This window comes from Armigeres subalbatus, chromosome 2 (genome assembly GCF_024139115.2).
Source record: "Armigeres subalbatus isolate Guangzhou_Male chromosome 2, GZ_Asu_2, whole genome shotgun sequence".
Lineage (NCBI taxonomy): Eukaryota > Metazoa > Arthropoda > Insecta > Diptera > Culicidae > Armigeres > Armigeres subalbatus.
Genome location: NC_085140.1, coordinates 402,989,457 through 403,061,545, shown reverse-complemented (window position 1 = coordinate 403,061,545; position 72,089 = coordinate 402,989,457). Strand labels below are relative to the sequence as shown.

The window sequence follows — 72,089 nt, the reverse complement described above, 5'->3', positions numbered from 1 at the left end:
CGCATCTCTCCATCCCTGGATACGCCCCACGCTCGCCAAGTCGTTTTGCACCTGGTCTGCCCATCTCGCTCGCTGCGCTCCACGCCGTCTCGTACCTGCCGGATCGGAAGCGAACACCATCTTTGCAGGGTTGCTGTCCGGCATTCTTGCAACATGTCCGGCCCATCGTACCCTTCCGGCTTTAGCTACCTTCTGGATACTGGGTTCGCCGTAGAGTTGGGCGAGCTCGTGGTTCATTCTTCGCCGCCACACACCGTCTTCTTGTACACCGCCAAAGGTCTTATTAGCGTCTTGTACATGACACATTTGGTGCGGTTCTTTTTTGACCGCAGTTTCTTCTGGAGCCCGTAGTAGGCCCGACTTCCACAGATGATGCGCCTTCGTATTTCACGACTAACATTGTTATCAGCCGTTGGCAAGGATCCAAGGTAGACGAATTCCTCGACCACCTCGAAGGTATCCCCGTCTATCGTAACACTGCTTCCCAGGCGGGCCCTGTCGCGCTCGGTTCCGCCCACAAGCATGTACTTTGTCTTTGACGCATTCACCACCAGTCCAACTTTTGTTGCTTCACGTTTCAGGCGGGTGTACAGTTCTGCCACCTTTGCAAATGTTCGGCCGACAATGTCCATGTCATCCGCGAAACAAATGAATTGACTGGATCTGTTAAAAATCGTACCCCAGCTGTTACACCCGGCTCTCCGCATGACACCTTCTAGCGCAGTGTTGAACAACAGGCACGAAAGTCCATCACCTTGTCTTAGTTTCCGGCGCGATTCGAACAAACTGGAGTGTTCACCCGAAATCTTCACACAGTTTTGCACACCATCCATCGTTGCTTTGATCAGTCTGGTAAGATTCCCAGGAAAGCTGTTCTCGTTCATAATTTTCCATAAGTAGTTGCCATGGAGAATCCGAAAATAGTTTTCAAATGAATATTTTGGAGATGCTCAGAGATTTTCATCAGATTTTTCTTACCAGATTCAAAAGTTTCTTTCGTTGACATTTTGAAAACATCTTGAAAAAATGCAGAAAAAATCTTTAAGAAACATACGTAAAAGAATCTCCACGGCGAAGGCTTTCGGCGTGACGCCGAAAACGCCGCCGCCGCGGACCAAAATTCTGACAAACCCCGCCGCTGACGATTTTCGGACCGGCGCACACCTTTAACCTTATTTGGTTATTGACAATTACTTAAATTTTAATGGATACTTTATATTTCTGCCGAATTATATCCTTCATCACCTTAAAGTACAACTCCATTGGGATGTACCTTTGAGTTTTCAAAACTCAGCCCATCATAGGGATAATAGATAAATAATCTATTCTAAAATGTACATTCTCGCTTATTAAGTTTGATATATGTACACTGTACAGCTTCCCTAAATGCTTCGAAGAAAGTATCGTTATTTGTCAGAAACAGATCAAATCTGACGTACACTGGATTTTGTTTTTACACGATTTATATTTTCTCAATTTTGCACTCATCCTAAATGTTCAACGCATATCAATTATCATGTGATTTTTCTTGGATTTATCCTGGATTTTTTGAAACATGTTGCGAAGAGTTTGGTGGTAAATTGAAGTCACACGATCAAAAACACGAGCGAAAAAAAATCGTGTAAAAACAAAATCCTGTGTATATTGTCGCGCAAGAAAAACGTTTCCAGTTTTCCTAAGAAAAAGATTTATATGTTCCCGAGGTCATTTATTGTCAACAAGCCTCCACAGTACATGCTTCGCACCAAGCAGCAGAGATCAAGAACCTCTCGATCAACCTCCGGAGTAGAATGATGCTGACACACAATGAACAGCACCATTACCAATCGTACCAAACTGGTTGAATAAATCGCTCAACCGATTAACTAGTGGAAAACAATCGAATACAAGATTGTTAAAGCACTTTAAGTCACTACCGATTTGGATCGCTGAGGGTCTTCTCAACTTGAAGGGATAAATACAAACATTGCCACCAGCCAGCATCAACTTGGCTTCCATGTGCTTCAACAAATCCATAGGTGTACTGCGGGTAGAGAAACATTTCCATGTGGATATCGAATATATTTCTAGGGTCTTTTTACATTCCTCTTAACAGCACTGGTTTTCCAGCTCCGAAGTGTTTGTTTTCTCAATATATTCCATTCAATTCAAATTTATCCCAACAGTATTATCGACACTCCTATTCTAAGTCCTACAAATATATCTTGGCTGCTCTATACCACGACAACATCAAGCATCAATCTGGCCTATAGATCCATAGAATAAAATGTACATATTCATCGACTTCCTTGTGTTAACCAGCTTTGGCGTGGGGCCCCCTTGAGGATGATGACATTCAAGGTGTCAAACAGATTAACACCGCCTCGTAAGCAGTCCAGTTCAGTTCAATGAAGGAATTCCGTTGTCTGGCTGGCCGTACATCGTCTGATTGACTACCCCGGCCGGAATATGCGCCCGATCAGCGCCAGTTCTGAAGATAGCATTGTGCGGAATTCAATGCGCTCTCCCGACGTTTCACGTTCGCCAACAAATACCGTAGCTATTTTTAATTAATTTAAATAACAATGTTGACGATTGCCTTATAGGTTTGCAAGTGCAGGTGATCGCACGCGTTCTCCGTGGAGTATTAATAATGTAGGGAATTTCGCCATTTAAATCGAACCACCAACAGCATGATTACTTTGTAGAGATTCAACCTCCGGCAGCTGCCGGGTGGTAGATTGGCATACTCGACCGATCCGATCGTCAATCAATTTAACGGGCGCGCGAGTCAAGTCCACAATGGGTGACTAACGGGAGAACGCATCAACATTCTACCCCCTTTCTTCAGGGGCGTTCGGAGAGCTGAATAGGAGACAGCAGCCGATGTACTCGCACACAAAAGGGCGCTCCACTCCAAGTGTCAGATCTGTCGGATTGCTGACAATAATTGAAACCATTAAAAAGACCCACTTCGAAGATGATAATGATGGGAGACTGGATACAACAAAAAAATCATAAAGAGGAGGGAGGGTTCGATACACCACCTCGAGGAAAACGATGAAGACGACGCGACGATGATGATGATGATGATTGTAGGGTTGCCTCTGGAAGCACGATCAGGCGTTTCTGTGGTAATGTAATCGAGCCGAAATTGGACCGGGGAAGCGCTTGTTGCCACCCAGAAAGGTGTTTTGATGTGATCAATATATGAATTAATGATTGGTTTGGGTGTCGTAATGATATTGGACCTTGGTAGGGTCTTTTCCGTAATGATGCCATTATGCTGCGCTTCATGGCAGTGAAATTGGGTTATTGTATGCGATTGCAAGCAAGAAAAAGGTTATTTGGACAATTCAACATATTTAGTTTGGAGCAAAATGAGAATGACGAAATAAACGACTTATTCAATAATATGGGGTAAGTTCATATAAAACTGTAGTTTTATCTTATTTTGTCTCATAAAAGAATTTATTGAAACTTCATTTGTCAAATAGTTACAACAACGCTCCTCAAATGAAAAAAATCAAATATCATCTATTTTCTTGTGAACGATTTTTATACATTTCCGTCAAACTCGCTACGTTTGTAACTGATCTCCCATTATTGCATTGCATTGAAAGAATTATTCGTTCAAGAAAAGCCTTTAAGCGGAAAAAAGCAATAAACGGGCAGCTTCTTATTAAATTAATGCCATAATGATATATCAATTATTTCCTCCTCCGTGCGAGCGATCCGTGAGCGTTTGTTTGTGGTAAGCTCAATGACTGGAAGCGTGCATCCAAACCTCGAATCATGTAGCCTAATGAATATTTTGAGCAATGACAATGCAAAAACGTGCCCAGCTCCAAAACCGAAACCTTTTTCAGCAAGTAGAGCGGTACGCACCGAAGAGTTGACCTCGCCTGTCATAGAAAGAAGTATGAACCGGATATTCGTCGGTCTATCGAGGGAAATTATTCACACGGATGGATCACTAGGAACGTGTATGCATACCTGGGTTTGTTATAGAAAAGCATAAGAGTCCATGAATTAATGGATTTAAATTCTGTTCACTGAAGAAGTGGGGTCATCTTTCGGGTGCACGAAAACCTTAATCGAAATTTCTCGAGGCTTTTGTCTCCAGAAAGCGATTACTGATCTTGCTAATTTTCATTTGCAATAAATCACACGAACTCCTATGAATACAATTTGTTGTGAGCAAATCGAGCAATGCTAAGATGTAAAATATATGTTTTAAAAACACAATAACTCAAGACAGTACCTTCTAAATTAGTTTTCCAAACGTCGATTGCCATCGCTACAGATTGGTGGGAACCACTACAAACCTAACTTATGCTGACTACGCAAGAACGAGAAAGCCGATAACGTGCGAGGATGATACGAATTTATGTAAAATATTTTTCCGAGCGTACATACCTTCGACGTGAAATCCCACACGAGTAGATCGCGGCGGGTGCGGCTGCAGAAAATCTTACAATTTAATAGATACCTCATACCATAATTAATTGCGTGGAAATTGTTGCGATCCCCGGGTGCGATTAGAGATCATCGGTTTCCCTTCTGGTAGTTGCTGGTAGTTTGCGGCATGCCTTATATTTTCCTCCGTTCCAGGGACCATATCGGGAGAAGGTCGGAATGCGAACGCGCACTGGAATTCCTTGCGTTGCGGCACGTTTGGGTCGATCCACGTGAACTCACGAACGAAAACCCATCGGCGAGAAATCGGCAGCATGCCATTGGAGACTTGAGAAATTAGTTTGATAACCGTTTGGAAACTTGATTTTCGGATCGGGTGAACTTGGTTGGGCTGAAATCGTGAGTCAGTCTTCATCCAGGGCGTTCTCCTTTGTCACTTTGGAACCAAACTGCCAAGAAAAAATGTCACATTAATGCTGCTCTTTGGCAACGTTAAAATTAGCATAAATTAACCCTGTCGGTGTTGGATGGCAGTGTGGTTAAATATGGGGATCACACTAACTGGTTTCCGTCGCTGATCGCTTTGGCAGGCAGCAGACGATGACGATGATGGTCTCCAAGGGATAGACGACGCAAACATGTAGCATCATGGTGGTGAAAATTAAGATTTTTATTGATTCATTCACTAATCAATGTGACAAATTGAGAACAACAGAAGACAGGACTCACAAGCTATACATTATTGGTTTCAAAGGTACGACATATTTGATGTGATATCTTTAGACTGTAGTGGTTTCAGGATATCCTTGGGGTATTTGAAAACAAGTTCATCAGCTCAGCAGGCCAAAGAAACGAGTGTGAGATAGTCTGCTGGAGATGCGCACTTGTCTGGAATACGATATTTTCTGCTACGTTGGTATACCAAGAATTAAAAAAAGAAAGCCTCGAGTGCGAGGCACTGAAGACGACCTGCTGTTGGATTGAAAAAAACGTAGCATAATAAATCGATATGCTTCAGTACAGATGTGGAACAAACTGGAATACCGTTTTAACTCAAGTGCCGAACATGACTCATATTCCGAACACTGGCGTTTTGGCGTACTAAAACTCAAAGTTTCATAGGTTTTTTTTTTGTACTGAGGACCAAGATCACAAACGATCTGAAGATCCTATGGAGAGCATTATTCGAATAAAGCCAAAATGGCCATGGTGTTCTGTATTGGTGTTTGAGTCATGTTCGGAATTTGAGTCACAACGGTATACTATTTTTTCAAAATTCTTTTTTTCCAATATAACACAAATATTTTCCCCTTGAAATTTCGAAATTTCGGGTAAGTAATGAACTCGTTGTAAAAAATACTAAGTAGCCGTTCAATGAATATAATTTTCCAGAATTCACTCTAAAGCTCCTAAAGGAATTTCTTCAGAAGCTTGAGGAATTCCTCCGGAAGTTTCTTCGGAAGATCCTCCAGTAATTCCACTGGAAGTATTTCCGGGAATCCCTTGGGAACTTCATCCAGCAATTCCATTGGAATTTCTTCGCGTATTCCACCGGATTTTTTCAGCAATTCTTTAAAAATCCTTTAGCAATTCTTTCGGAAACTGCGTCTGGAATTTCACGGAAGGTTCCAGCGAATGTACTTCCAGGAATTCTTCCGGAAGTTATTCCAAGAATCCCCCCGAAAGCTCGTCCAGAAATTCCTCCGAAAGTACGTCCGAGTTTCTCCAGGAACTCCATTGGTTCCTCTTAGGAAAATTCACTAGGAGCTACTACATAAATTTCCAAAATTCAGCGAAAACTTCTTTGATTTTTTTTTTCACGTCAACTCCCCTCAAAATTTCAGCAGTAATTCCTCAAGAAATTCCCCAGGAAATCTCCCCTAAAGCTCTCGCTGTACTTCCTCCAGAAGTTACCCAAAACAACTCTTCATAAATTAATTCTATACACAAATTACTTCAAGAAATCATCAGAAAATTTTTCAAAATTCTTCCAAAATTCACAACGAGTTCCTCTAAATACACCTCCATCTCACTCTCAGGTAATTTTTCTGGAAATTTCTTCAGAAGTTTAATTGCGAATTCTTCCAGGTTGCTCGGAATTAGTCGAAGAAATTACTACTTTTTGGTAGCAGTTGTTTTTACGCTCAAAGAACCATTCGCTGCGCCGTATCCGCCAGGTGCGCCAAATTCCGTCATTTCGGCGCTTTTAGTGTGAATCCTTTCTTCTAGAGTTTCCATTTCCCGGCCATTTTCGTTGTCCCGGGATTCGGCTTGTTCGAAACTTGTTCGTATATCCCGGGAAATTCGATGTTTCCTTAGAAAACTATTTTTTTATTTAAAAACGATTTTATTCAATGTTCAGGGTAAAGTTCATATTTTAGAAAGGCCAGATAATACAGATTTCAAATTGGAACTCAATTCAATTCTAATTTGAATCGATTCTTTCGAAAAAAACGACTTCAAGAAGCAAATAATATTCACGTTTTTCTCGGAAGGTAGAGTACCCTTTTGGAATATATGATCGCCGAGTCCGAGAAGAAGGATTCGCTGGCGGTTGAAGTCGGCTTGACTGTTTGCATTGCTTTGAATATGCATTGGGTCTAGACAGTTGCTGGGATTGCATTCAATACCCTAGTGACGAAAGATGGAAGATGCGCAGTAGAATCGTACTGGGCCCATAACCTATTGGAGATATGGGAACCCCCTCACAAAGAAAACACAATACTAGAGTATCCTCCAACCCATGGCAGGCTACTAATTGATACTTTTGCCAAGAGCTCCAACTCTTCCTAATCTTGAACAGATCGCTTCCTAATCTTGATGTTAATCGTTAATTTATCGTTATCGCCGATAAAGTTAATTGTGTTCAACGTAATCACTTGCAGCGATAAAGATGAATCAACTCAATTATTATCGGAGTTCGATAATTTAACGTAAGTTAAATCGATAATTTAACGTAAGTTAAATCGATAATTTAACGATAATGGGGTTAATAGATTACGCGATTAAAGTTAGTATACAATTTTAACAGAAGCCGAGAGTTGGACAAATTGATTGCAGCCTGTTGACCAGAGTTGATTTTGATCGAAGCGGTACACCAAAATAATTAGGCATCGGGGTCGGACCACTTGTACTTGCGCATGTGCTGGAAAGTTTGTTGTACGAACGTCGATTGGAAGGACATGAATTGGATCAAGAATTGTTTTGAAGGCAAGAAGCACAGGCCCTAGTAGCACAGTTCAGATTGATTTGGTTGCAGCAACTCCAATGTGACTGAATTTTGTCGCATATGAGTCATAGTGACTGATATGTGACAAGTGTGCTACTCGGGGGAAGACTGACTCAATGTTGGGCGGCGCGAGGAATATCAGCTATTGTACACAACCTCGCTGTAGACGGGAGATGGGTAAGAAGCAGGCGCCAAATAGATGTAGCTGATCTTGTACTGTAGATACTTGTCGTTTAGTTAATAGAGAGCTGTAGCTGCTGGAAAAAGTATCAGTCAGTAGCCCTCCATTGAGTGGTATAGGGGAATCCAATATTTTTTGTGAAGGTGTTCTATTAACTATCTCCGATATTTTCATGTTTGTTCCTCTCTTACTAATTTAATAATAAGATGATATCGATTGTGAATCACAAAGAACCTTGGCTCCGTATACATGCCTGAGTTTACCAAATAAACGAACTTGAAAAAATATCATGTCTGATGGGAGGTATAAACATATGATTTAAGTTTATCATCTAAGTTGGGTTTCGCGTTCAAAACAAATAACTTTTGTAAGAAGAAAAATTACACTGTTTGCGAACCGGAAATGAAACAGCATTTTTCGTCCCGGGTATCCCGGGATTTTCGGGATTTCAAAAATAATATCCCGGGAATCGGGAAATCCCGAATTTCCCTAAATCCCGGGATGTCCAGGGATGGAAACTCTACTTTCTTCGGATGGCAAACGTTTAGCTCCTAGTGTTTAAAATTGTCTTTCGGTGCAATAAATTCCTGGGCTCCTCCTCCTCCGGTGCAATAAATTCCTCAAGCAGTACTCCGACGTGGGATAATTTTGGAAATTTGATATAGCGAAAGACTTCTCGATAGAAACTAGTTTGATCACATCAGTCGGGCAGAACATCCGCAAAATTTTTGCTATTAGTTCTTCATCGAATTCCGATACGTAAGCCATTGTGTTGATGACGGGAAGGGTCGTTCGACCGAAATCTGTATGGCTGACAGGGTCATAGGCCGAATAGGTAATTTGGCCGAATTGGTCATATGGCTGGACAAGTCATTTGCCCGAGCAATTATTCGGTCGGTTTTTTGGTCGAATAGGTCATATGACGTCTCACTTCTCACTTTTCAATCATCATTACTCACTTCTCACTGCAAAAGTGAGGGGTTTCTCTTCTTACTAAGATTTGCCCACTTTTCACAGTGAGTAATGAGAAGAAAGACGCCCCACTTCTCACTTATTACTGTGAAAAGTGAGTAGACGTCTCACTTCTTACTTCGCACTTCTCAATTTTCACAGTGATAAGTGAGATTTGAGAAATGATCAGTGAGAAGTGATAAGCGAGACACCTCACTTCTAACTTCTCACTAATAATCTTTCCACTTCTGCCTACTCACTTTGTACTTCTCACTTTTCACAGCAAGAAGTGAGAAGTTAAAAATGATTAGTGTGATGTAAGCAAAGTGACGTCTCACTTCTCATTCATCATTTCTCATTTTTCACTTCTCATTGTGAAAAGTTAGTAGTGCGAACCTATTCGGCCAAATGACCTATTCGGCAAAATGACCAATTCGGTCAAATGACCTATTCGGACATATGACCTGTTCGGTCAAATGACTTTCGGCCTAATGGTCTGTTCGGCCAAATGGTAAATTCAGCCAAGCAACTTTCGGCCTAGTGGCCTTTGGCCAAGTGGAATTCTGCCGAATAGGTCGACCATCTTTTCGCTGGTGGGATTGGGTTACAGGTGGCAACTTCGAGATGTTGTCTGTCAACGATCGTTATGCTTATCGTTTCCGGAATGTGTTCGATCGGTTGACCAATATCTCAGTCTATAATAATGACCACTTTCTTAAATTTTAGAACATTTTTATTGACAAGATATTGATACAAGGTTCATTTACCGGATCCTTTTCCTCCAATCACTACCAGTTTATTTCTAACAGCTATCTTATTCCATACTGGATCAGGTCGGTACAGTGAAGTACATTTATCCACATTTTCTGAATAGAACTCAAAATTTAAGAGGTATTCTATTCTAAAAATATGCCAAAGGCTATAATTTCACTTTTATAGAAATCTCGGAGACCCACCAATCGACTCAGCTTGAAGAGCTGAACAAATGTGTGTGTTGAGTTAAGAAAAACATTAGACAACTTTTCATATAGTAATCCTTAATTGATTTTCTCGCAACAAGTTGCATTCGACAAGGGGTGAAGCCTAGTTGATCACTATTGAATTTAATGACGATCGACCGTTGCGTTTAAAGGTTATTAATAAAAAGGTAATCGACATATTCGTGCCATATAGAGTTGGTAATTGGTTGAATGCGAGAAAGGCAGTATCGCTATTCAGAGAATTAAATCGTTTTTTTTTTAAAGAATTTTACTTTCGGAAATAAATCTTCCGGAAGATACTTATCGACAGTTTCAACGCGTTTATTGCTGAAATCGCCTTGTAGCAGCACTAATACAGAATTGGAACCGTCGAAGTTGTTTTGCTTTTTTTCAGATCATCTTCGTAAACATGTTTTTCTACACGGTTTATCACGTTGTCCATCATGTCCTTCGATATAGATGAAGCCTGCGCACGTGGTGTTAGGCTCAGACAATGGAATCCTCGGAAAGCAAGCACACTGCAACATTCACCGGAGCGCTTCTAAATCTGGACTAACATCAAGTTGGGAAAACACTTTATTGTGGTTAACTTCGGGATCTACAACCAGTTCAGAGTTTTTTTTTTTAATATAAGTTCTTCCAATTTTTCAGGACTATCTTCGAGATTGCCATACATATTATAAATGGGGACCAACACCGGGCATTCCGCATTATTTATGCCATCTTCTGACTATCGGTTACACTGGATCCCACTGAGTGACTTCTCCTGTCAACTTGCGTCGTTTACAAGTCATTATTGAAAAACATATTATTATCGATGTTGTGGACTCTATCGGTTCCGTGGTTAATGTACAGAGCCTCCATATCTTTTTTTACCAATCTGTTCATTTATGAGGCTCAGATGTTTAATAATAAACTCTAAGAAGCCGAAAACATTAGAAATAATAGAATTAATTATTCCGAAGAAGTTTCAGAAACATTTCTGCGTGAGGTCTTCTTTGGTGTGGATCGGTTTATTGATCCTTCAGTAACCAAACGATCCCGTCGTGACGCGTAGACTGCACTAGTTGCTTTTTATCCTCTTCCACTCTCATTTTTCTGTAGGAATTCGTGTAGCCCATGATTCCCTTCTTCACGAACCAAATCTGATCTGTATTATTCTTGAAGCTCATAGTTTCTCGCGTTCCACCATTAAATCGGGAATTTCAAATGGCTCCATCCGTTCAGTTGAATCGGTATCCAATCCAACCATATCTTCCTCAGCCACTTCAACTTTCGATAACGACACCGGAGTACGATTTCCGTTGCCCAGCTGGCGTTGCCATATTCGCCTCTTTCTTTCCGATTGATTTTTCCTTTTGGTTGTTCATTTTTTTCCTTTGTGGACACGCATCCTTCCGGTGACCTTCCGCTCGGCACTTGAATACCTTTCCTGTCCAGTTTGACACTTCCATTTTTATATCGATGTACACGCCTCTCGCGCTGGTGTACATATGGTCCAGACCTACGTTTAGCGGGATTTTTTTTTGAGATCGTTATCCGGAAATTCTGGTGGCAAGTCAAACACACGGATGTACTGGACATTTCTACCGGCAATCGTCATTTTTACTTCCACTGGAATAGTGAAATTTTCGCGGTTCCTGATTCTTCATTAACGACTCCTGCATTGCATCCATCGAAATAAATTTCACAAACAGCGAGCGATCCACCGCTGTTTTGTATACTGCTTCCATAAGAGATACATCAGTATCCAACTGTCGCACAAACCCGGCGACCAAAGTTGGTCGGGGAGCGGTAGGTGGAAAGCGAAATTGTATTGACTATCATTGTTCTAATCGCCCATCGGTAAGTGATCGCCCAGCAGAAAGCGAGATCATAATCGCTGCGGTGATCGATATGCGTCTGAAGATGGTCGAGGCAAAGGTCTAGTGATTAAAACAGATAGTGTTTAAGTGAAACAATGTGTTTGTAGTCTACAATGCTTGACGAAATAAATAAATAAATAAATAAATTCACTAAAAAAAAAAAAAAAAAAAAGCAGTAGACCGAAATGTCACGCCGGAATAATTGTGTTTAGTTTTTATTCACCAAGGAAAATCAACAAAACGACTCCATATCACCCAACCAGAGAATGCATGATTTTATGACAATCGTGCATGAATTCCATGCACAGATTGCATGAGGCTGAGGCCCATGCACAGATTGCATTAAGTCAATATAGCAAGCTATTGCATTAGGTATCTGGTCACGAGAAAAAGGAACTAGGTTTGCGTTTGTGTCTACATAGAATCTATTTTTAAACTTCCGTCGAGGAACGAATTCTTTACACATACTTCGCAAACCTTATTTGCTTACAAAAAAAATTGACCGGAAACAAGAATTGAACCTATGCCGTCCACCAAGCCTAGCGCTCTCCGGCTGACGCGCTTGCCATCTGGGCTATACACTAGCTGAGAGAAGCAGTGATAGAAGACTATTATAATCCTTGTTCTATACTATGTGAATGAAGTAGAAGGGTAATAAAGATAGCAAAGGGCGATGAAAATGGAATTGACTCTGCGTCCTTGTCCACCGTCAAGTTGAACGGAGTAGGGAAGATTGTGTGAGTCGAAGCTATGCTGCTGTACACGATGAATATATTTGTTGCTGGAGGAGCTAAAGAGAGTCGTTTAGATGTGTTGGTCGAAACCAAATAAACCGATTTAATGCAATGAGTTGACGTACCAAGTATAACATTCTGTGAGTGGTTTGCATGCGAGATTTGATACAAAATGATTAATGCAAAGAATGTCACAACTTTTTGTTTTGCGTGTACGAAAGTTGTTTGGCCGATTATACCATTTGGCTGAACAGACCATTGGGCCGAAGGTCATTTGGCCGAAAGGGTCATTTGACTGAAACGGTCGTTTGGCTGGAAGGGTCATTAGGCCAAAAGCGTCGTTTGGCCGAAAGCGTCGTTTGGCCGAAAGCGTCGTTTGACCCTGAAAAGCTGCTCTACGCATATCAACGAACCCGGCTGGAAATGAAATGTAGGTGGAGCCCAGACTGGAAAAAATTGGAACATAAACGGCGTCAGCAGAACATCACCATGCAAAACAAACGTCTCATCAACAGCACCAATACCCAAGGCAGCAATATCAAAACCAACATCGTTAGCAAGACGAATGTCAAACGAACCACTGAAATGGTTAAACGACCTAAACGACGCAGTAAAAGCAACAACAAACCAAATGACAAGCAGTTACTGCTAATGGCAAAAGGTCAATTCTCTGATAACAATAGAACATCCAATTGCAGCTCTATCAGCTCCTAGTGGAAAATCTTTCATCCACTTTAAGAAGAGTGAATTCATCTATCCAACAGAATCAACAGCAACGGCAGCAGCAGAAACAACAGCATCAGCAACTACAGCAACAAGAACAACCACCAAATCCTGAAGGCCAATTCGAACTAGAGCCAATGACACCTCCCATCGTTCGTCTGACGCAACAATCTACGGAAAGCGACGGGCGGTTCCTAAAAGCCAGACTACGTGACCCTACCATCATGTGGGTTGTTCGGTTGTATCTTGCGTACTTTAAATACCAGCCCCCAAATGTATGCATCGATGCGCACTGGATATTTTCGAAAGCAAAAGGCTCGAAATTCAATTACTCCAGCTGACGCTGCAAAATTTCCCGATAGTACATGTTTCCTGAAGGAAAAAAGTGCGATGAATCTATTGCGCGGGGTTTCGTGCTGGGCAGACTACTTTAAAGTGCCCATTTTGCCCCAATTCCCCTAAAAATTACAATATTTCTACTATGCCTCAGGCTGACGCTGATATTTTTTCAATAAATATATGTTTCCTGAAGGGAAAAAGTGCGATGAATCGTTTGCGTAGGGTTTCGTGATGAGTAGACCCTTTTAAAGTGACCATTTTGCACCAATTCCCCTGAAATCACAAAATTTCTGTTATTCCTCGAGCTGACGCTGATATTTCTTCAATAACTATAAGTTTCCTGAAGAGAAAAAGTGGGACGAATCGATAGCGCGGGGTTTCGTGCTGGGCAGTCCATTTTGAAGTGACCATTTTGCCACGAAATCATAATATTTCGGCTATGCCTCGAGCTGACGCTGATAATTATTCAATAATTGTAAGTTTGCTGAAACGAAAAAGTGCGATTAAACGATTGCGCGGGGTTTCGTGCTGGGCAGACCACTTTAAAGTGACCATTTTGCCCCAATTCTCCTAAAATCACAATATTTCTGTAATGCCTCGAGCTGACGCTTATATTTCTTCAATAAATATATGTTTCCTGAAGGGACAAAGTGCGACGAATCGTTTGCGTGTGGTTTCGTGATGGGCAGACCCCTTTCAAGCGACCATTTTGCCCCAATTCCCCTGAAATCACAATTTTTTTGCTATGCCTCGAGCTGACGCTGATATTTCTTCAATAATTATAAGTTTCCTGAAGGGAAAAAGTGCGACGAATCGATTCCGCGGGGTTTCGTGCTGGACAGATTACTTTAAAGTTACCATTTTGACCCAATTCCCCTTAAATTACAATATTTCTGTAATGCCTCGAGCTGACGCTGATATTTGTTCAATAAACATATGCTTGCTGAAAGGAAAAAGTACGATTAATCGATTGCGCGGGAATTCATGCTGGGCAGACCACTTTAAAGTGACCATCTCGCCCCAATTCCCCTTAAATCACAATATTTCTGTAATTCATCGGGCTGACGCTGATATTTCTTCAATAAATGTTTGCTGGAATGAAAAAAATACGATGAATCGATTGCGCGGAGATTCATGCTGGGCAGACCGACAATTTTGCCCCAATTCCCCTAAAATCACAATATTTCTGCTATGCCTCGAGTTGACGCTAATATTTCTTCAATAAATATATGTTTCCTGAAGGGAAAAAGTGCGATGTATCGTTTGAGTGGGATGTCGTGCTGGATAGACCATTTTAAAGTGCCCATTTTGCCCCAATTTCCCCAAAAATCACAATATTTCTACTACTACTACTTTTTTTTTTCCTGTTCGGGTGTGCCACTGCGACCAGTTATTAGATCTATTGTAGCGTTACCCGTATCCTTAGTGTTTAAGTGCATGTCGAATTACTCCATTACTATTGATAAGCAATGCAGTATCGGTTTCGATACAGTTGTTGTTTTGTTTTCTCAAGAGCACCATGACAAGGTCCCGCTATTTAGACCCTTCACAGAGAGCAATCCCATTGAAGGCGCGCCCCTTATCAATAGGAAATCAATCCTGTCTTGAGAAAACATAACAGTAATACTGTTTTGGCCATGCATCGGAGCCCTAGCCACATCCTTGTCTTGCTTCTAGAATATCACCAGTAAAACTCTTAAAACCCGGGATTTGACTCTGTCTACAAGACCATTTCAAGCAAGAGAATTTGTTCAGCAATAAGAACTTCCGTGTGTTCCGTGTTCTCACTACCATTGTTCACCAGTTCAAGAAGAGTTAGTACGTATTTAAACCCCTAACTCGATTTTTCCAGCAGTCAGTTCAGCCTAGGGACGGGTACCGAGGTTTTTTAACTAATTGCTTGAAAAGTTGTTTCCACTGCATACAGTTTAGCCTCAAACCAGAGGAATTCGAGTCTTTCAACTGTCTGCAAGGTAACATTAATTATGTTTTATTTCTGAGACTGCTGTTGGTAGCGGGGACTAAATACGATGAATCCTTAATTACCACAACTTATTGCACTAGCTAGGAAAATGGATTAAGCTAGGGCTTTGTTTGGTAGATCTTACACCGCAACACACTACGTCAAAGCCTGGACACGATTCCACCAGTATTTATTAAAAAATAAGCAAAAGAACTCACTACTCCTCTATATTGGCTGTTCAATAAGTCTCTGTAACCTAGTTTCTAGTACCAATATTTAAATCTAGTAAAAAATCAGACGTACGTAATTATCGTGGCATAGCCCTTATCTCTTACATTTCAAAACTTTCGAGGCAATTATCAACGAGAAACTATTTTTGCAAATCAAATACAGAGTACACCCAGGTTTTTTTACACGGTTTGGTTTTTGTAATTTAAGACCTTAAGCGTCAATAAAACAATGAGCTAACCCCACGAAAAAATCACAAAAAATCAAAGAAAATTCAGGGGTAGGTATTAAAAAAGCTGTGAAAGATCAGGTTAACCGAGAAATCAATGAATTCCAACTGCGTAAAAAAAAACCTGGGAGTAACTGACACGCAACACGGCTTTTTTAAAGGTCGCTCGACTTCAACAAATCTGCTTCAATTCGTAGACTTTTCATTGAATGCAATAGATAACGGCAACCATGTGTGCTCGTTGTCTTAGCTTGTACGATCGTATCAGGAATGATAAGACGCTTCAAGATCTCGTCCGCTTGCTTAATCAATGTAGCTCTGGATGTCTTGAAGAAAATATCAAAATCGTTTCTGATCAATTGCTTTACGGCAGAATTATTCAAAAAGCAAAAAAAAATCGGCATATTCTGATCATCTCTCGGATGCGTTCTTTGAAACCATTGAATAGGTTGACGGTAATTTCTGTAGCTTGATTTGATAATTGCTCCAACATAAACGGCAGAGTAGTTCCACAGTAGCTTGAACAGGTTCGAGGGCCCACCTACGAGAGGTTCACCTACCGTCAAAAAATCGTCATCACTGAAGTTAAAGCTTCAAGTCGATCAGAGTTTTTTTTAACGGGCCCCTTCAGCTCATAGAATCGTTTGAGTATGGATAATAATCAATTTTTGCTTTAGCGTGCGTACGTCGTCACTGATGTTTACCTGTGCTAAGGTTCATTCATGTGCGGATTCGTTTTTTGTAAGTGTTTGGTAAGTTGAGTATTTAACTGATAAATGTAGGTGAAAACTATTCGAGATTTTTCATACTGACAGCAAAGTATGAAATACTGGAAATACCGTTATTTTCCGATTCTAATACCGGTATTTTCAGTACTCAAAATTGGACGGTAATTACCGGTTTCGGTACTACCGGTTAGACCACCCTTATTTGAATATATATTTTGGACTTTCGGTTAAATTTTGGCTGTTTATTATCCAAAGCGTCTGAAAAAAAAAATTAATTATCGGACACATGGTGAGCATCTTCCAAATATTGTTTTATTGTATTGTTACATAATAAACACATCATAATCAAAGGTACAAAATAAATATCCAAAATACCTTTGTTACCCCAGTTTTGCATTTCACAAGTTTGCAAGTTTACCCAAGCATTTCGTTTCGGAGAAATAATACACAACAACTGTATGAGTACTTTATTTAAGGAGTCTATATTTTTTCCAGGATTTTTTTTTAAGTAGAAACGGATTTTTCGGACAGTTTAGACACAATTATTAACACAAAATCAGTTTCGATTGTCATGAAAAAAGTCTTTTCTATTATTCAAATCTTTTTTGCCATCAATATTATTTTTTGCATCAACATTCAGTTATAATTTGTAAAAAAAAATACAAAAGCGTGTTAGTTTTTCGTTGCGTTATTAGTTGTTGCCGTTCAACTTGCAGTTTTCTTCTGCAATGTTTTATTGTTTAGCTCATACTCTCACATACATACATACAAACAATCACCTATACAAATTGAACATCAATTTAACTGTTTCACTACCTAAAGTTGTTTAAATGTAAGTAGGGCGTATAATACGATACAAAAATGGGGCAAGGGGAGACAAACATCCATTTCTAAGTTAAGTTGATAACTAAGTAGGGAGCATACAGAGCAAAAGCAAATCGCACAGACTACCGGGCGGGAGCCGAGCGAAGGTGCGCTTGTTTTGTTTCCTCTATCCTTAATAAGTAGTTAAATCCAAATCGTGTTCTTTGAAACATCACTATCACTTGTCTACGACGCTACAGGAGCTTCTGCAGTTTTTATATGTACAACTAAGAATGGGGTACTTCTTACATGGCTATGGGCACTGATCAAAATCGAGAGGAGTTAATAAGTTACTATGTTGATCAGAAACACTTAAGCACAATTAAAAGCTAATTAGCGATATAAGTACTGCTTATGCCGACTAATATTTACAACACGTAAGGAGGGTTTTGATTTGATTGTTCAAGTTTGATCTTGTTGTTGGCGTTAGGGAGAACAAACTTTCGAAGAAGATAACCTTTATCGATTAGGACCAATAAACAATTAACGGTGATTCTGTTCGTCACAGTATGATGAAACTGGGAAAGTTGGTACAAATTTTGTCAATCTCGAAACGTGAAATTTTTGTTGAAGGGAGGAATTTTTGAAAATGTTTCATTTGGGTTAGTAAAACTCATTGATCACGTTTGAATCTCGTTCGTTTAGAGGCGCAGTACTAATCGTTGAGAAAGTTGTGAGACAAAAGTTCAAATAATTTGATCATCGACTCTTTGAGGAAAAATTCAATAGTAATTGCTCTCCGGTACTCTGGGTCTTATTTGGTTCCTACAAATAGAACAACATCATCAAGATGGTAATTGATGTGGACTGATTGAATTCAACCTGTTTTAATAATTGTGCGAATGAGATAGAAAATCTGAGCCTCAGAATTAAATGTTATCAAACCAAAATCCCACAAGATCAATTGGAAATACAGCGCTTTCAACGAAAGGGATTCCAACGAGATCATTGAGCTTTACAAACTTAGTAGATAATATTCAAAAATATCAACGCTCCAACAAAAAGTCCTGTCTAGAACCTAATAACTAAAGTAGTTTTTTCTGCAAAATTAGTGCCTGCACTGATATTCCTACTGAACAGCTGTAAATTTTCAAAACAAAGCTATCGTTCTTTCTTGCTTTCTCTCAGGGCAAAATTGTTTTAATTTCTATCAGTCTTTCGTTTGATTGTTAGTCTGTTATAATTTTTCGTTCCACTATTCTCTAATACATAAAACACATTACTCTTTATAACTTAGTAAAATTCGTTCTTGCTTTCGTTATGTACACACCTTATCTAAACAAAACAATCTTACTATTCGATAAAATAACTGGGATCTCGTTTTCGCTTACAAAGCTACAAGGTCAATGCGTTTTCAGGTTCGTCTTAGTTTCTACAATTAATCAAAAGATTAAATAGAACATTTAATACTGAAACATTTTCGCTGTTTTTGCTTCACTAAACCTTAGCTGCTTTTCGAGTAAATAAATACTTAGGTAGGTATATGATACAATTCCTCAGACGGGAGAACAGGTGCGAAGCGGGCAGGGGAAACCTTCTTCTTAAAATTATTTTTCTTCTGCAAACTCAAAAAATAACCAAAGAATAATGCTCCAAGCGATGAAGAAATATAAAATATTTTTGGTAGTCAATTTAGTTATTTAAATAATATTCATAAAAAGCTGAAATATTTACAATATTCTTCCGCGTCCGCATGCCTGTACCACCCCCGTTCAAGTCGATTCCGGAATCCTAATCTCGGTTCGGGTTTTATCTTAAACTTTTTCAGCTACTCACATGAAGGTAGAAATGCCACGCGAAGAAAACCGATAGAACGCTGAACGCTCTCTCACAGGGAAGCACAAATTGTCATGCATTATGGCTTAAAACAAAAGTCGAATATCCAAGATAAGAAGATGTTCTCGTTTTTCTCTCGAATACTTTGGTTCCCACCGCTTTCTGTACGACGGGGTAGACACAGGGTGGCCCCAAAAAAATAGTCATCGAATTTCTTGACACATGTTTTATGCTACGTTGAAATGGAAATCTTTCAATATGATTGAATAAGATTTGATTGGGCCACCCTACTGAACACCGGTGGTTTGTGTTTGTCGCGCGACTAACCTACCACGTCTCTTCGCTTCTACCCGACAACCATTCACGAGATTATGATTCAGAGATCGACTTTACGCCGAAGATGACCGACGAACGCGAAAATAAAATCTTTCGTCCACCTCACAGGCATGTGTGAATGATTTTCTTGGTCCGACAGAGCTTACACTTTACCTCACAGCACCAGTGGAAGGTACAGGCGCACCGTTCCACCACGATCACCTCCTGCGTCCGGTAGCCTCGGCCGCAGCACATCAGGTCACACCCGTCGACTCCTATCGAGGTGTCGTTGCACTGGCGGCCGTGCGTTCCCTGAATGCCCAGTCTCGGGTTCCGATCGCAAAACCCCGGTGACGGTTCCAGGTATACGAGGTCCTTCGAACCCGGCGGTTTGTGGTCCGGGTTGTGAGGTTTCAGCTGGAAGTTGTATCTGTAGTGGTAGAAGGAAAATACAAAAATAAAAATTTCGTTAGAACTTCATCATTGGGAATTTTTGAAAACGGCCTTTTCAGGAAACTTACCGATTGATCTTCTTCTGCTGATGACTCCGGGCGTGGATCGAGTTGCTTGAAACACTGTTGGGTCCACCGATCCCGCCGCCATTGCCGGCACCGCCACCGACCTGGTTCTGGGCCTTGAGCCCGTTCGGATTGGCCCGGTTCGAGAGCGTGGCCTCGTTCACGCTGGTCCGCAGGCTGTTGCTGACCATGACTCGGGAGGCGCCATCGAAGCGATCCTTGAGCAGATCGCCCACCACTCGGAAGCTCGGCAATCGCATCCAGCAGGTTTTGACCGTGCACGAGCCGGACATCCCGTGGCACTTGCACTCCTGGCGCATCTCCGACTGGACGTGCTGCATTGTGGGAGAGATGAGAAAAGAGAATCGATATCATAAATCGTCGGAAGATAATTTACGATTGCGGTTCGCGGTGATCTTAATCGTGGAGCAGAGTAGAGCGGTGAGCCGATTTTGCCTGATATCGAATACAATTTCTGCTGCGTTTGATTTCATGAGGTGAAAACAATGTTGTTCTCCTTTCTTAAGATTTTTAATACTGAAGACATTGACGTTTGACGTTAACATTGACTTTTGTTTGAGCTGCCATTTTAATCATTTTTGATGCAAAATAAATGTCAATTTGATTAAATTTTCCGTCAATCGGCTAGCAGCTCTAACACCCTTCGGTCACTACCCAATGCAGATCAACGAACCAGCATGGGGTCCGCCGTCGTCTCCTCTTCCATAATTTACTACCACAAGAATGCTGCCCAGTTTACAAGTTCATTTCCTCCACCTCGTGCTCCTGAGTAAACAGAAAAAGGCTCCCATCGCACCCCAGTCATTTGATCCCCCGTAATACCGCTCCCCCAGCCCAACTCCCTTCGAACATGGCAGCAAATCTCAGATTTATGGCCACATTAAATAGCCATTTATTTCGTTTTCAATTCAAATAAAATCCTATAAAAATCAATTAAATATCATCATCCTCTCAAATTGGCAGGATTTCGCATTCTTCCATAACGTAGCCCCAGTGGAGCTTAATCCTACCATTTGTTACTCTCCGGGCTCAATTCTCACCGATTTCCCACAGAAATCTCACCTTAATTGCTGCTGCGACTGTGGCAGCATCAATAAAACAAAATCTGCCCCAATGTGTAAAAAGAAGAATCAATTCACCTTTGAGACGGCAGCGAAGCACGATCTCTGAAACAAGTATTTGACATTGAATTCGAAGCATATCAGCTTCTTCTAAGAACAGTATAAAGATATAATCCCACAATCAGCATCAACTCAATGAAATCGAAACCACTTCTCACTAATCCCCGATTCTGGACTTGCCTCGCCGCAATCGAACCCGACCTACCGTGGCCGATCGCAATCTATCCGGGACATCGGCTACCGTCGCGTCGTCTTCATCGGCAGCCACTCTACCGTCATCATGATCGTCGTCGCATCGGCTAATATGTCACTTAATTACAATCACCACAAATTAATAAAATTCATAAATGATTTCATTAGGTCTTTTATCAGCTGTCAGCGAGCCTAAAATATGGACATACTTGGCCGGCTCGGGTCTTGTGTGCTGCGCGAAAAATTTCTCAGACGGGTCGGCGAGTCGGTATTATCGTGCGCTGAGCTGCGCTGGGACTGAGAACCTATCTCCCTCCCAGTCCCATTTTGGGTCATGAAGTGCGGCGGTCGGGGTCCGCCACCAAGGAAGCCCCATCTGCAGCAGCGGACGTTTGCATTCGTGGCTCACGCGAGCCCACAGCGAAGGGGATTAAAACATTTATTAATGAAATTTTAAAAGTATGGCGAAATGGGTTTTGCGCCAAATCGTTGCTGGCTCAGAAGCAGCAACGGCAGGAGCAGCAATTTGGTGGTAGCCACGAAGACACGGTTATAAATAAGTTTTATTTATATGATTGCTCTTATGATAGGTGGGAAGGCAAGAGGAGAACCGCTTCGGGCTCCTCGCGCAGATCAATAAATTGGGTTTCGCTACTTGTGTGGCGGCTAGTCGAGAAATGTTTTCCCTTGCTTTTACGTAATTCCTTTCCCGATCCCACTTCTTTGAAAACATAATTACGAGAAAAGCTTTCATGCTTCATATCATGCATGATACAAAACCGGTTCATTTGAACCTCACTTAACTCCGTCAGATAATGCAACAAATCTAGGACCGATCTCAACTGTTGCTCCCCGATCAAATCTCCCGAACCAAGTAGTCATCGCAGCCCCGAAACTTACCGCTCGTCCGGCTTCGTTGTTGTGGAGGTTCATCTTCTCGCGGAGCGTCCGACCCCGCTCCCCGGTGTCCACAAACTCCCGCGAGAACTTGAACCCGAAACCGATGTTGTCGCTGCAGCCGCCCCACTCCCAGTCCCGCACACCGGCCACGGCACCCATCGTGCTGGCTTGCGGGGCCCGGCTCTGGTGCGAGTAATCGCACGTACACGACTCGATCGATCCTTCGCTGCAGGCGCGCGCTATGCTGTGAGTCACCGCGGCGCTGGTGATCGCGTAGATGAAGGCCGTCTCCCGGCAACCTGCGAGAAGAAAAAAAACAGAACAAAAGAAGTGCGTCAGTATCCTTTTCTGCTGGTGATGGTCAAGAATTAGAGAGCATTTTTATGAGCGGAGCTTGAATGTGAATTGGGTATTGATCGAACAATGATATTATTCTGATTTTAGGTGGATTCCAATGGAATTGAAGAACTAAAAGTGATAAAATTTAAAAAAAATACAGACTTGATTAAGATTTAGAACGCCCGGATGAGAAGCTGGAATTCTTAAGCCCCATCCATCCTTAAACATCGTTAACCTAACCTCGATCCACCAAGAGTACGTAGGCTTATGTATGTTTCTTACTAACTTATTGATACGATGAAATCGGTTCATCAGATCACAAAGAACCGTGGCTACCTAAAGTGTTACACATACCAGAGCCTACTAAATTAAATAAACTTGAAAAAAGAGTGAACTTCTGGTTAAGATCTCACTGTTTAAGTCGATTTTCTGAGAATTCGCTGACATCAGGTTATGGAAGGAGATTCAGTGGCTGGCCAATTATAAAGTACCAAGGAGCGAAATGAATCGAATTCAAGCATGCCTCCACTTGTGTCAAAATAGTACATAATGCTTCGAATGTAAATGTATCCCAATCACTGACATCAAATGCTTCTTCACGATTTTCACTGTGGCTTCCCATATTCCGCCTACATGATACGCAGAGAGAGTGTTGAATGTCCATTTGAACTTGAAGATAAAAATCAACCGACTAAACGTGTCATTGAATTCCGGAAACTGCAAGTCTTGTTATCCGACCATATTTCCGTGTATGGTCCTCGATGGCTTTTTCTGTAATGAGGTCTATCTTTCATTTCCTCATTGACTTCTACGACTTCTACGACTTCTCCTTGAATCTTGGATGTCCTATATGCTACAAAGGTCTTTCATTTCCGTAGAGGCGATGAGAGCCATCGTAGCACAATACAGAATCCGTTCATGTATAAAGCTTGACCGCCAAACGCGAGTAATTCGAGTCGCAGAAGCGTAATTTGCTGTGGTTGATAAACTCTAGACCACAGCAGCATATGCCACTTTGGAGGCGTCTGCAAATCCATGAAGTTCCATGACTCAATTATTATGAGGAATCTGAATCTTTTCAATATTATGCAGCTTTCCTTCAACTCATTCCACTCGTCACAAACGCTAGCTGGTGGAGGATTATCCCATTTCAGGTCATGCAGCTAAAGATGCTGAAACATTATTGTTGTCCGTACTATAACTGGAGCAATCCAATAAAAAGGGTGAAATATATCATCTTGTGCAATCCAAAGTATTTCCAAAGCTTTCACGGTATCGGTGAGGCCAATGACACTCCTTTAGCTTCTATCATTATATCTTTATGCATATAATGAATGGGTTCAACAGAGAGAGAGAGAGTTTGATTGATGTAGCAGTGGATGGATCACAGTTCTGCGTGAAAAAAACCAAAGTGTTCCTTCTTCTGCGTTGGTGGGACACTTGTAAGAAGAACAGTGTTATTGTGGATCGGAATGATCACAATTCTGCGTAGTGGAACGTCCATATTCAATAGATTTTTCATCTGCATTGGTGAGACACCAGTAAGAAGAATTGTGTTATTATGAATCAAAATGCGAGAGATTCTCCCTCGGCGTTGGTGCGACATCCGCAAGAAGAATTATGTTAATGTGGATCGTAATGATCACAATTCTGCGTAGTAGAACGCCCTTATTTGAAAGATTCTTCCTCTGCATTGGTGAGACGCCCGCAAGAAGAATGTTTTTATTGTGTATCGGAATGATTACTATTCTGAGTGGTGGGACGCCTGCATCCAAGAGTTCCTTACTCTGTATTGGTGGGACGCCCGCAAGAAGAATTGTGTTATTGGGGATCGTAATGATATCAATTATACGTGGTGGGACGTCCGCAATTAGAATGGTGTTATTGTGGATCGGAATGTTCACAATTCTGAGCGGTGGGACGCACGCATTCAAGAGATTCTCTCTTAGCGTTCGTGGAGTGCCCGCCAGAAGAATTATGTTAGAGGGATCGTAATGATAACAATTCTGCGTCATTGAACACACGCATTCAATAGATTCTACTACTGCGTTGTTGAGATGCCCGCAAGAAGAATGTTGTTATTGTGGATAGGAATGTTCACAATTCTGAGTGGTGAGACGCCCGCATATAAGAGTTCCTTCCTATGTGTTAGTGGGATGCCCGCAAGAAGAATTGTGTTGTTGGGAATCGTTATGCTCACAATTCTACGTGGTGGCACAACCGCATTCAATAGATCTATCTCAGCGTTGGTGAGACTCCAGTAAGAAAAATTGTGTTGTTGTGGATAGGAATGTTCACAATTCTGAGTGGAAGGACGCCCCCATTCAAGAAATTCTTCCTCGGCGTTCGTACGACACTCGCAAGAAAAATAGTGTTATTGTGGATCGTAATGATCACAATTCTGCATGGTGGAACGCTCGCATTCAAAAGGTTCTTCCTCTGCGTTGGTGAGACGACCGCAAGAAGAATGTTGTTATTGTGGATCGGAATGTTTACACTTCTGAGGGGTGAGATTCCCCCATTCAAGAGTTGCTTCCTCTGTGTTGGTTAGACGCCCGCAAGAAGAATTGTGTTATTGGGGATCGTAATAATAACAATGTCGAATAGTGGGACGTCCGCATTCAATAGATTCTACCACTGCATTGTTGAGACGCCCAGAAAAAGAATAGTTTCGATCAATTATCACACACTTTCACACACCTTTTGATTTTTCTTTGAATTTTTTGTGGATTTTTTCGTGGGGCTAGGTCATAATAAACCCACAGGTGAGAAATAACCAAAACCAAACCGCGGAAGTGATCGTTTGCTGCTAGATGCCCGTGTATCATAGTGAGAGAATGACCCCATTATTCATAATATGTCGGAAGTCTAATTTTGTGTCCTTTAAGTATGAGGTGCTAGCCTTTTTTTTACAGAGAGGGAGATGTGTGGCATTTGACAGGCATAAGCAAGCCTACACTTTGAATTTCGACAATTTTGGCAATCGCTCTCACGCTACTCTAAACAGTGGATTCCGGCTTCTAACTATGCGTGCGTTTTTCTCTTCCCGTTTCATTCGCTCGAAAAGCAGATCGCGTCCATTTCGAAGAGCATTCATTTTTGCCACTAAACTCGTGTGATACTCGATTCTGTAGGGCCACACGCTTTCATCTACTCAGCAACTGAGTAAAATTGTATTGCCCTCTTATTTTTCTCACGGTAATTGTACTCAATTTCCGTCAAAATTACTCAAAACTATTTGTAGTCCTGCTTTTGACTTTTGAGTAAAATTCCCGTGGGAATAAAGCGGTGGCAATACAATTTTACCCAGTAACTGAGTTGATGAAAGTAAGAGTGCATGTCACGAATGCACGACAAACGATCAAAAACTTATGAACCGTCGAAAACTACCCGCAAGATTTTAAAACGGAGTAGACCAAATGAAGTAGGAAAAAAATCGTATCTTGTGATTTTTAATGTTGATTAAAAATGTTACATCCAAACTGATTTTCTTTTTCTTCTTCCAAATCGTATACAGAAAACTAGGAAGCCATACTGAAAACGACTGAAAACGACTTTTTTTGTGAAAACTCTATAGGTTGCTAACACAGGTTTTTTTTTTAAATCTAAAATTATCATCCACTCAATTTCTTCCACTTAGTCTGAATCTCGAAAAAAAAATGCAACGCTCATATTTTCCAACCCCTGGAGACCAATCCAGTCAACCCCCTGCCAGCCTAGGAACGATCGCACCTTCCAGATTCGGCAGGAACCGGCAGGCCCCGATTTCACACCTCAATCCGCTCCGAATGCTTCCAATCATTTCTGTAGATGATCCTCAATTATTATGACTCCAGCAGCCACCAATCGATCATCATAAATCGCCCGGCCCGAACGAGAATCCTCCGTCCCGAAACGGTATCCTGTTGATTGCCTCCTCAGTTCTCTCACCTTCCGTTCCGTTCCATCGCATCGCGTTTCGTTCGTTCGTTCACTCGTCCTCCTTAGCATCCTAATACATAAGCCAGGACGAGTCAAGTGCGTTGACCGACCGAAGCGACGGATAGTGGCATCTGGTTCTGCCATGGATCGAAAGCATTTTCAGGGAAGTATCATCACCCCCGCTGCATGCAACCACTTGGTAGCTCTCGGATCGTCATCGCACTTGGCAGTCAGTCAGTGGGTGCAATTGAGTTGTCAAATTTTCCGCTCAATATATCAATCATGTGCGTCGAGCTGGGACGAAAGGCGAAGGCAAACACGCTGCGGAGCTTCCTTGGAAGGACCGAAGGCCGTTGCGCCGTTTGTTGGGTCGGTTTTGGGAATCTCCCTGTGGGACGACCCCGGTCTCGGTCCCGGCCCATTTGAGGGATGTGTTTTTCTGCCAAATTATGACGTTTATTGGACAGCTCACGAATCGATTATCGTCGGGAGTGGGTTTTGAGCGAGCGAATGAGCTGTTCAGCGATTGTGCTCAAGGCTGTTGCGTGGCCGTGTTCTATTATCGAATGTTGTAAAGCAATTAGGGGTCGTGTTAGGTTCGGCTAGCTGCAATGACTATTATCGGTTTCGTTCCGTGTGGCAAACCTTTGTGTGGAAATGATAATGAGCTATTGTTGAGAGCTATTTAGGTGGGTGCGAAGGTGTAAGTCAACAACGAATTCAGCTCGAACCGATTTCAATCGCGATAAGCGATTGACACTCTGCACGGTTTGTCGCTCAATTTTCTAATTCATGTATCGTCGCGAGGTATGCGCGGAATGCCGTCTATCAGCATGTCGCTTCGGGGCGCTGACCAGACAAATTTGACAATTCATTTGTCTTGCGTCGATTGGTGGATTGGGTTGTAAATGCGTCCATCATTGTACGCCATTAATCTCTGACTAATGAAATCGAGTCTCAACTAACTGATTGATCGTTGTCAGCGAGAAGTTATCCCGTTTGGGAGCTGCTTGAATTCAAATCGAATCGACGGAAACCAGTCGAAGAGGTAGCTTACGGATTAATCTTTATTGATGTCATTTGTCACTCGCTGTCGGGGGTTCGATCGGTCGTTCATAGTCGAGCGCCTTAGAAAGTGCTGCACAACAGTGCGTGATTGATCTCATATTAATTGATTTATTGAGATTTGTCAGCTCTGGTTTGATGGAATAGAGCCGTGTCGTTTATTTATTTTGGGCATCAGCTAAATGATCGCTATATAAGTAAGTCATCGCTCTCGTCTTCCCAGGGGTCTCAGTCGGGTTCCGGATCTCTCGCGATCACCTCGTACAAACCAATGATGAATATGTTACTGGATTTAATCCGTTTGAACCCTTTCGACTTCTCCATGCCCCCGTGATTTGAACAACGAACCATTCTGATACCCTCCTCTCGAGGCAGACATCAGTAGGTAATTGATACTCGCCTTCGTACCCGCCCTTTCCTACACTTGAGCGAAAGAAGTGTGTCTCGAAAAATGTTAATCCCACAGCCCGATGATGACGTATGGAATAAATTAATTCCGACAGCACATTTTGCGAGTTCACACGCCATCGGATCGTGGTCCCAGCGCTGTCCGTCAGTTGTTATTTGACTGTTTGCCCTACATAGTTAGCACGAGCAGATAGCAATCTCCGAGAGTGCCGACTCACAAAGAGTGATTTTGTGGCGAAAATTGGTAATTTATTGTCTTTCAGTTTTGATTCGTATTTTTGGGTAATATTCGATGATTGTAATGATACAACTTTAGAATTACTTTGGCACATTCGAAAACCACACTTGAATCCCTTATTTATTGGAAATCTGTTGTAAGTGTTGTGCTTTTTAAAATGCACATAATTTGACCACCTGTCTGTTAAGAAGCATCCCGCAGTGCGACCAGCAGCGCGTACTTTTCGCTGTTGTCATCGCCACGTGATTCAAGAGATGAATGAAATTATGGAAAACGAACCCTTTGTTACCTACCCAAATGGGAGATATGATCTCATCGTTTAGCTATCATCACCATGACAAAAAAAACGAATATCATTTTCACAAAAACGCCAAAATATTTGTGATTGTTCACCATTCATCCCGAGCTAAACTAAGGCGCACTTTTCGATCATTGTCCTATTCGGTTGCCACTCTCAATCCTGTCTGTATCTGGCGAAGATAATTACCGGTTTTCATGACCGTCAGCGTCCATCAGCGAATAATAGACTCACGCACAGATATTAAATAGCGCACGGAAATTTACCCAGAAGCAGCGAAAAGGAAATCCGGTTGCCTCCCGAAATATCAAGGGACCAAACAAATGATCCCTTGCCAGTTTGCCGGCCCAGGCTTTCGACGGCAAATTTTGTTTAAACAACAATTAGTTTAATGGTTGAATTGAGCAATGGGCGTAACGGTGGGGTTTTGTTTGGGCCTCCGAAATTAACCCAGCGTCTCTCCTGCCCCGAACCACACACACATACACATAACGACGCTTGCCAAATATCCGAGAAAGGACTTTGATGTCTCGTTGATGGGTTCATCCCGTTTACGTTCGGACAAAAGACGATCATCGCACCATCATCGTCGTTGCTTGAGAAGCGACCCTCTGCTGCCCCGCCAGGAGAAGGAAGACTCGCAAAATAAAGACGACGATGAGTACGAGGGAAAATGCATTCATTTGCATTTGGGCGTTGCAAATTGCAATTTCGAACCAAAAAAAATAATGGTCAGAGGCTCGGCATTTTGGAACAGAATGGTTCGTTTCGTGCCGAATTTCCGTTGATTGACAAATCCATTCGGGACGATTAGATCTGCTGTGCAGTTCTAGGTTCGTAGAGTGAAGTACTGTTCGAATGAAGAAGTGAGGATTAGGCAATTTGTGCCGCTTGGGTGGTATTTTCTGGTTGACTTTCTTCCGTTATGTGATTGTGCATTTGCTAAATTAGTCGTCTTAGATTTCTTAAATTCATTTCATTTTACTAGCTTTTGGCTTTCTACGAATGGGTGTGTTTTGATATTGAATAGTGTCGTAACTCAAAATAAGAAGTGTTTATGCACGAAAAGTAAACCGCCAATCTCCAATGAGCTTAAAAACAAATAAACTACAATTCAATCCCCACATCATTGTCATTCAGCAGGGGTAATGCAAAATGCCGAACAAACTTTACATAACCACCTCCACCGAGACAAAATAGTCAAGATACGTGGCACTGCGTGTAGGTCTGTGGTGTGGTCACGGCGAATAGCGCGCGGCAGTTTGTCTACCACAATAATCCGAGACCTACGCAAACGCAGTACGCTTTAATCCGAACAGCAGCGGGCTCGCATTCAGTTTCATCTCTCGGCAAATTTCAATGTCGTTTGTTCCTACGCGTACACGTTGATCTCCGATAGCGTCCCTTCACGTAGTTTCGGATCCGGAGACCACTAATTTTCACACCAGACACGATTATCGTGTTTCGCTCCATGTCAGGCCACTGCTACTCATTGTTCCAATGTCAGATCTTGTGTAACACAGTGCGATCTCGTATTACAGCACTATTGCCAGAGGGTGGCAGACCGGTACACTTCCCCTTCCTGGTTGAACGCAAAAATTGTTACAGATTGCAGCACTTTAGCCTGCCAGATAAGGCCGCCTGACATCTGCCTCGACTAGGGACCAGCACGGATGGGATGGAACAACAGTTTTATTACTATTATTAGAGGCTCTTCCATCAAACTCTCCAAAATAACGTTTCAGGGTCCCTAAATCAGAATCAAAACCATCCGAAAAAAGAAACGTTTTAACGTCTTCTCAAGTGGTTTGATGACAGGGAAACAGAGAAAGGAAACGTTAAACGTCGTCAAATGGTTGCTTCCTTTCGCTTTTCACATGCCGTCGTCGAAACGGATCGAGCCCAGCCACTTACCAACTCGGCGAACGTTTCTTCCGTCTGTCCGACCGAGCCGACGACACGATTGTACGAGCGTTCGAGGGCTTCGAAAAGGGGGAAAATCAACATCAAAGTGTACACACATTGCGCACATACACACAAACACCGTCGTCAATAGGAATAACAAACAATTACCTAAGCGTTTTTGGCTGCCTCAATCCCTGTTGCATCAGGAGGTTATTTTTTCCGGATTAATTCCGTTCTCCGAGGAGGAAGAAACAACGAATCCGACCCTTTTCCAATACATACTTTGGGGTACAAAGGAATCTGGCTCTTTCTCCGGTGACACAACGCGCGCCCTATACCGAGTGTTGTTTTTTCTTCCTTTCTACGTGTACCCCTCCCTATAATAGTAGTCACAAATGGAAATGGGAGAAATCCCAAATTGGCTGGTTAATCTCTCTCGAATTACTCGAGGATTTTTTGGGAAAACTACAGCACGCGCAGGGTTGTACTCAGCGGCATGAGATGGGAAATCAAATTTGGAGAATAACAATCACAGGATTATACAACGCAAAGCAACAGTAAGGAAGGTGATCTATATGATAGACAATTCTCGAGCAACGAGTTTTTCCCATTAGTCCGTCAGAGTACTCTTCAAAGTTGGCAAAGAACTTGGACGGTGACTACTTTCAATAATTGCTCAAGTCTCTGGGCGAGCGTGGTTCAGAGGTGAGGACTTAAGTTGAGGCTTCATTCGCGTGATGTCGAGACTTATGTCCAATCACGGAGCGGAGCCGGTTATGAAGACATCGTTAAACATTCGTTAAATCTCTCAAGAATTTTCCAAGGAAGTTTAGCAGAATTTCCTGACAAAATTTCAAAGAATTCCCGACCGAAACAAAGTATTTCGGAAAAATATTCAGAGGACATATTGAAAAATTGGCCAAAGGATGAATCTTCGAAGAATTTCCTGAAAAAAAACTTCAAAGGATTCGCCAAGGACATTGGGAAGAAAAATTTGTAAATATCGCTCTGAAAGGCTTCTTCCGAGAAGCTCTGAAAGGCTTCTTCCGAGAAGCTCTGAAAGGCTTCTTCCGAGAAGCTCTGAAAGGCTTCTTCCGAGAAGCTCTGAAAGGCTTCTTCCGAGAAGCTCTGAAAGGCTTCTTCCGAGAAGCTCTGATAGGCTTCTTCCGAGAAGCTCTGAGACTTCTTCCGAGAAGCTCTGAAAGGCTTCTTCCGAGAAGCTCTGAAAGGCTTCTTCCGAGAAGCTCTGAAAGGCTTCTTCCGAGAAGCTCTGAAAGGCTTCTTCCGAGAAGCTCTGAAAGGCTTCTTCCGAGAAGCTCTGAAAGGCTTCTTCCGGAGAAGCTCTGAAAGGCTTCTTCCGAGAAGCTCTGAAAGGCTTCTTCCGAAAAGTTCTGAAAGGCTTCTTCCGAGAAGCTCTGAAAGGCTTCTTCCGAGAAGCTCTGAAAGGCTTCTTCCGAGAAGCTCTGAAAGGCTTCTTCCGAGAAGCTCTGAAAGGCTTCTTCCGAGAAGCTCTGAAAGGCTTCTTCCGAGAAGCTCTGAAAGGCTTCAGGCTTCTTCCGAGAAGCTCTGAAAGGCTTCTTCCGAGAAGCTCTGAAAGGCTTCTTCCGAGAAGCTCTGAAAGGCTTCTTCCGAGAAGCTCTGAAAGGCTTCTTCCGAGAAGCTCTGAAAGGCTTCTTCCGAGAAGCTCTGAAAGGCTTCTTCCGAGAAGCTCTGAAAGGCTTCTTCCGAGAAGCTCTGAAAGGCTTCTTCCGAGAAGCTCTGAAAGGCTTCTTCCGAGAAGCTCTGAAAGGCTTCTTCCGAGAAGCTCTGAAAGGCTTCTTCCGAGAAGCTCTGAAAGGCTTCTTCCGAGAAGCTCTGAAAGGCTTCTTCCGAGAAGCTCTGAAAGGCTTCTTCCGAGAAGCTCTGAAAGGCTTCTTCCGAGAAGCTCTGAAAGGCTTCTTCCGAGAAGCTCTGAAAGGCTTCTTCCGAGAAGCTCTGAAAGGCTTCTTCCGAGAAGCTCTGAAAGGCTTCTTCCGAGAAGCTCTGAAAGGCTTCTTCCGAGAAGCTCTGAAAGGCTTCTTCCGAGAAGCTCTGAAAGGCTTCTTCCGAGAAGCTCTGAAAGGCTTCCGAGAAGCTCTGAAAGGCTTCTTCCGAGAAGCTCTGAAAGGCTTCTTCCGAGAAGCTCTGAAAGGCTTCTTCCGAGAAGCTCTGAAAGGCTTCTTCCGAGAAGCTCTGAAAGGCTTCTTCCGAGAAGCTCTGAAAGGCTTCTTCCGAGAAGCTCTGAAAGGCTTCTTCCGAGAAGCTCTGAAAGGCTTCTTCCGAGAAGCTCTGAAAGGCTTCTTCCGAGAAGCTCTGAAAGGCTTCTTCCGAGAAGCTCTGAAAGGCTTCTTCCGAGAAGCTCTGAAAGGCTTCTTCCGAGAAGCTCTGAAAGGCTTCTTCCGAGAAGCTCTGAAAGGCTTCTTCCGAGAAGCTCTGAAAGGCTTCTTCCGAGAAGCTCTGAAAGGCTTCTTCCGAGAAGCTCTGAAAGGCTTCTTCCGAGAAGCTCTGAAAGGCTTCTTCCGAGAAGCTCTGAAAGGCTTCTTCCGAGAAGCTCTGAAAGGCTTCTTCCGAGAAGCTCTGAAAGGCTTCTTCCGAGAAGCTCTGAAAGGCTTCTTCCGAGAAGCTCTGAAAGGCTTCTTCCGAGAAGCTCTGAAAGGCTTCTTCCGAGAAGCTCTGAAAGGCTTCTTCCGAGAAGCTCTGAAATGCTTCTTCCGAGAAGCTCTGAAAGGCTTCTTCCGAGAAGCTCTGAAAGGCTTCTTCCGAGAGAAAGGCTTCTTCAAAGAAGCTCTGAAACTCCATCTCAGGAACTTATTGGCGAATCTCGTCTAATATTTAACATGATTTGCACAGCAGACTTCTTGGCAGAATATGTTTATATGAATTGAACTCTCGACAAATAAATATTCACTGAAGTGACGTTTTGCAAAATTCATATTAACTGAACTGTTCTGTTACCCGTCGCCAGCTCTATTTCAGTCTGCTTTCAGACGGTATGACGCCAATGCAACTAATCTCGTTTGCAAAACTTCCTTCATCCATCAAATGGCAACTCTCGGGTCCACACCGAGTAGCGCAAACCAGACCGAAACCCCGCGGTTCACAGCCACCACCCTCGCAAAAAAACACCAACCGCAATGGCAATTAATTTTGCATGTTTACTTAATCAATCAGTATAAATTCGCTATAACTGTTTGACTAAATTGCCATTAATTTTCCGACAATTATTATAATTTACCGCCCGCCACTGGTCTGGTCGGGTGGCCGCAGTCCAGTCCAGATGTGCAACTGTCTAGGCTGGGTCGCTGCCTGCCCCATCGTGGTGGCTATTTGAACCGAGCTGGCAGTGTGGGCCGCCCGAAGAGCGCCGCTCCATTAATTAATGATATAGCGGGAGCCCCGTCGGAGATTGCGGAGCATTCTCTCTAATGGATCGCGCGCGCCCACCACGCCACGGCTCAAAGTCCCTGCCTTCTTCTTTCCCTTCAACCGAACGTCGTCGTCGTCCGCAGCAGCCAGCGCCCGAGTGATGAATAATGACTTAATTTCTTTCACGGCGGCGTTTGATGGTGCTTCGCGCTACTTTCCGCACACGACCCCGACCGGACTTTCACTCCACGCCGAACTCAGGGAGCATTTTGAGACCATCAACCATCGCATCGCCGTGTGGCATGGTGCCGCGAAGGAGGACGAAGATTGAAAGCGACACCCATCAATATAATTAGAGTGGCCTGGCCTGGATGGGACCCCTCCGGGTTGAGTTTGATCAGATTACGAAATGATCTCGCTGCCACTAGACCGGTGTGGTTGGCATTCGAGGATCGAATGCGGAAGTTTACTACATTTCCTGTTTATAGAACCGAGCAAACTCACCGGGTTGGCCGAAAAAGGTGAATAATTTTTGCTAGATTTTAAATGATTTATCAACTGAACTGCGGATGGAAATCATCGACAGAAATTTCTGAACTTCTTTGTGATGAATATTAATCTCATGATATGAACAAAATTATGTCGGAAATCCAGGTTACTTGCTAACGCTTTTGGAATCATCTTATCCTTAACTTTCTCTGAAGAAAATTTAAGGTCCTTGACATTCTTTTCATTGGAATTGTTCTCTGAAACAGTTAAACATTTTTATAAGACCAACGTCTTCTTAAACATAATTTGTCAATCCATAGCTTAACTTAATAACCTAGATAAAAAAAAAACAATACAAAATGATAAAAACGAAAAGACACCTCCGATAATCCAAAGACCCTGATTTATAGCCCATATAAAATCGTTTATTAATACGTATTGATACTCTTTAATAGGGTTCGACAGTTCCACAAGCTTCCATCCTCATCAACCTTTTTTTTGCGGCTAGACAATCTATCTCTAGCCTTTTGTTTCCATACCATATGTGGGTTTACTCAACGGACAAAACGGGTGCAAAATTTCGGGTTCCTTTTCAGATTTTACCTTCGGTTTTCGATTCGGTTCGCAACTTTGGTGGACCCCGAAATGAGAAATTTATATTGCGGCTTAAAAAATAAAACTGTCATCATCGCCTCTTCGCTTTCGCAGCGCTTTGAGAGCGCTAGCAGCCGTCAGTCAGTTAGTGTGTGGTCATAAAAGTCGGAGCCTTTGGACCATGGCGGCGCTCCTCTTCAAGAGGAAGAATCGTCCGTTTGTCAGCAGCCCTGGGCACTAGATTGCCATAGTCGTCGTCGTCGCATCTATCGAGAGGAGCCGATTCGATATTGTGCGGTTGCACAATCTTCCTTGGGCTTGGAGGGTCTCTGACAGTGTGGCAGCTTGTAGTGGTTGTAGGCCGCGTGACAAGATTTATGGCTTTTAATTGCCTTCTGGTAATAAAGTTGTAGCGGATCGAATAGATGGACTAGGAGGCGTAGAGATTCCTCGGACCGATCTCATCATCTCCCAGTGTGGTCAACCGCACGGCGAATAGCAAATCTGTTCATTCGGACGGTGGCGACGGTGGACCGTCCGGAGGCTAATCGCAAGACGTAGCCTTAATTTGCTGGTCAATTAGGACCATTCCGATGGTGGTTGGTTGGATTACGGTGGCGCTGCTTTTGTACACAGTAGCCGGCGTAAACATGAAACATTTTTCAATTGAACCGCGTTTAATTTAGTACGTATTATAGTGTTTTTTTTTTTCATTTTCTTGTACTCAAACCGAATATTAATTTTTAAAAGTAATTCATTTCACATGACTCAGGTCTCTCTATCGACGGCTTCGGTTGGAATCTAAGGATCAATACTTCAAAGGATTTTCCAAGTGCTTCTCTCGTCTCATTTTCCCAGATTTTTCCATAGGAACCCTCAACTGCGCCTCGGTGCGATAAACAAATCGAAGTGAGGAGATAAAATCGCGATAAAAATATTCTCACGGTTGGGTTTTTTTCCTGCTCCGATTTGCTTTCCGTCCGACGGACACACGCAGCAGCCGATGAAACGGATCGGAAGCCGGTCCAACCGGTCGTCCCATCCCGTCATCATCGTTGTCCTCGTCGTTGTCATCATCGCCACAGTACCCGGCCGTGTCGCGATCAATCGTCGTTGGTCGTCGTCGTCTATCGCGGGCTGATCAATCTTTGTTCCTGCCGAGATGAGGACTTCTGCTCGGCAGCAGAGGCTGGCTGCGAGGCACACAACATCTCCAGATAAATGGATGGGCACTTGGCCGTGGCACTTGGGTCGGACGACTCGGGACCACACGGTTGCTCGATTTTCGACGAGTAAATGATGAAATTAAGAGGTAGATAAGCACCTCATCAGGCGAACGAGAGAAGGGATGGCAAGCGAGAAGAGAAGTATTAGAGGAGCTTTAAAGAGGATTTTCACTTCTTATGCGTAGAACAATCCGGCTGCCGTTCAGATGAGATCTTGAAGTAGATTTAATAGAAATCATAATACTGGTTACGGTAATCCTTCGATACCATTGGCTGAAGCTCTCAAATCTAGATAACGCTCGGTAAACGTATATTCGAGTAGGAATTATCGACATACGTTGGACACCATTGATTCATGATCCAAAATTTCCCCTACCAAAGATCATTCTCTGCGTCATTCCATCACATTGAGCGTACGAGATTCACACGTTTCTTTTTTTGGGTTAAACCGACCGAAGTGACTGGATCACGATTTGTTCCCATTTGAAACCGCAACGGTAGGTCGCACGCCTTGCTGCCTCAGCTTGCCGAGCTTAAGTGGGAAGCAAGCAGTAGCTAAATGCCATGCAGCAGCAGTTTGAGCATAATTACGAAACCGAAAGAGTCATCGCCATTCTCCGTATGAATGGCGGTTATTGTTTCAAAGTGCCTTCCATACATACCGCGGATCTATGAGTAAACACAATTCGAACTATTCGTTCCGAGGGATGACAACGAGTCGGACGAAACGAGAGCAACTTGCTGCTGCTGTCGGATGGTGGGGCGATGAATAAATGGGCTTTCAGTTCTTGCCTCGATCGTCATCAACGTCAACCAGCAGAGGGCTCGCGGGGAAAAAGCAAACAAACTGCATTGAATAGGTTGGTAGGTGGGCAGAAGCGCACTTGGCTTCCAATGAGAGATAGAGACAGTGGGTGGGTGGTGGGCTTGTGCAGCTGACTGAACCGAAGTTTGCCGATTAGTGTGGGAAAGCTGCCACTCTCCGGCATTGTATTCGCGGTTGTCGCGACCAAAGCCGTTTGTCGAAGAGCGTGCGATGAATTTAAATCAACCTGATTGGTGTTAATTGGATGTGAAAACATTTGTAAGGTTTTCCGTTGCATCTGTAAGCGTTTTATGCGCAGTTGAAAAGTGCTTAATGTACATAGTAAGTCACGTTAAAGCTCAGTTTTTATGTGTCAGAAAATTTTCGAAACTAAATTTCTCTAAATACTGAAAACTGAATCAATTGAAGTCAAATCCAAAAGAAATCAATATTTTTTTGATTTTCTGAAATCGACAATGAAGTAACCACAGCTACGCTTTTCATCATTCAGATGAGTTTGGAACTATATCAAGATTCCATGTTTGTGATGTAAGATGTTCTTAAATGCTGCTGCAGGACTCATTCAGGATTCTTCCTTCGCACGGTGGATCCTGTAAGGACGTTTTTCGGATAAGGCGTACCAGTCATAAACAATGATAGCTCCGAGCCTACCAAGCAGGGATAGCTGGAAGGAGCACTTTGAGCTATTGTTTAATGAACAATCGGACGGAGAGAGAGCACAAAGAATTAGGATTGAGGATGATGGACAAGCAGTGAAGCTACCAATACTGGATGAAGTGAGAAAGGCTGTTCAAAAGCAATAGAATGGCAAGGCCTACTTCCTATTCGGCCAAATGTCCGATTCGGCCAAATGTCCTATTCGGTCAATTGTCCTATTCGACCAATTGTACTATTCGGTCAAATGTCCTATTTGGTCAAATGCCCTATTCGGCCAAATGTCCATTTCGGCCAATTGACCTATTCGACCAAATGTCCTATTCGGTAAAGTGACCTATTCGGCTAAATGTCCTATTAGGCAATATGACCTATTCGGCCAAATGACCTTTTCGGACAAATGACCTATTCGGCCAACTGACCTATTCGCCCAAATATCCTTTTTGGCCAAATGTCCTATTAGACCAAATGTCCATTGAAGACAATTGACCTATTCGACCAAATGTCCTAATTGGACAAATGCCTTATTCGGCCAAATGTCCTAATTGGACGGTCCTATTAAGTCAAATGTCCTATTCGGCCAAACGACCTATTCGGTTGAATGCCCTATTCGGTCAAATGCCCTATTCGGCCGAATGTCCATTCCGGCCAAATGACCTATTCAACCAAATGTCCTATTCGGCCAAATGACCTGTTCAGCCAAATGAGTTTCGGCCAGATGGTTTTGGCCTAATGGTTTGTTCGGCCCAGTGGCATTCGGCCAAATGATCCTTCCCCGATTTTAAGGCAGCGTACGACTCAGTGAAACGGAACGAACTGTGGCGTATAATGCTAGAACATGGCTTTCCGGTAAAGCTTGTTGAGCTGATTCATGCGACGCTGGATGGATCCAAATCGTGCGTCAAAATATCTGGTAAAACATCCCATTCGTTCGTGACGTTAGCAAGACGATGCGCTTTCCAATATGCTATTCACCATATGGAATATCTGGTGTGCAAAAAACCGAAACATCATCAACAAGTCTCACATGCTCCTTGGTTTTTCGGTTTACATTAACATAGTTTGTGTAGATCGCAGTGCAGTGAAAATGGCATTCGTGTCTTTTAAACGGGAGACTGAAAGATTAAGGCTGATTATGAGCTCTGTCAAAGCTAAGTACCTGGTGGCTGGCAGAGAACCGGGCAATTTAAACGTTATAAGTTCTGATGGGTAAATATATGGGATGTGATTTGAAGTTGAGATTGAAGTGAAAAGACGTGTTGCGGCTGTAAGTAAAATTTTTTAAAGATTCCGTAGTCAGCTAAAGTCTCGTAGATTATAGACACGGACAAAACTAGCTCAAAACTAGCACATCGTTAGTTCGTCCAGTCACCTCATACGGCATTGAAGCAACCCGTTCGGCCAATTGACTTTCAACGTAATGGTCAACTCTTGGCCAAACAACTCTCGGCACATATCACGTTGAGCCGAAAGTCAACCGAATACCATTTGCCGAATTGGAAGATTGACCGAATTTGGTTTGGCCAAAAGCGACATATAGCCGAACTGGTAATTTGGCCAAAAAAGATTATTTCAGTGAATATATCGTTTGGTCAAAATGATCGGTTGGCTGAAAATGCCGTTTAGCCGAACATTCCAACTGGCCGAAAATGTGCTTTCTGCAAAACGACCAGTTCGGTCAAATAGCATTTTCGTCAAGAAGATGAGCTTCGGCTTAATGATTTTTTCGGTCATATGACATATTAGGCCAAACTTTTGGTCTTGTGACCATCGGCGGAACGACCATTTCCTGTTCAAAAATTAAATTTCAACGAGATGATCGGTGAAATCGTAAAAAATAAATTCATCGAAAATCGATTTCCGTGATTTCATCGATTTTCCCATCGATTTTTTGAAAAGCCGTATAAAAAATTACTTTATTTGAAACAATATTTGAAATTGTTGTAATGCATTTAAATAAGGCCGATACAAATACTTAAAAACTAGTTTGTCTCCCCCCTCGAATTTTTCAACCAAAAAGTAATATTTTGAGGGGGCAACAAAATAAAATTCGGATAATTTTGAGGATTTTCAAAACATTCTTTAACAAACCCGAGGAGTTTTTAGTTTTTTTTTTATTTTAATATTTATTTTTTCATTACCACCCCCCCCCCCCCTTGACCCTTCGGAGACCAGTAGGACAAAAAGTTAATTAATTTTGACACCAAGATCCAACATCACCTGACCGTTTTAAGCCGATAAATAGGTCCCATCGAATTCAATCGTACATGTGTTAAACGCTACTGATTAACATTCTCTTCGAATTTTATATTTTGGCATCATCTGTCCAAAACAAGCAGAAAATAGACCATCCTTCAACTCGATCACTTGTCATCGAAAAAAATGGACACGCTAAATTTACCACCAACGTCCAAATCAATCCAAAATATGTGAACATCTCATTCCAACCTCGTGATGAAAACGTGTGTGTTATCACCCAATTATGACCCTGCCGTCAATCAGTTCACCCATCAATATCCGCATTTGTTCATCGACACATTCGAGCCCTCCCCAGCTTTGCTTTCCCAATCGATTAACATCTTCCCGCACTTACCTCGTTCCACGATCTTCCCGAAAAGGTTCTTCCCGCGCAGGAAGTTCCGCGTCGAGCAGTTCCACCGCCGGTTCCGGAACTGGTGCTGGCACTCGTTGATGGCCATGTTGGCGCCCTTGGCGATGGCCGCCAACACGCCGGGGTTTTCGCGCGCCAACCTCCGCTGCTTCCGCCTCAGGGTGGCGTGGATCGCCGGGTCCATGTAGATCATGCCGTTCGCCAGCGGCGAAATGTTGTTCGGTTCACCGGCCTTGGCGATTCCCCTGCAGGATAACGAAACAGGAAAAAAACGAAAGCGGAAAGTCATCATCTGTTAAAACAATTCGAGTTTCGAGTCGATGCGACGACGCTACGTGGCAAGTGGAAGTTTGTTTTTCTTCGAGATAGCCAAATTCGTTCGGTCAACACTTGAGAATTCACCTGCACGCATGGATAGGTGTTTGGGCAGAAAGTAAACACTGGATCAACCGAATGAAGGATGCATTAACTCTTCCTTTATATCGTGGAATGTTAGCAATGCATTAGGGCTGAAGTTCCACTTTGATAAATATTTACGTAGGAACAAACGAATCGAATTTCACACAATTCCGCTTTGACAGGTACCCACCCTCTCGACGGTTGATCGTGTTCAAACATTTACAGCAGGAAGTTACAAGTTTCGTTTTCAATCAAGAATGTGAAGAATTTTGACCAAGCTTTCGGCGCGCCAAATTCGACCATTCGTGACAAGTCTATTCGGGAATATGAACCCGAATTGTTTGGATCAATATTTGTCTATTTGAAAATGCGTCAACGTCGCGCGGACTTGCGAGAGTAAGTGCCTCGTGTCTCGTTGCGGAATGGTTGTTGTTCTATGCAAATGAGGTGTGCTTACAAAACTGTGAACTAGTTGAGGACCACGCACGACAACGCACAACCGGCGATAAATGGTAAACAAGCTACTGGCCAGCTACGCATCGCATCGCTCCGACGATAATTTGGTGACAAATACGGAGAGCTCGGTTTCGGCAGGACAGTTCCCTGAAACCGCAAAGGTGCGATTAACATTCACGACCACTACCTGCCATGAAAGTGGCTCATATGCGCGGAATCGGAATTCCTGACCAGCCACGCTTCATAACTCATTCGGTGTAATTTAATAACCATCTTGCGAACGGCGACGGCAACCAGAGGCTGTGACCAGAAGGAAGCGACGACGACGACGACAAATGGAACCTCACATCTCCGAGGTCTCTCTGGCAATCACATTGTCGCCACCAACGCCGTCACCGCCCCCGCTTCCACCACCATCGTTGGATATGATGGAACACGTTAGACTGGTTTCAAAGTTGGAGATTTAGAAACTATTTGCTTTCTGTGACTGCAAACCTAAGTTTTATTATTCATTACCTAAATTTATTATCTATGAAACCTGTATTAAAACCTAATATACGTATGCTAAATCCGAATCCACATGGAATTCATTCAGGAGAAATTCATCTTTTGAATAGAACTTTGCAGCAACTGAACCAGTCTACCGTGTGCCCGGTACGTGTGTGACAAAGTGGTATTGCCATAAAATCGCCAGCAATGATCATAAAAAGGAGCGAACTGTGACCAAGCTTGAGACCGCGCCGAGCATGTTGTATTTTGTTGAATGTTTAATAAGCTGCCGAGAGTCCGAGACTGATGATGATGGCCACTGTTGACGACGGGAGGAAGCAAAGCCGCCCTGTGGGATGTTGATGGAACGACGTCAAACTTCGCCACATTTGGATGAGCTGCAAGATATTTTCGGTTTCTTCTTCGCAGGTTTCGTTTTGTCTGCGGTACAGATATGCGTACAGATTAGTTGCGTACTGACGGCGAAGCATGGGCCGATGGCGATGACAAAACCTTTGGTGTGGTGGCGCTTTATTCCGCCCCAAAGATGGGCATTTCTTCGATTGCAATCGCGCGTGGCTTCTTGAGTTTTCTCGGAATCCGTCATGTGGGAAAGTGATGAAAGTCGGTTGGAAGTCTTCAGCAGATCCATAGGTGACGCGGGATGACGTGTAGAGATTTGAAGCATATTGGCATGAGGCAGATATTTGAGGCGTCGTTAATTGTTTCAAGATTGCAGTTCTTGGAGCCGATATTTAACAATTAAAAATTCCAATAATATGCACAAGTATTAAAGAAAAGAAAGGCAAAAAGTCTATAAATGAAATAACCTAAGTAATAACCCATCGATTGAACCAAACAATTTTGAATTAAATCGCATTACAGTTCCTGGATTACAGCAAGGTCCCACACATATCATTACACATATCAAACTGAATCACAACAAACAACAATTGACAATTGCCTTTCCGCACAGGTGCATTCCTCGATGCATTCCCTTACAAATGCTTTCGGAATGATATCACGTACCATCATTAGGATCCATCGATTGACTCATCGCCCGCCATTGCCACGTTGCATACAAAAAAGGTAAGCACCCCATCATCGCCGTTCGGTCGAACTACACCATTGTCGTTGTTCGAAAATTAGATACACTTCTACGACACGACTCTCGTCAATCAACTTCAGACGCTATTAGTGTGGTTTTATGCATGCACCAATATTGCTGTTGTGGCCCTTAGATGGAACCAGCCAGCAGCGTCGGGGTTCGATATGGGATGATATCACACCAATTCGAGTCGTTAAACTAACGCAGCTTCCTTAATTTATGTAAACCTTCCCAAAAAGCCACCGGGAGTCATTAAAAGGCCATCAACTTCCCATTAGGAACTCTGTTTTTTCCTCTTTCCGAGCACTTTTTATCTGGCAGTAGGTTTACGTCTTTCGGATTTTATGACGAGATCGTCCGTTTTATTTTAGAACGTATGGGTTTCAATGCTGATTAATTGGAGATTTATGAGCTGCTTCGATTAAGATGAGGTAACACACGTCTCCCATCATGTGATCGAAGATCTGAGTGATCGCAAACTCGGCTAGATCGTTCATCGAATGAGCCATTTCCCGTACTACCAGCGGTAGTGTGGAAAAACATGCCCCTTCATGTTGCCCATGCAATCTGCCACCGTTCGATCGTGCTGCTTGTAATCAATACCAGTAATCGACGTTCGACGTTGATTATAATTATTTGTGTAATTAATTTTATTATTTAACCAGCATTATATGGCATTTAACGAACTCGTTAACATAATTTATATGGGCTCGGTTACATTTTCATCCGCGTTTCGCACCTCGCGCTGCGTCACTGCATGCGTTGCAGTTGAGATCCGAGCAGTGTCGCTGGTAGAGATGTCGCAAATTAATCGATTACTTCGATTAATCGATTCATCGTTGTGATAATCGATTATTTTTTAATCGATTACTACCCAACGATTAATCGATTCAATAATCGAGAGGAATCGTGAGTAATCGATTAGTTACTAATCGATTAATCAGAATTTTACGACATCATAAGGATGTCGAAAATTAATTGATTATTTCGATTAATCGATTCATCGTTGTGATAATCGATTAATTTTGAATCGATTACTATTCAATGATTATTCAATAATCGACAAGAATCAAGAGTAATCGATTAGTAACTAATCGATTAATCGGGATTTTACGACATCTCTAGTCGCTGGCACGTATGCAGATTGTCAGTCTCCTCGACGGCAACGACGAGCCAATTGATTTGTATTCATTTGCGCGCTGTCATCCCTTTCCCTGCCACACGAGTTGTGTTGTGCGTACCGTCCGAATCGAACGGCCACGGACGAAGCATAGGTTTGTGCTAATTAAATTAAACTTTTCCCTTTCGTTTCGTTGCACTTAATTGCACACACAATTGTTGCACAATGCACGCATAAGTTCTCTTTCACGCGACCCGAATCGATCGCAATCTCGGCTCAATGATGCAGATTTGTGCCTTCGCCTTGTCATAAAACCGTTCGTTTGCACACCAATGTCCGATGAACTTGGGCTTGAAATCTTATTGAAAATAAGAGTGAGAAATCTGTGATTGTATCAACACTTCATCTCGGAAAAAAATGCACGTATTAACGTTACGTTTCAACGAGATTGTATTTCAAAACATAGGTGTTGGGGAAGAGTGAAACAGAAGTTAATTGGTTATGCTAAATTAATGATTTCGTGTGTGTTACTTCTACGTGAAGTTAAACGATTTACAATGATATGGAAATGCTAATATCATCTTCCAAACTTGGACGTACATGTTCATGATAGCATTAGAGGCGAAAGTATAGAATTGATAGTTCCGTTAGGATACGGTAGGCATGAAGAATGTTTTATAGAAGTCGATTTGAAAACGAGCGGATTGCAATATTTGTGATGGCACATATCGCACAACCTTCCTTCTGCCAAATTCCCGTATGAAGGGGAGGAAGAATATCAGTGTGGAATCTGATATATCTCCACTGGCAAAAGGAAGGTGGTTTGACTTGCTCATATGCCATCGCGTGCGGAAGGATTTGCTATCGACGAGTACTGTCTCCAAATTTCTAATGTGACATCAGCATTTAGTCGAATAGGATTTTTATTGCACAGTTCTGTTTTCTCATTGCGTCCGTCTCGTCGCAACCAACTTGGCTGCCTCGGAGAGAACAAAGCAGAGAAAGGCACTGCTGCTGTACCGTCGACCAATAACAGCTGAATTGATGGATGGATGATATTCTTCCCTCCCCCTTCATACGGGAGCTTGGCAGAAGGAAGGTCGTGCGATATGTGCCATCACAAATATTGCCCTCCGCTCGCTTTCAAATCGACTTCTATAAAAACATTCTTCATGCCTACCGTATCCTAACGGAACTATCAATTCTATACTTTCGCCTCTAATGCTATCATGAACATGTACGTCCAAGTTTGGAAGATGATATTAGCATTTCCATATCATTGTAAATCGTTTAACTTCACGTAGAAGTAACACACACGAAATCATTAATTTAGTGTACTACCCTTGGTGGGGCATCCATCAATTCAGCTGTTATTGGTCGACGGTACAGCAGCAGTGCCTTTCTCTGCTTTGTTCTCTCCGAGGCAGCCAAGTTGGTTGCGACGAGACGGACGCAATGAGAAAACAGAACTGTGCAATAAAAATCCTATTCGACTAAATGCTGATGTCACATTAGAAATTTGGAGACAGTACTCGTCGATAGCAAATCCCTTCCGCACGCGATGGCATATGAGCAAGTCAAACCACCTTCCTTTTGCCAATGGAGATATATCAGATTCCACACTGATATTCTTCCCTCCCCCTTCATACGGGAGCTTGGCAGAAGGAAGGTCGTGCGATATGTGCCATCACAAATATTGCCCTCCGCTCGCTTTCAAATCGACTTCTATAAAAACATTCTTCATGCCTACCGTATCCTAACGGAACTATCAATTCTATACTTTCGCCTCTAATGCTATCATGAACATGTACGTCCAAGTTTGGAAGATGATATTAGCATTTCCATATCATAATTGGTTATGTCTGGAAATTACAAAAGCTTGTCGAAATTGTAAAAAATAAACGCGACTATTTATGATTCAAGATCCATCCACCTTGGATAAATTAAAGCATTTATATCCTCACAGTATCCTCGTTTGAGTCTTATGAGAAAAAATGCAGTAAACAATAATTTAAGAACAGTACTGTTACTTAGAGGCGTTCATAATGTTATGAGCACTCATCCGAGTCTCATGAGGGTGAACGCAGTATTAACTTTCTCACCTACAATATGATTGCCTTGAGACGTTCATTGTGAATAGAACTCTTGTCTAATGTATCATGAGAGTAAACACGTTATCAATTTTAGTACAATATGCTTGTTCAGAAGCGTTAATCCCTCCCCTCGGATATGTGATCTTATTGCGTTAAAAGCAGTAAGATGGCAACCAAAGACAAATCCTGTCGTGGTGGTATCACATGTTGACTATTTTTGTTTATTGTCGTGTCTCGTATAATCTGGCATAAAAGCACGGATTCAACGGTTGTGAACAAACGGACGTCTTTTCTTGGAACCCTTAAAGGAAGCGTAGTCTGGTAGTACTCTTCTCAGTGATAATGATGGGGGAAATATTTTTGACAGCAAAACCTTTTTTTAGAGCCGTAGCCGCGCTTACATTTAGCTAGCCAGATATTTATTGATAAACAATAAAAAATACCGCACACAAAATGATGGTATACAAACAATATAATAACGCTTTCGTTATCGATAAATTTTTATTTTTTTGCTATGGGAAGAGGCGTGATGAAGCGTTACTTTGCCTCCGAGCAGTGAATCCCACAGCTGACTTATAACACATTAAAACTTCATAGATAAATCAACGTAGCTTAGAAATGATGAAATGAAGAAATGAAAGCTACTTGTTAGAACGGAATTATTTAGATTTAGAGACAGCCTTGACAATGAATTGATAATAAAATAAAATTATTGCTTCTACAGTTTCCTCTTTTACATGACATTGATTTTGATAGTTTTGATAAGCTGTGTTGAAGAAAGAATAACTTAGGCAAACGAAGTGATTTAACAAACGCGTACCTCACACCTTCACACCATGAAGAACCAACACAATTAATTAATTACCATTCTACACAGAAAAAAAAGGATGACACAATAAGCTTTCTGTTTTTTTTTAACTCGGTCCCTTATTACCTTAGATTGTCATTTAGTCGAAAAGGGACACATGGCCGAAAATGTCGGTAGGCTGAACTGATCGAACGAGTCATTTGGCCGAAAATGCCGTTTGGCTGAAATAGTTGCATGGCAGAGAGAGGCCATATGGCGGAAAATGTCATTTATGTATGGCCGAAAATTTTATTTACCCGAACTGGTCATATGACTGTAAATGTTGGTTGCTGTACGGTTCAAAAGGCCAAAATTAGGTTTGACCGAACAATAGTTAATATTGAAGTGATTGAAAAGAAATGTAACGTGAGCAGTAGAAGTGCGAAGAGAAAAAATGAGAAATGAGAAACGAGAAGTTAGACATGAGAAGTGAGACATGAGAAGGGAGAAATGAGAAGTGAGACGTAACAATTCAAATTTTCTTTTCTCACTACTTACACCCCACCTCTCACATTTCAATTCTCCCACTGAAAGAAGTTAAAAGTAAAATACGAAATGCTCCATTCCTTATTTCTCATTTGTTTCTTCCCACTCGTCACAGGAAGAGTTAAAAATGGAAAGCGAGAAGTAACATATGTGAGAAATGTGAAACACAAGAGAGATGACTCACATCTCACCTATTATTTTAGTAGTAGCAAGTGGGAAATATGAGGTGAAAACGGAGTGGGGAAAAGTTGGAAGTGAGACATCTTAATATTTCTCATTTCTCACTCGTTATGTGGGAAATGCGTGAAATAAGAAGTGAGGAGTGAGAAATGAGACATATCACTTCTTATTTATTAATTCTCACTTCTCATTTCTTTTTATCACTTTCCAGGTATCAATTATCTCTTCGCACTGTTCACATTTATAATTATTCGGTCAAACGACATTCTCGACCATATGAACCATTCAGCAAAAGACATTTGCGGTCATATAATCTACTTGCATGTCCGGCAATATTACGGCCTTTTCGACCAAATGACCTATTCGGCCTAACGACTTTTTCGGCCAAATGAACTGTTCGGCCAAGTGTAAGTTTCCGTCAAAAAACCAAATCGTTCCCTTTTTTGAATGAGTAGCAAACAAAGGAGTTTTTTGCTCCAAAATTTCGGTAAGTCGGATGTAGGAGCAAGAAACGCCTTTACTTCTTATTAGGACTGCAATCGCCGTGAGAGTATTTCCTTAAATAATGTATAGAGGAATTTCCGCGTGGATTCTAAGAATAAATTCCGGAAATGTTTTTGGAGAAATTTTTTGAAAGATTTTTTGTGCCAATTTCTGTTGGAATTACCTGAAGGAACTTTTTTCAAAATGTCAAGAAGAAACCCTGAAGGAACTTCAAAAGAATTTCTAAATGATTTTCCATTCCATTGTTGTAAGAATTTTGGGAGAAATATCTGGAGGAATTTCCGAGTTTCTGAACTAATTTCTGGAGGAATTCCAGAAGGAATTTCCTGTAGAATTCTCTGGAACTGGGTGGGAGGTAAGTTGAGAGGAAGCCCGTATGAATTTCGAAAGGAATTCAAAGGAAATTTCAGAAGAGATCTCAAAGTAACAGTGAAGGGATTCTTTCGTGAATTTCTGGAGTAGCTGCTAGTGGAAGTTTTGACGAAACTTTCGGAAGATTTCCCAGAAAAAACGAACTTTCGGAGGAATCGCTGTACAGACTTCCGGAGGAATTCTTGGACAAACTTCTGGAGAAAATTCTGGAATAAATTCTGGACGAACATCTGCAGAAAGGAGGAAGACCTGGAGGAACTTTCGAAGAAAGAGAGAACATCTGGGGGAATTCCTGGAGGAACTTTCAGAGGAATTTCTGGAGGAATTCCCGGAGGAACATCCGGAGGAATCCCTGGAGGAACTTCCGGAGGAATTCCTGAGGAACTTCCGGAGGAATTCTTGGAAAAACTTCCAAAAGAATTCTTGGAGAAATTTCCGAAGGAATTCCTGGTGGAACTCCCAGAGGAATTCTTGGAGGAATTCCTAGAGAAACTTCCGGAGGAATTCCTGGAAGAACTTCCGGAGGAGCTCCTGTGGAAACTTCTAGAGGAATTCCTGGAAAAACTTCTGCAGGAATTCCCTTAACGAACGGAGGAATTCCTGGTAAAACTTCCAGGGGTCCTGCTATAAACTTCTGGGGAAACTCCACCACGCCGCCACTGATCACCAACGGCGTAACGCCGCTTTGCTGCCGCCGCTGACTAAAAATGATCTATCACGCCGCCGTTTCAATCGGCGTACAGGTTTACCAATGATTTGTGCGGACAAATGACATATTCGGTCAAACAACTTTTGGCCTAGTGGCTACCGGGCACATAACTTTCGGCCGAATGGTTTTTACTAAAATGGTCATTCACCATTGAAATAAAGAGCAGGCCATGAAATTAGGATAACAACAATCAAAAAGGAATCGCTTATTTAAAGCGCCAAATTCTTTGTGCATTTGTTTACGTTTTCAGCATTGACATACCGAGATCCGATAAGCCGATGAGTACAGATCTTGGCTGAGATTTCCTTTAAAAGAATTAGCCTTCCTTAGTCAAGGTACAATATGTTCGATTATTATTTGTGACTGAAATCGATTTTTAACTAGGTCTAAGATAATTTGACTGAGAGAACTAGCAGCTAAACTGACCTGACCTGCATTACTGAGATGCAAAGCGACATTACTGATCTGTTAGGCGACATTTCAAACTAAGATGAAAAAGACTTTTTAACTATTATCTAAACCAATTTCTCCTGACAATTTACCCTGAATAACAAAATTCTTTTATATTCGCATATACTGTGGCAACTCTAAACAGTTAAAAATTCTGAAAATTACACGCCATGGAAATATTACTTATTTTTGTGTTCAATAGGCTCTAATTTTACATCCAACTTTTTCTTGTATGCAATATTGAATACAAGCTCCATAGTAACGGCGACCCGTAATTTCAAAAAGTGATGGAAAAATGAGTCAAATCAAACGGAGCCTTTTTGTTACGTCATATGTGCTGTAACATTTTTATACTGTGTATGCCCACAAAAATTTTAGGCCAATATTCGGACATTTTCTGCTTAGTCATGCTTTGAAGCCGCACTTAAAGTGAGTATCAAGAGTATAGAAGAAATCTACAAGTAAAATACTAATTTCAAGATACAAGTAGCATGAAATTTATTATAATTGAAAACTTGATATGCATATGAACAATAAGTGATAAATTGCATTAGAAATTTGTATTAGAGGTAACAAATTTCCCTCTCTTCCCATGATCGCATATTTGTAACATTTGCATTTTACTCTAACTCTTGTCTTTTGTTACAAAAATGCGATTAAAGGCAAGTCAGGGATCGCGATTTCAAACTAACGGTCTTGGTCTCAAACCCTACCCAAGCAACCAAAAGTTCAGATAAGAGGGGATCTTTTGTCTTTATCAGCTCGCATTTTAAGTAATTTTTTGTACATGGGGGGAGCGCAAAAGTGAACTTTGAAGTTCCGTTGAGGTATTTGGAACTTAGTGTGAACCAAAAGTGAACCAATTGGTTCGGTTAGGAACAAATTTAAGTAAAATCTGAACTTTTGGTTGCTTGGCGAGTACTTTTCTGCCATTTGCCAATTGACATGTTGACATATTTATTTCTCTTCAGTTATTAAACAACACCAACATAATAGATCTCGCAAACAAAAACTTCGAAAGTTTCAGATCCCTAGTAAGCAACATTGATAGATTTATTGTGGTTTTATGGCATACTTGAAGAATAAATTGCCTTCTCCAAGTGCCATGATTGTTACTTGAGATGAGTTCTTCTACTTTTGTAAGAAATAAAAATATGTCAAGGATTTCCGAACGAGATGTACAAACCGTTCCCATGTTTCAAAGGAAAGCCAATCGAAAATGTGATTATTTGTTCAGGGTTCATACACAAATCATGTAACTCATCCCCTCCCACCCTCTAAATCGTTGATATTTGTGGTCGGGTCTTTGCGAGGTTGAACACAGACCGCTTCTTGAAAAGATTAAAAAGGAACAGTGATTGCGGATATTACCCAAAGCTAACTTTTTATTACCTATTCAACTTAATATTTGAAACTAACCTCAGCTCTTTACTACTGAAAAAGCAAAAATTCTAATTTAAGGTTTCCAGATACTGATCATAGAAGTAATTTTTTCAGAGTTTCTCACAAAATCTTGCAAAACTGCCTTTTATCGAAAGTTTTTGGCTCATAGAAATAATCCCAAAAAGTATTATTATTATTTTAGAAACATTAATGAAAATTTCTTGTCAAAGTAAGGCGTTTGTCTTCCTCAATATCTATCTTTTCTAATTATAAATGCTAAAATTATAACTAAAAAAATATCCTTCCGGTATACGAGAGCACAAAAGAATCAGATAACCCCCCGCTCGATTGTTGATACCCAGTTCAGCCCAATGCAACCAATCCAATTTTGCAATCCCGTTGTCAGAGCCAACCGGGCCAGGCATCTATCACAGGTGTGAAATGCAATTAATTTGCTTGTCAACTTTCAACAGCATGGGAACCCGGCGAACCGGGTGTCGTCGCGTCGTTGTCGTGCGCTCACAGCCAGAGACAGTCGGTCACACACTGCACTGACTGCTCGGATGCGGTGGTGCTTGTTAACGACGAGCAACAATTTATTTCCTGCGCTGCCCGTCCGGCTCCTCGTTTCCGCCACATATGCCAGATTAGGGTTCGTGTCAACCGAAATGCGACGCATTGATGTCCTTCAGGGGAAGAAAATGGGAATTTATTGCATTTGTTCAGAAAAGGAATTTTCGCCCGGTGCGAAATGGATCTCCAGCTTAAAGGCAATGTGCCTAATTAAGCTAATTTGAATAAATGGAAGTTTCTTTGCAACAAAAGACTTCGGTGATTTCGGTGACCGCAAGCGACGAACCCGTCGAGCTCATCGATTCAACAATCGGCCATCGGGTCGTCGTCGTTGTCGTCTCGACGACTATCTTGACAAGATGGACTACGGTGAACAGATCGGGCGTTTGTTAATGGCGTAATAAATGACAAATTAACACTGTTGTGTCATTTTTCATTCGAGAGGTCGTAATTTTTCTGCATCTGTGGGATATGTGTGTGCATAGAAGGATTTGAGCCGAGGAAGGTTGCTAGAAGAATAGGCGGACGGCAGGGCGGTTCAAGGAGCGAGGAACAGGAAAATGATTATCGATTTGATTAATGGTAACAGACAGGCGCAGGGCAACGAATGGATGTAGATTTCTTCGGTTAGAACACGGTGAGTGGGATCTAGTTGATTGATAAATTAATTTAGTGTTATTGCAAATCGTTCCGGGCTGCTACCAGCACCGTCATAACTGTCGGAGTGGTTGACGGAGTAATTGGTAGACTGTCCGACTGGTGCACGCTGAAAGATTTCCTCAATCTGCCTCGCAAAACTAAGCAATAAGCTTGATACCGTGTTGGTTGAACTTGATTTAGCTATTCTTATAAATCAATCCGAAATTAACCCAATTGAATAAGAGAATCGGAAATCTAAATAATAATTTTATAATTCATATTTAACTAGTCTTGAAAAATTTGATTTCGACCGACAAAGTTAAACAAATACCTGTCTGTGATGTGACGATCCGCAGTATAGCCTGAGACACTGGACAGTAGGTTATGGAACGATTATAATTACCACAGTGCTATTGCAGCAGCAGCAACAGCTACCGATCGATTGATTGGATATCGATCGTTCGTAAATAGCAGCATGTTGCAGTAGATATGTTCCGCTGTTAGACCGCAGCTTTTGTGGCTCGGGTGTCTTAATCGTTGCTGCTGTCGTTCTATTAAATTGTTATTAATTATGAGTTAATTTATGGTTGTGCTAACGAGATATTGCTGGGTGATTAGTAAGAGGCAGACGTTGGTAATGTAATGCCATAAAAACACAATTTTATCTGCAATCAGTCGCGATTAATGTGAATTTACGTTGCATTTTATGTAAAATTGCATTCATGTATGTTATTTACATGATGTTTCGGATTTATAAGCGTGGTGTGATGGAGTTTGACAAATTTACCTGAACTCTAAATGTCCAAGTTATATAACAATTTTATTAGCAGCTCTAGTATACAAATAATGAATCAAGGAAAGATCTTAACATGATCGAGCTTTTAATTAAAGATAGCATGAGCATTAACTTCAATTTTCTTATGACCGAAACACAAAACAATTCGTAAATCACGACACGCATGCAAAATGATTGCCATGAAAAACGCTGACCATAAACCAGTTATGCAACTCAATCTACGCAAAATAAAATCATCGAAAGTACCGGAACAATGCGTAAATTCCTGCATAAACCGCACATAATCTTGTCATCACGTAAAATCGTTTCTTCCATTATCTTCCCCTACTGACTGCAATCGCAATCATCCGCATCTTTTTTTGCGTATTCACGCACATTTCGATTTCAATTTTCGCCGCTCCCCGTCGGAAATCCAATGACTTCACCGGGATTGGCGTAAAAAGTGCGATCCACAACGAAAGCAGATCGCGAACGAGAACACGATCATGGTCGTCCGCCAACAGCCGCCGCCACCGCCGCCGGCCACTGACTGCCACACCGGGACCGCAGCGAACGCGAACAAAACATGTGTAAATTTTAATTTGAAAGAATTTTACAATTTCATTTTCGCGGTTTGTCGCGCTTTTTCGGGACTGACTGCCGCCGCTGCTGCTGCGCGGTTGTCGTCGCATGAAAATTGATGATTTATACCACCGTCAGTGTACCGTACGCAGAACGGCCCGAGCGTTGGGAAGGAGCGTAAATGGAACAACGATTGGTCATTATAGGTGATCGAGAAATTGAAGATTTGATTCAAATGATTGCATAATAGTCTTATTTACATTAAATGGCATAAAAGAATGATTTCGATTGTACATGTCACAAAGAATCGTGGCTCCGTAACGAGTTTTACACGCCTGAGCCTATCAAATAAATGAATTTGAAAAAAAAAATGGTTGAATGGTTTTTATTTGCTTCATTAAAAAAATTTCTCTACGTTTGATCGTTTCACTTAAACTTAGGCAAATCTTCAATTGAATGTAATCTAATATTTATTGAGAGTTCTGGTAGAATCATATCTGAGAACATATTCAAATTTCAAGATAAGTCTCAGATGGGAGATTGCACCAGCTACAAAAAATACAAATAGATGTGAAGCTGGATATTGATTAGAATTTAAATGTTTCAGGATAAACATTTTTTATCTTTTTGCCCTTCTTAAGCAATTGTACTGAATCACAATTGTACTTATAGTAGAATAAGAAAAATAAGATCATAATTTCAACCACCCTTCACGAATTGAGAAAAAATATAAGCGATTTTCGACAGAAAAATAAACCATTAAATATGGTTTTGAACGGTTATTGACAATTACAACTGAGGTTAGGAATAATTTGTTTGAAAATCTGAGACAATCCCTTCAATTGCGTGAAACTTAAGAGGGCTTTGGTTTTACAAAATTGTCTTCGAGTTTTATCACCAATAACTTAAAAAAGAAACGTTGTCTATATTTATAAAAAAAAAAGATAGATTCCAGGTTTGGCGACTACAGAAGCATCGCATTTTATAATTTTTCGACTATCATCTGATGCTCGGGACCAACTCCAATCAAAATATAGAACGAAGAACTCTGTCGAAGGCGACTGCCGGATGATGGTGCCGGACTGGAATGGGAAATGTTTTCGCTTTTTACCGCGTGACGAATTTCCTTGCGATGTCAATCAGCGATCGTATCGATACAGTGCTGTGGGACGAGTTCAAGGATTCGTTCGCAGAAGATCCCAACCGATTGGGGGATTCCCATGCGCGGAAGGGTTCTGCGTGAAACACAAAAAGGGCGCTCTTACATAATAACTCTTGTTATAAAATAAATTAGTTTGTCTTTCTGCCCCTGTGAAGGCATCTACAAGGCAGAGCAAGTTGTCAACTTTAGGGATCGCGCGCGGGGGAGTTCAGAACTCGCTTCGAGTCGGGCGGACCACTTTACCGTATAATAGCCCGTATTGTACCGGGCAAGACTTCAGCAAAAAAAAAAGAACTGAAGGCAGTAATAATAATTATCATAAACAACATTGCTGTGCATTGTAAATCATCTCTCTTCAGCTCGTCGTTCCCGGACATGATCATCAGCGCATCACCGTTGGCTGGTTCCGAATGTATTTGTTGACGTTGTGTTGACAGCCAACAGCGGTGTCACATTGTGCTCTGTCGCTTCCTCGTTCTGTGCGCGAACAGCTCCAGGAAGAGTCTTAAAACGGGGCATTAAACAGAGAAAGATCGCGTACGATCGAAAAATACTAATAAGGTGCAGATAGTTAAAGCGATGCAGCGCAAACGCGCTGGCAGTGGACGTCGAGATGGACGTTGGATAAGTCGTGAGAAATTCTGCGAATGCATTTCGGTACCCCGAATGTCACGTCTATGTTTATCTGATTACTGCTGGAGTGGACAGCTGTGGAAATTGTTCGAATCGCTCCGTTCCAAAAACACGTCCATTATAAATCGTTAATGCTTAAGTTAATCGTCAAATTATCTTTGCACATACTAAAAGATTTAATTATAAGTGGAAACTCCATGTACCCAAAATGGTTTCACAACGATTTCATAAACCACGATGTGTGGTTTGGAACTACAAACGCAAATATATTATTATATTTGGATAAAGTTAGCTAAGAAATTAAGTGTGTTGGGATGAAATGGCTTATTTCTAATAGTGAATTGCATGTACATGAATTCGGAAATTGTATTTTTCATAACTTCGTTATTTTAAATGCTTGATGAGAAATGATTAGTCAATCGAATACACATTCAAAGCTCCTTTTTTAATATCGGCTATTGATTGTGAAATTTTGTAAATCTTTTTTTTAAACATTTACATTTGTAAATATTTGTACAAAGCTGAAAAATGAATCATTTGGAGCATTTACTGCAGCACTCAAAGCACATTCCTTTAAGTCTGATATTCGTGTTGCAAAATAAAACATCATTCCATTAAAATCCAATATTAGCATGAAATTAACATAATACGAACGATTTTCAACACATAAAAATTTCTGTTTACGTTAAGTCAATGTCGCGCTAGCATAGTGTATTATCTACTATAATTGGCAGATATGTAAACAGGCCATTACATTAAATGCGCACTATCCATATTTTCAATACATTTCCAGTTTTCTGTATTTGATTTGACAACGTTCTATCAAAATAATCCAGGTTAGTAATAACCTGATTCTCACATTACATATCTGATAATTTTGATTCTCTGAAAATTCTCTGGTTGACTTTTGGTTTCTTGATTTCAGCAATATCTTAATCGCCTCATAAGCCTAATGTTTCATCCCTAAAATTATTCTACTAGTTGCATTATAATCACATCGCACACAAATCTACTTACCACCACATGGACCCCCGACCTCGCCCTGGTTTGCTCTTGCTTTCCACTTCACCGTTCGCACTGACTGCCAGGAGGCAGACCAGCACTATCGACACCACTTCCATCGTCCTAGATTCCGTCCACATTAGGAATCTGTCACTCACTTTCCGGTTCCGAAAGGAAAACTATCCCGATTGGCACTTCTAGTCGCACTTATCACTGAGTAGAATGTTACACGTCTTTGGCAATCACTTCAGAAGATTCACACAAGAATCCAAAATGCCTATTTTCTAACACTATCGGAAGCTGCTATCACTGAATCGATCATTTTCCACCGACCGTGCAACCGATCATCACTTCCAAGGACACCGCGCAGCTTCACAGTCCTTACGGCAGGTCGATCACCGTTCCACTGAACCAGAATTCCCGAGCTCAAATCCACACTCTAGATCCAAGCGGGCAATCCCATATCCTTCCAAAAAAACCTGACCGGCCGTTGTTCTGTTCTCATCTACCGTCTACAGAGTATACCCCCACATCAAACTAAGGCGACGGCTCATGAACGTTTCCACCTTTAGGAGTCACACTTTCCACTCACTCGAGAAAATCAAGGGGGTCGCCGAGTCGAACGAACATCAATCACGATCGCGCACGAAAACGGTTATGCTGACGCTCAGCGCTACTAGACCGACGATATCCTTCGGGCAGCAGCGGCACCTTTCTCATGCCTGGCTTGCATCTACTGCTCTCTCGGCGCGCTTATGCCCTTAGCACCTCCGTCACTTCGGCTGCGGATTGCTTCACCACTCTACTCTCAGCTGTGGCGGCACCGGCAATAGCCCTAAAGACATGGTCCGTCTCGCTCTGGCGTAGTATGGCATCGCTCTCTCGCTTCGACACCTCCCGTCCATTACCAAACGATGCGGAATTTTTCGCTATTTGTCTCCCTCTCTCACTCTTTCCTTCAATGCATGCTTCGGCACGCTTTTCTGCTTGCCCGCTTTTGTTTTTGTTCTCTTCCGCTTCTTCGCCACCGACCGTCTTGTAAAGCCGATGTGTGTATGCTTTTCGGACTCGTCACCACCTCCTTTTTTAGTTTCCTTTCTTCTTCGTTTATTGCCGGCTGATCGATCGTGCGGTGTTCGCTCTTTCGGCCTGTGTTCATTCGTTCTCTTCGCACCAACGGAGCGGGCTTTCCCAGCAATAAAAGAGTTCCAAATTGGCCAGTGTGAAAAGAAAAGAAACTTTTCACTTTTCTTTTTGCACCTCTAAACGCCCGCACACGTTCATATTCTAAACACACCGCGATCACGCTCTCTTTCTCTCGGGTTCTCCCAGAGGGTCCTTGTTCAATTCACTTATAGCTGAAGTTGTTGAATGACTGCGCGATGAGAGGCATTTTTATTAATGAAAAGGCAAAGATAAACAAACAACAACACAGCAACCGGAGAGAGCCGAAGAGAGCTCACGTGCAGTGATCACTGATTGAGTGCTCGAGTGTCAGTCGGTTTCATTCCGCAACAAACTTACGTCGAACGATCGAAACTATTCTCACTCACGATCACCAGCTATAACATACTCCAACACTGTGCACTGGTGTGATAACATTTTTTTAATAGGCCACCAACTGTCAATACCTGTCGTTAAACGATGTGACTATAATAAACAATCATCGCAATATGAGGCAACAGGAAAACATCGTTTAATATCGTGTTGTTACCCGGGTCGAGGCGTATACAGAACTGAAAACTGTTTCGGCTCAACACGTTTTATGATTATGAGATGAGATGATACCATTTTTGTCGTTCTACGCGTAGATGTCCCATGTTGAACCATATTTAAAATATGTTTTAAAAATCTGCTGGATTTATAAATTTACGAATATGAAATGACAGTTCGATTTGAAACATCGAACTCTCACTGATTTTGAATACCTATACCACGCAGTAAGGAAATCAAAAAATCTTCTTTTTTTCAGAATAACGAGCCTGACACACGGAATATCCACACATTGAAAATGTTTATAATTTCAAAATTTTAGAGATTTATGAACTCTAAGCTGCAAGGGATCTAAATCTAGCAAAGAAGAACAGATTCTTACAGTTGCAATAATACCTTTCATGCCGAAAATTTCATTTGCAACAATTCCAAACCTGACTTTTATCAAATAGATGTTTATCTTTTTGATTTAAATTTGATAACCTACAGCATGAGACAATTATGCGTAACATGACAATCTGCTGCTTCGTCGTCTACCAACATATTCGTCCAAATAGTGTGTGCGCCAGCCAGCAGCCACGGTGAAGTATTATAGGTATAGGATGGTTCGGAACAGAAGGGAGCAAGAAGCACGGCTGCGATATACAAAAGTAGGTATCTGGTCTTCAAGTGTCAGTGTCCCTCGATACTGCGCTCGCGCTTAGGAAGAGGCAACACCGACCGTCACCGTTGTTGACCTGAATGGTTTGCATGTTATTGCGTTGTTGTCGTACAACCGAACGCACTGTTGGTGATAATCGGGTATTGCGTGGACGGAAGTACCAGAATTGAGTTATTTGAATAAAATTGCTCTGATATAATGCGATTTGCATTTTAGTGAAAAATTGTGGAAAAGTCATCCGATCTTTTATCAAACAACTTGACTTCCTTTAAGCACGAAGAAAAACCTTATTTGTTTAATATTCTTATCAAGCTTGGTAAAGAATTTATCCAACCGTCTAAGACGAGTTAACTAACTCCATTTAATTCCTCCACTCCAATTAAATGGAGTTACTTAACTCGTCTTAGACGGTTGAATACATTCCACTAAAAAGAGCTTAAAATATTTTTTCTGAAAGATTTTATCGTTTCTGAAAGATCGATTTTATCGAACAGGGCGGCAGTATCCATTATTCAGCGTCAAATTCACTCATTAATGAACAATTCTGATTTTCTCCCAATACTATGAAACAGTTGACACAAATCGCTAAGATTGAAATCCTAACATTTGTTTTAAAATAAACAACACGCAACTTGTAATTTGTTAAAAATCCAGCAATGTTTAATGATTTTGAAAAAGTGATCCAGATTCAACCAGAAATGCTTAGATCTTGGTCTAAATGCTCTACACTGTTCGATTTGTTACTTTAACGATATTTCCTCAAATGCACTTTTACAATTAATGTGTTGTATTTACTAATTCCTGACGAACAGTAGAACACACAATAAAAATGAAAATATATGACTTACAATAATACTACTTCCTTTCAATATAGGGCTACTGCTCCTGGACCAGTACTGCAATTTTTCATTTTCAATGAGAGATGTCACGCGATGTTTACATATCTGCCCCTTTCAATATCTAGAGAAACGAGAAGGATGAATGGCATGCTACAAAAATCTCAAAAAATATTTGTTCCGTGACAGGGCATGAAAGTGGGAAATATCTGCTATATTTTTGTGTTTATTACCACTTCCAACTCGGGGAATTGAAGGAGTATGATTAATATATCGATTAGTCACTATTCTTTGCATACCTATATCTTTTAAAATAACTTAGAAATTTTAATTTAAAAATAAAGCACAACAACCTTTCATAACTGCCTTTTATGCGAAATTGATCAAAGAACCCACGATTTTTTCATTTTTTCGCCTGCAATTGAAAAAGATGCTTTGCTCTCTGTCTAATGACGATCACGATCTTTTCCAGTACTGTCCTGGACTTCATCTCATAGCTCCGATATTCATCCCAGAAAAACAAAGCAATGCAAAGGAATTTGATTTGTTTCTTATTTTTGTTTTTTTTTGCAGTGAGCACGCATGTTAATAAAAAAAAGAAGCGTCGATTTTTTTTTGTGTTTCTTTGTAATGCGATGAGATGTACAGTGAGATGGAAAGCGGAACACTTCCCCTACTAACACGAACAGTAAATGAATGTTCTTTATTGTACTTGAGATATCATGCGCCTCCATATTCATCAAATCAATGCAACACTTGCTTAAGGCTATAACGCTGCTGAAAAGTCCTACTGTGCAAATAGATAGGACACGGAATGATTCCACTACTGAAATTCCGTGAGCAGTACGTAAAGAAAGTTTCGTAACGCTATTAACGCCTGCTAGGTAAAATATAGGGAGCTGTCACTTTTCCTTAAGGTAAATATTCTGAACCATTATTCCGTCCGAAAAAGTGACATTTCTCCCATACTGAATCAGCTGTCAAATTTACTTTGGTAATTTGATCAAATTTTCCGTAAACCCCTTCCATATCAGCAGCGTACTAGACTTTGAGGTCACTCCTGACAGAATCCAAGTTTCAAAGTGCTCGCGTTTTCGGGAGCACACCACTCGATACGGAAGCAACGCACAACTGTCATTTTTATTTTTTCAGGCATGCTGCGACGCTGCAAAGCTGAATCAACAAAAATGACAGTTGTCCGCCACCCCCGTACCGAGTGGTGTGCCCCCGAAAACGCGAGCACTTTGAAACTTTCATTCTGTCAGGAGTGTACATAACACTTTCAGGGTATCATAACAAAAACAAACGACAGGCAGCATCGAAAAGCAGAGGGAGGGGGTCCTCAATCATCCGATTTTCTGTTACGTAATTTATGAATTTGGGCGAAAAAAGAAAAGTGCCGCCTCAAGAATAGGAAAGTAGAGACAATTCTTTATACCCAACCAGCGGATGACAGATTTTACTAAAGTCCTGCATAAAAAATTCCCAGAAACTGTGTAAAATTTTGGCACATACAATTTCGGAAGATTTTCATGCAATCCTTCTTCGTTTTGTTCTTAATTTTGTGAATCTTCTTTTTCGTCTATGGTTCTACATTCCAACCCTTGTTCCAACCGGAACTTGGCCTGCTGTTCAACTTAGTATTGTATTAGCATTTTTAATTTAATAGCTTTCCTATGTCTACCATTGCATGTATCTTGCGTGGCAAGTACAATGGACACACTTATGCCTAGGGAGTCAAGAATGTTTCCCTCCCGAAAACGTCCTAGGCCGGACCGAAAATCGAACACGCCATCTCTGGATTGACAATCCTATGCCTTTGCTAGCAAGACTAACTGGACTCAATTTTAAAAATATCATATACCTTGTTCCGATGACAGCTGTTAGAGGCTCAAGTCTTGGAACTGACGGTTGCTTGTGGGAAGCAACCTTGGTTTTGGACGCTAAAATATTACGGTTCCGCGGTCCACCATCCAGAAATAAGCAGCCAAACCTGCATCCACTTATCCTTCGACAGATATTCAACAATTCGTTTCGTCACTTTGTCGTACCACGTTGGGTCCTCGTATTTACTGCAATTTCCGCTCTGCCATTGGTTTGCAGTACGAAAATGCCACCAAGTCATACTACCACAACTAAAGTTTAAACACGACTAGCTCGGTCCGAATGATGATATCTTCTAACATTTTCCTTGTCAATTTTTCCCTGGATGATTCAACCATTTCATTTAATTTGGACTTTCTTTAACACCTTCGCAGTGGAAATCGATTTGACGACCGATTCGGTGGACCAGTTTTGAATCCGAATCTCCAGACCTTCCATACAACAGCCACCCAAGACGAGTTTCCACCCCCACAAGTTGATTTCCGTTTCCTTGACGAAGTTTCGAAGTTGCCTTTGAGTATGTTAATGTAACTTGCAAACGCATAAGGATGAGATACCGCCATCAACTGCTGATGCATCGCCCATCCCGATTAAATATTTGCTGGTAGTTTGTCGACCAGCTTCTGGAGCATAATAGGATTAGTCAAATGCTAGGTGCACACAGAGATTGCGAACTACCAAGTCAATACACCAGAGTATCAAGGTTCGTAAGTCGTTAATCAATAATAATGGTTCTGTCCAGTGTTGCTACATTTAAATGTTTTTGATCTGTGTTATAATTCAAAAGCTGTATGAGAAATCTGTATGATAAAAACTTGCAAAAACAAAACCAAAAATATCCCTAGGTTTAAATTAGGTCTGTGCACCGCCGCGCCACGCCGCCACTGACAATTTTGTTTTTGAGCCACCACCGTCGAAAAAATGAATCGGCACGCCGCCGTATGAAAATTTACCACGCCGCCGAATATTTTTTTACCACGCCGATGGTTATTAAAATAGGACTATTGAAGCAATATGGTTGCGTACATTTTTTATTAAGTTCTTGTCCGCACTATACATTTTCAGCCACCTTTATATGACACTAGTCGACCCGGCAGACGTTGTCCTGCATAGTAGGCGAGAATATGCGCTCCGAACTGCCCATGCAAAGTTCGCATAGAAATCACAATTTTCGTTTTTCACGATTTGGTCAACTTTACTCGTAATTTTCGCATTAGGAAATATCATATAAACCCGTCGGAAACTATAACGAATGTTTCTGCTGAAGAAATGAAAAAAAATCATCCAGCCGTTTTCGAGTTATGCGGATACGAACACAGACCATTTCATTTTTATATAGGGCAAATGATCCGATAGTCGTGGGTGTACCTATAGTTGCGGTAGTGTTGTTTTCACAAAATCTACGTATTTAACGCAGCAACCCATACAGTTAATCAAACAATTGACCTGTCACTAGATTAAATAACGGAAAACGGTTTGGATTTCCATCAAAATCGGTAAATTATCGCTGAAATACATTATCTTTTTCTCGTCTTTACTCCAATAGTTGCGGTAGTGTTCCCATAGTTGCGAGTCCCATATAAAAGCAATGGGATTCGCAACTATAGGAACATGAATTAAAAAATATCGCAACTATTGGAACACTGCACCAATAATTGGAGGTATCATTTTAGGCAACAACGATGGATGGTGCTGCAATTGCGAAACTTTTCTTTTGAAGCATAATTAGTGACTATTCGTTTGCATATGCGAGGTAGGTGAAATGAAGTATAGGCTTGGTGTAAACCGAAAAATAGTGGGAGAACGTGCTTAGTTCCTCCACTATTGGGTCTTTTACCCTATAAGAAGATATATAGATATAGATTTATCTACTTCCAAGTTAACCTTCTTCTTCTCTACTTCATTGGCATTACATGTCCTACTGAGACATCGCCGCCTCGTGTTCAATAAGGTCTTCCACAGTTATAAATTGCGAGGTTTCTAAGCCAAATTACAATTTTTGCATCTGTATGTCATGAGGCTATCACGACACGATGATACATTTATGCCCAGGGAAGTTGAAAAAATTTCCTAGACCAGCGGTTCTCAACCTGGGGTACATGTACTCCTGGGAGTACCGGGCCAAAGGGGGTACTTCAGACAAAAATGCGTACTGGCGGATGTATTACAATTCCAATAAACACTTATTGATCAATTTTTGACAATTATGTATTTTTTAATACCAATTTGCATTGTACATGATATGCATGGCGATTAGTAAACGAAAACCTTTTAGGGGGATCCCCCAGCGCTAGACACTTTCCAATACCAGTACCTAATCATCAGTGGTCATATTTTGTGTAAATGGTATACAAGTAAACATAATCCGGATAACTAGAGAGTTTTTCGTTAAATGGCTTATGTGTCCGGCACTGTGGGATCTTCTCCTATTCCTGCCACTACAAACATAACTTAAGAGGCCTTTCGGTGTTGATTATAGGTTTTTAATTTGAGAGGCATGACGACTTTTTCCAAAAAGCTAATTAGCTTCGTTGGGAAAATCATTCAAAGGTCTTAATTATCGATCCCTTTCGCGCGAACAAACTTGTTTGCGAATTAGGAGGAATGCATCACGACTGAATTTTCAAAACAGGTACGTATCGTTTCAAAAATTTCCAAAAAAAAATATTTCGCTCCAAGAGCGTTTTAAATCAATTTGTTTGCAATTTATTGTTTATACACACGTTTAACGCGACTTTTTATTAACAAAAAAAAAAAAAAAATACAACAGAAAACCTACGATGAGTCAAATGGATAATTCAACTCAGCCATGAATGAAGCCATGAATGAATGGCTCGGAAGCCTCTTTCAAGTGACCCGGGAGCCTCCTTCCAAGAGGCTCGAAAGCCTCCTTTCAAGAGGCTTGGAAGTCGCTTTCAAGAGGCTCGGAAGCCTTCTTCTAAGAGGCTTGGAAGCCTTCTTCCAAGAGGCTTGGAAGCCTTCTTCCAAGAGGCTTGGAAGCCTCTTTTCAAGAAGCTCGGAAACCTCTTTTCAAGAAGCTTGGAATCTTCCTTCTAAGAGGGTTAGAAGAATTCTTTCAAGAGACTTTGAAGTCTTCTTTAAAAGTCTTGGAACCCTCCTTTCAAGAGGATTGGTAACCTCCTTTCAAGAGGCTCGGAAGCCTCCTTTCATAAGGTTCGGAAATCTCCTTTCAAGAGACTTAGAAGTCTCCTTCCAAGAGACTTAGAAGTCTCCTTTCAATAGACTTAGAAGTCTCCTTTCAAGAGGCTTGGAAGCCTCCTTCCCAGAGGCTTGAAAGCCTCTTTTTAAGAGGCTTGCAAGCTTTTTTTTTAAGAGGCTCAGAAACCTCTTTTCAAGAGGCTCGGAAACATTTTTCAAGAAGCTTGGAAGCCTCCTTCCAAGAAGCTTGAAAGCCTCTTTTCAAGAGGTTCGGAAGCTTCCTTTCAAGAGGCTCAGAAGCTTCCTATCAAGAGGCTCAGAAACCTTTTTTAGGGAGCTTGAAAGCTTCCTTTCAAGAGGTTTGGAAGACTTCTTTCTGGAAGCTTGAAAGTCTTCTACAAGAGGCTTGTAACCCTCCTTTCAAGAGGCTTGGAACCCCCCTTTCAAGAGGATTGGTAGCCTCATTTCATAAGGTTCGGAAGTCTGCTTTCAAGAGCCTCCTTTATAGAGTCTTAATTCAAGAGTCACAAGTCTGCCAATGATCGCATATTTGTAACACTCGCATTTTTGATCATTTTGTAAAAGCCCTGTAAACCGTTCAGAAAGCGAAATTTACTACATCTAATCTCACAACAGTAAAAAAGGCTTTACTATCTTGCTTATCTGTGGTAAGCTGGAAAAGAATGAGTTTGTGGGGAGGATTGACAAACGATTTACAAAATCAACCAAAATGCAAATGTTACAAATATGCGATCATGGGCAGAAGTCTCCTTTCAAGAGAAGCCTTCTGTCAAGAGGCTCAGAACTTCTCAGAAACCTTGTCCTCAGCCCTTGTAGAATGCTCAGAAGCCTTCTTCTAAGAGCCTTGGAAACCTTCTTTCGAAAGACTCGGATGCCTCCCTTCAAGAGACTCGGAAGTATCCTTTCAACAGCCTCCGAAGCTTATTTTAAAGAGGCTCAGGGGCCTCTTTTTAAGATCCTCGGAAGCTTCCAAAAGTCCTCGAAGTATGGATAAATCAAATTTGAATTGGGAAGCTTCACGGAACAGAGAAAATGTCTTTGTAAGGCCAACTTGGCCATTAGATCCCTTGCTCTACAACGGCCGAGCATAAACTTTTTTTCTCTTCTTAGAAATTCAGAAAATGTGGAATTTGTACTTCATGAATTTGAGGAATTATTTGTAAAACAATTTCAAAAAAGATTACTTCCGTATTTCGCTCTAAAATTATTTCAGAATTACATGTAAAATGTTCTTTGAAAATACTTCAAACTATAGGAATTATAAGAGAAACCCAGAACGATCGTTCGACCATAAAAGTGATTGGTTCTGCTTTGTGCAGGTGTGTAAATTAACTAGAACGTGAAGCCTTCAGTTCACGTTTTCCCGTTTTTCATATTGGACGCAGAACAATCTCGCGACCATCGTAATGTTTGGTTCTGCTTAATGCGGTCGAAACATCGATTTAATTATTAATGTACATATTAATGCACAAAAGTTTTTTTTATTCCTTTCTTTATTTGATAGGCACTCTGTGTTTCTTAACCGCTACTGTGCCGTGATCTACTGTGGTACTCTGTTGCATACAGAATCCACACAAAATCTATTTTTAAATATTCGTTATTATTATCATTGCCGGGTCCATCTCATCGTGAGTCCATTGTGTCCATGTCGCAAATCCAATTGCTCGTTGCATTGTTTGGTTCCCATTTATCCAGGTACGTTGGAGGAATGTCTCCAAGAAAAACAATTTTTAATCGTCATCGGGCAGCCGTGTCGGAAAGACGCGTACCCCAAAACGCCACCGTTTGGGTTGCACCTTCGGCGATTTACAAGGTTTTGGTAGAGGGGCTGGGAATCGAACCCATGACAGTCCGCTTATAAGGGAACTTTTAGCCAACTACGCTACGGGACCCTCATACAAAAGTTCTACCGGTCATATCACTTATCAGTGTGAATGGTTCCTAATAACAAATGTTCCTTCCTGCGTTCCCGTTTTCGCAAAGACGCAGAGGTTAACACGGTCTCTCAACAGCAAAAATCACCTACCGATGTTCCTTCCTTTTTCTCAACTGACTGTAAGGACGTGGCCATTATTGATCTTTTTATTGTGCCTTACAAAAAAATTACAACTTTTGTGATCATTTTCCAAGGCTCTCATAGATGTGAAAAATTTCTCCGCAGTACAAATAACACGTGCTATTCAAGCAATCACCGCCGGAGTGCACCACGCGGCGGAATTTTTTTTTTTTAATATCGGAGTAGCTTTTTTTCTGGAGGTATGTTTTTCTTAGGCGACTATTTGGCTCGTATTTTTCTTTGCGACCAAAAATGAGCCGTAGAGTAGATTTTTCTATGAGCGGCAGGCATGGGAAAAACCGGTTCATTTAGCGTTAATCTTTCACTCATCTCTACACACAATCGCAAATTAGACATACGTACACTAGCCCTTCCAATATTTTCGATTTCGATTGTCTACCGTTTGGCTTCAGTTAGTAACGAATCGTGCCAAAAACAAACAGACAAAGTTCATCACCGAATCTTTCCCACAGCTAGCAAATGATGCATAGTTGAGTATTTGTTTAATTCGGTTCATAAACGAATGAAATCGCAATTGAGTGGTGAGTGAGGATTCGGCAGAAAGATTCAGCCCGCAAACCGAATCATTGAGTCTAAATTGAATCAATCTTCTGAGTCCAACTCAGTATTTTCTGCTGCACTCACTACACATCGGTCTATCCTCATCTCTCGATTTCTTTTCGCACTATCTTTGGTTTCACTTATTCCTGCTGGGGAGGCACCACTTAGTAGGTATGAATCGTTTATTGGTTCGCTGTTGGGTTGAGTAACATTCATTTTGCAACCGTGTGTTCGCTTCGGATAGGGATTCTAAATCTGCGTGGTTCTTGTGAGTGAGTGAGTTTTCCCAATGAGCGGTACAGTATTTATAGAGTGAATGAGAGATTGATTGATTATTCCAAGTCAGCTTTCATTGGATTCATTGTGCAATTTTACTGATTCTGGTCAATCATGGAGTAGCAACCATAAATATGTACAATCGGCAGGGTTGGCAGAAATCGCTCTCGATAGATAACGAACAACGAAAAAAGAAAGGCAAAAACCTCACGTTTTTCTCAAGAAAATTATTTTGAGCTTTTTAGTGGAATGCCTTCACTTGTCATAAGACGAGTTTGTACAATCCCATTGAATTCCACCACTTAATTGTATCTTGACAGATACGTATTTCGACCTCAACAGTAAGGCCGTCTTTAGTGTCTCGTACTTGACTCGACTTCCAAGTCGCCTTATGACAAGTGACGTTTTTCTCGCTCATTTTATGTTGGGGACCATGCACCATCAGAACCAGTGCCCCCCGCAATTGGGGATTATTAAAAGAAATTTATCATGGGTTGAAGCCCCCCGAATCAGTTCATTATCGTAACAGCTACCGAAAAACGTTTCTCACGGCATCCTACCTATCGAGAGTGTATACAGACATGATAAGTGAGAGATTTTCTCATTCTCCTTTGTATTCACACCCTGACAATCAGTCAAAGCAAAGCTAAGCTGAACCAAGCGTCTCCACCGAATCGAATTACCAGCATTTCTATTGCCTCCTGTGAGGCCATTGTTTTCCTGAAAAATAAAACAATCCGAGTATTGTAAAATCAGCATTGTGCTCCTACTGTCGCCCAGTACACAGAACCTGCTTGGCAGTACAAACACGAAAGAGGACGACTCTCTGTCGCTCAATGCGATGCCTTCTACGATGCGCATAAATCAGGGGCGTATGGAGGGGTGCATAAATACTATGCGTTACGTGTATATGATAAAGCACCATTTTACATCCCCATACTTTCCCGGAAAAAGTCGGAAGTGAATTAAAACCAAATATCGTAATCAATAGACGGTCATCACAAAATTTTTATTTGTTCAAGAGGATTCATCACTGTGAGATTCTTGTTTAATTTTTTCATTGGCTTTTATCGGTAAGCTCACAAGCACTAAGCACAAAGTAAAGGGAGCAATCGAAAGCAATGAAGAATAGAATTGAAATAAATCGCAGGCGAACGACAAGTATAAAATTTTGACTTGATAGAAGTTTAAAATGTGCAGAGGACCATCAGGGAACAATATTGATTGAAATCGCTGTTATTTTGCCTAACGTAACCCAAGAACGGCTTTTCTGATAGAGTAGGAACTATCATACCAAGACATGCCTGTCTTTTATTCGAGGCAGTGCATTTATGGAGTTCCTATCTCTTCTTCGCTGGTAAAGCAATTGACACATTACCGTCTTGCTGGTAAGCATCATTCACCTGTTTATTTACCATATCTACAATTATTCACTGTGGTTTTTTTAATTAAGTTATAATTTTTGCATATTTTTCTATAAAGTAGAGGAAAATGTTAATTTATCTAGCCCGTACCAGGATTAGAATTCAAATATCTTCAACCGTCGTTTCAAAAATTGCTGGCATTATTTCTGCTTGAATCTATAAATCCAGTATGAAAGACTAACCCACAACAGAAAAAAAAGATATTCACGTTTCGATCCAAAGAGTGTAGGAATGAATGCATAACTTTGATTAATCTCGAATCTTGATGAAGACTCAAACTCTCGGAACGAAACGTTGGCAATAATTCGAAATTATAAACATTTTCATGTGACTGAAAGCCAAAAATCCTGATTACTAAAAGCATAACATTGCTGGTTTTTTTTTTAAATGTAAACCCAAATTTGAAGAAAATTGAAAAGCTTCTTTACATGGAAAATATGTACGTCTTGCTTAGCGTCTGCTAAGAAGTTTTAATAACAATATTTAGAATCAACTATAGGCATTAACAGTTTTGTTTTGATTATCTATCTTAATGATCATTCAGCAAAAAATACTTTATAAATACTTTTTAATTACTTTTGAACTGGCTATGGTCGGGATTTAGGCATTTTGGCCTGCTTGTACATTATCTTATCACACTGTTCTTCTATCACCCACTTTATGTAGGTAAACCTTTTTCCCATAAAATGCTACATTTTTCCAAAACGAAAACATACCTACAAACAAAAACGTTTCACATGCAACAGCAATGCCAATGGTTTGAGTCTGACAGCAGCTCCCGCTCAATCCCCAACTCACGAGGAGTGTTCGTTCGGTGGCCGCGTGTGTCTGCGTATTCAAATTCATGCGTATCAAGAGGGCTTTGTCTCTCTTCGTCATGCGGGCTTGATATGCACACACAAAATTTCAGGCATCATGCCGAATCAACAATAACAAACTTCAGTGGCCACCGAGCAGCAGCTTCGGAAAACAACTCGAGAGCTGCGCTGCTGCTCCTCGAGCTCGAGGCTCGGGCAAGCGTGCGAGTCAAGAGCCAATACCCCAAGTCTTTTGGGAAACTGAATCGAAATCATCCAACCGATTGCTCTCGTGCACGCTCTTTTCATAGCTTTTATTCGATAATTGTTGAATCATTAAATCCACCCGTCGATGATTGGTTGAGTGGTCGGGGTCGAGGCCTGTAGCTTACACCACCGCCGATTCCGAAGTATCATGCTGTATATGGTCACGATCACTTTCCTGGAAATTGGTGCCAAAAGAGCATCAGATTTTACACATTGATAAGCGAAAGGGAAGAAAGGCTGCTGGCGCCTGAATGGATTAAAACGTTCCCAGCGCAGCACTAAGTGATTGCATTTTTCATTGGATAGGAAAGAGGCGAAAAAACAACAACTAATGCCGAACCACTGCTAGTGGGTAGAATCGGACCCGTAAAAAGAAAACTAATTACTGCCTCGTCATAATTACCGGGAAAATGTGCGAAATTTTGACTCTTTGGTCAGCACCTCCGGTCCACGATTGGATGCCTTGTGATCTTCTACTGTTTTAATATTCAAGAAGAATAGGCATAATACGTACTTTGGAAACTTATTTTAAATTTGAAATCTACAATAATTCAGGTTGCAACCCGCTGAACTCGGCGCTCGGATCAAGTGATTATTGTGCAACATCGAATCAAATTCGTGAAACACGATTTTCAGATCATCAACCGACTGTAGAAATAGTCAGAGAGCAAAAGTTTCACAAGGACGCAGGTCCACAATAGGTGGATTTGTCCATGGTTATGTTTTTTCTTCCGTTGTTGTTGTTTCACCCGATTCCTCTGCCCACTCACTTGGCCAGTGAACCGCTGATAGCCGAAGCAATAGCCTGATCTTCGAGACTTGATGCTCGAGCCTGATGCAGATGATCTGATTAGATATGATATAATTATAACAGTAAGGCGAGCACGCAGGTAAAACGCAACAGACTAGAAATAAGAGCAAATGATTGACTTTCAAGTGGGCTTAACACAGGGAAAGCAGAAAAGGCACGTTGGGCTGAGTTGAGTGAGAAGGGTTCACGGGCGAAAACAATCGTATCGTTTGTTGTTCTTCGCGCATGGTAGTCTCTAATTATGTTTATCTAGCTCCTACACTCCGGGTTTGCAGAGCCGTTTTGGAAGTGTTTCTTGTTTTGGGTGAAGGTGAACCAAACAAAAATATTCAGCGGCAAGGTTGTTTGAGTAACAGTTTTTTTTATTCGGGGCAAACGTAGTGCATGATGGATGATATGCTTGACGAGCTTTGTGAAGAATTTGGACTAAGTTGAGTGTAAACACAAACATGGACGAATGAGTTCGTTGTAGGATTTGCATCAAGTTGTTTCAACGAATAATTCAGCTAGTTTTAGCAGCCATCAATTATGTGCTATTTTATTTCATTTGAAGGCATTCATTTATTTTGATTTTAAATATAAATAAGTAATAAAAATAACTCAATATTTGAAATTACAATAAACAAAAGAACAATTAAATCATGAAGTATATTAAAAAAGGAAAGAGTGCTACTAAAAATCCGTCGCAGCCATGAAATCGCTTATGTCACTAATTTTATTGACTAATCCACAAGATTAATCCGTAGATATCGTATATACTGCCCATGATCGCATATTTGTAACACTCGCATTTTTGTTCATTTTGTAAAAAGTCTGTGAATCGTTCAAAAAGCGCAATATACTGCATCTAATCCCACAACAGTAAAATAGGCTTTACTATCTTGCTTATCTGTGGTAAGCTGGAAGTGATTGAGTTTGTGGAAAGAATTGACAAACGATTTACAAAATCAACCAAAATGCAAATGTTACAATTATGCGATCATGGGCAGTATACATTCCGGAATCTTTTCGTCTCACAGCAGTCCAGCTTGTCTCGCATTCTGAGGAAGTATTTTGCCGTGAACAACCCAGTCAACATTAAATCGTATATGATGCAACATAAGATGCTAAAGTGGAGGCGAAATACGTACATATTGTATGGGGGAGTATCTATATGGCCTCCACTTTAACATCTTATGTGACATCATATACGATTTACGGGGCCCTCCTTAGCCGTGCGGTAAGACGCGCGGCTACAAAGCAAGACCATGCTGAGGGTGGCTAGGTTCGATTCCCGGTGCCGGTCTAGGCAATTTTCGCATTGCTGCGAGGAGGCTCCGTCTCAGTGAGGGATGTAATGCCAATAAGAAGAAGAAGACGATTTTGTGTTGACTGGGAAGGAACATACAGGAGTTGGACAGAATTATCAGGACACTGGACACAGAAGATAATCCGGATTATTTGAGAGC

At 41.5% G+C, this 72,089-nt stretch overlaps 1 protein-coding gene across 1 annotated transcript; it reads right to left on the bottom strand.

Moving 5' to 3' along the window:
- Positions 1-17,108: 17,108 nt before the first annotated feature.
- On the bottom strand, positions 17,109-57,542 carry LOC134213327 (protein Wnt-1). The gene is made up of 5 exons (XM_062692306.1): positions 56,191-57,542; positions 40,196-40,458; positions 22,256-22,554; positions 20,025-20,356; positions 17,109-19,933 (listed from the first exon to the last, which is right to left on the bottom strand). Exons 1-5 carry the CDS (start codon positions 56,313-56,315, stop codon positions 19,627-19,629), a joined length of 1,326 nt encoding a protein of 441 aa, XP_062548290.1. The 5' UTR covers positions 56,316-57,542; the 3' UTR covers positions 17,109-19,626.
- Positions 57,543-72,089: the final 14,547 nt, after the last annotated feature.

What these genes read in the sequence shown, in the direction of transcription:
- LOC134213327 (XM_062692306.1), bottom strand. Translation starts at nt 56,315, where the DNA reads ATGTGGACGGAATCTAGGACGATGGAAGTGGTGTCGATAGTGCTGGTC. An exon ending in ACAACGAAGCCGGACGAGCG is followed by an intron (nt 20,357 to 22,255) that starts GTAAGTTTCGGG and finishes CCCACAATGCAG; the next exon opens with CACGTCCAGTCGGAGATGCG. An exon ending in CAGCAGAAGAAGATCAATCG is followed by an intron (nt 19,934 to 20,024) that starts GTAAGTTTCCTG and finishes CTACCACTACAG; the next exon opens with ATACAACTTCCAGCTGAAAC.